Source organism: Astatotilapia calliptera, chromosome 7, assembly GCF_964374335.1.
Source record: "Astatotilapia calliptera chromosome 7, fAstCal68.1, whole genome shotgun sequence".
NCBI classification, from domain to species: Eukaryota; Metazoa; Chordata; class Actinopteri; order Cichliformes; family Cichlidae; genus Astatotilapia; species Astatotilapia calliptera.
The window spans coordinates 54,666,935-54,736,045 of record NC_137428.1 but is presented as its reverse complement, the minus strand read 5'-3'; the positions used below and the strand labels follow the sequence as shown (position 1 = coordinate 54,736,045).

Below are 69,111 nucleotides of genomic sequence, written 5' to 3'. Positions count from 1 at the left end.
CAGTTTCTTTCTTCTTTTTATTGTAATAATAAAATTTAGCAGGTTTTAGTAAACAGGCTTTGTGTCAAGTTTATTTCCTGTTTTGTAAGTATCTTTCTGACTCTGTGTTATTGTATCTTCTCTGGGATCTAAAGTACCGTTTTTCTCAATCACTTTGATGCAATCCTCACAGCAGAAAAGTCATTCTCACCACTCTTTATGCAGTTCTCAGCACAGAAGTCCCCCACCTACGTTAGCCGTTCTCATTGTTTTTAAAAACACGCTGTTTTCAATAAAAATACCTCAAACATTTTTCATATATGTAAGAACAATACACTTTAATGCTCTGTCAGAGGCACCAGTGAAACTGTCCTTCAGCTGAAATATAGCAAATATAGATACGTTCTCAGATGAGGGTTAGTTGCAACAAACAGAGTTCAGTACTACCAGTCTTATGTCACAGGTGCGTGTCATGGCATGTCATGCTAGTACAAGGTTGAATCCCCTATTTCCTTCAGAGTTGCCTTAGATTCAACAAGATGCTGGAAACATTCCCCAGACATCACACGGTTGCTGCAGATTTGTCAGCTCTGCTGAGATCTGTTGACTGTGGAAGCCATTGAAGCTCTTCTGCATACCTTGTTTGTAACGAGCGCTTGACTGAATTACTTTTGCCTTCCTATCATCAGCTTAAAGTAGGTTGGCCATTATCATCTGACCTCTGACATTAAGAGGCAGAGATAATTGTGCTGGATACTTCCCCCAAAGGTCAACAGTTTGTAAAATACTCAAACCAGTCTGTCTGGCATCAAAACGATGCCACGTTGAGTCACCTTTCTTTCTTCTGACGCTCTGTCTTTACCGTATTATATGAAGCGCCTTGAGGCGACTTTTGTTGTGATTTGGCACTATATAAATGAAATTGAATTGAATACCGTATCCGTGTGCCTAAACCCCAACCTAACCTTTTGAGTTGCTGACATATGTGCATAACTGAGCAGTTGAACAGGTGTACCTAATAAAGTGGCCACTGAATGTTTGTCGTTGGATTTTACTGGACTATGTCCTCAGATTGTATGTATATTTTCTTTGTCAGTTTTCTGATGCGTATACATTCATATACACATTTTTGCTTTTCTTAATTTCAACAGTTCTGTAAAGTTTCAATAAATCCTTCACATTTTAATTTTTAGTGTCTGAACACTTTTTACTCCAACAGGGAGAAAGTCAGTAATGTTGTGATAAAAGTGAAATGGTTGTGAGCTTTATTCATTGCTCACAGAGATGAAGTGACTGACTTGTGTTCTGACAAATGTCAGAAGCTCTGTATCCTGATAGAACTGTTATCTTATATTTGTCTCAATAGCCGTTGCTGTCTTAGCCAGATCTCAGTTGGAAAAAGACTTAATCTCAGAGAGACTTTTTAACTGGTAAAATAAAAGACATGTAAAAGTGAATTTGCCAAAACTGATTTCAGCTTCTACCTCATGACAGGAATGTTCTTTCTAACTCACAATGACTTCATTTCTTCTACATGAACTCGAGTCATTAAATATGAAATGTTGTGTGCAGCAAGACAAAGAAATTTGTAACCAGAATCACAAATCAATAGTTTAAAAGTTGTGACTTTAAGACAGTTATTCAATTATTCATTCATGGGTGAATGAACTATACAGATAAATCAGTTTAATCCAGACTTTAGTTTGCTGGAGAGGTTGCAGTTGTTTACAGAGTGTATTCTTTGTTGGAGTGCCCCTCTCTGGTGCGTTGGTAAAAGCTCCTGCACTAAGCTGATGTCATTTCTTATTGTCAGGGTTTCTGTGAGTCAGCTTTGATACTGGTTGGTGCTGTTGGGCTGATTGTGCTGCGGCTGCCATCTGGAGCAAAGAAAGCGAAATTCAAGCTCAAAACAAACAAGCCATAAAAAATAAATTATACAGAGAGGTGGCACTATTGCACCTGCTTCATCCTCTAAATGGCATCTAGTAGTCCAGTATGTTTGCCATACTGATGGTTATCTTATCTGAAAGATAAAATAACTGTTAGCCATCTTTCAATTTGTCTGCTAATGTAGCACATACATGTTATGTTTGCACTGTTACCATAAATCTCTAAAATTACTGTAAAAGACATAATTACATACAAAGCTCAAAGGGCATTGTCACAGTCTGGGGTTGCAGACCGTGGGGATATGGGAAAGTAGAACCCAAAATGCAGGACTAGTGCGATGCAAAGGTGTCTTTATTTACAGTTAAGTAAAAAATAAAAGGCAAACAAAAAATCCCCTTGTGCTCCCGACTCCCGTTTCGTGTCTTCTCCCTGCGCCCGTGCTCCGTGTCTCTGTTCCCTGTGTACAATCTGTTCGCTGCTTCCTCCTTTCCGATAATCCTCCTGGGAAACGCACACAAAGGCACCCGTGAGTACTGGTGTTCTGGGAATCCATTCTACCTGACAAACCATCCTACCCCTTGTTTCTACACATACAACACGAAATTCAGTGGCGAACCGACCTTTGTAAATATAAGCTACAAACATACTCTGACGGGTAAAATTAAGTGCCAAACCATCCTACCTTTGTAAATGTGACCTACAAGCATACTTTAACGGGTAAAATGAAGTGGCAAACCGTCCTGGCTTTATGAATGTGAGCTACAAGCATACTCACTCTGATGGGCAAAGTTACGTGGCAAACCGTCATACCTAGTTACATTTGTGCTGGAATTACTCTGTGACAGCAGAAATGTGCATAAACTACTTACGATAGGACATTTTGTCAGAACACCGTTACACAGCAGCAGAGTAGAATAGAATAGAATAGAATAGAATAGAATAGAATAGAATGCCTTTATTGTCACTATACAGTTGTACAATGAGATACAGAGCATCTCCTACTCAGTGTAAACATGCTGGGGGGGGGGTACAGTTCTGCAGCGCTATGTACATATGGACAGTATTAACATAGGGAAAAACATATATATATATATATATAAAATGTACAATATACAAGACGTAAGTAACATGTAATAAATAGTGTTATGTATATACAGTTGAGTTATTGCACATAGAATTGGTATTGCACAGTGGTGGTCCATAGAGGAAGTGGGAAGTGGGGGGCTGTGTTATCTGTGCATGTGTGAGTTCAGGGTGGTTATCGCTTTGGGGAAGAAACTGTTTTTGAGTCTGTGGGTTTTTGTGTTGATGCACCTGTAGCGCTTCCCTGAGGGAAGCAGGCTGAACATGTTGAAGCCAGGGTGGGAGCTGTCCTTGATAATGTTTGCTGCTCTGCTGAGGCAGCGGGAGGAATAAATGTCCATCAGGGAGGGGAGAGGGCAGCCGATGATCTTTTGTGCTGTCTTGACCACACTCTGAAGCCTCACTCTATCTGCTTTGGTGCAGCTGCCATACCATACCGTGATGCAGTAGGTTAGCAGGCTCTCAATGGACGAGCGGTAGAAGGTCAGCAGCAGGTTGGAGTTCAGCTTGTACTTCCTGAGGACTCTCAGGAAGTGCAGCCGCTGTTGGGCCTTCTTGATGACCGCTGAGATGTTTCCTGTCCAGGAGATGTCAGCAGAGATGAGGACACCAAGGAACCGGAAAGTGTGGACCCTCTCCACACACTCCCCGTTGATGTAGAGGGGGGCCAAGTCGGTGTTGTGTCTCCTGAAGTCAACAATGAGCTCTTTGGTTTTCTTAGTGTTCAGTGCCAGGTTGTTTTCTGAACACCATGCTGCCAGCTTGAGGACTTCCTCTCTGTACTCTGCCTCGTCTCCCTTCGAGATGAGTCCGACTACCGTGGTGTCATCAGCAAACTTGATGATGAGAGTGTTGTTGTGGGTCGAACTGCAGTCGTGGGTGTAGAGAGAATACAAGAGGGGGCTCAGCACACAGCCCTGTGGGGAGCCGGTGCTCAGTGTGCGAGTGGAGGAGAGATGAGGGCCGAGTCTTACAGTCTGGGGCCGGTTTGTGAGGAAATCCTTTATCCAGGCACATGTGAGAGGAGGGAGGCCAAGAGTGACCAGTTTGGTGATGAGGATGTCCGGGATGATTGTATTAAAGGCTGAGCTGTAGTCCACAAAGAGCATTCGGACGTAGCTTTGCCGCTGCTCTAGGTGACTCAGCACAGCGTGGAGAGCTGTGGCGATGGCGTCTTCTGTGGATCTGTTTGCACGGTATGCAAACTGGTGGGGGTCGAATTCTGGGGGGAGGTAATCCTTGATGTGCTGAAGGACTAGTCTCTCAAAGCATTTCATGACTACCGGTGTGAGGGCCACAGGTAGTACTTACTTCACACAGTAGCTGAGAAACTGACGGGAAGTCACGCAACAATCCACCATCGAGCGCTCAGCCACACTGCTATGTAGTGCCCCCGATGATCCAGATCAGCTGCAGGTGTGTCATCCTCCTCCTTGGGTGTGGCCAGCCTTCCAACAGGAACAACCCTCCAGGCCTGGTGTGCCAGGAAAACCAGGACACCCCCAACACACACACACACACACACACACACACCAGTACACAGGGAAACAAGGGACAGCAGCACCAAACACACACCGTCAAACATTAACAAGTCCATAGACTGCTCACGAACCCTGGGTCTGACAGGTATAAATTCATGAAAACACAATAATAATAATAGAAAATTTATAAATTTGAGCTTTTCACCTTTCGGTTTCAAAATAAAATATTAGCTGACAAAATAATTATGTCTAAATACTGATTGTTTTTAAGTATTTGGTATAGGCCGTGAAAATACCATATGCACTTGGCACTCAGCTAAAGTAATTATTTTGATCATCATGAAAACAAATAGGGTGGCCAAAATATTAGGAAAACCTCTCAACATTACGGACTGCAGCCATTTCAAAACAATTAAACATGGCAAATTTGTAATACTGTATTAATTTAGCAATGCCTACATGTGAGCAGTGAGTGACTACTGATAAACTACCGAGTGTCTGATGTCTGTGAGCAACACTTTTAAAACAGAATAACAGCCAAATCCACCAATAAACACTAAAAAAAATGTGTCTTCATAATGAAATGCCAAGGTAACTGTATGGGAAAGTATGTTTTTATAGGATAAAGTTCCAGCGGCAGGAAACATTATACAATGCATTCAAAGGACTTTTAAAAAGTAATGTTAATGCAACTGTAATCCTTTTTTTTCTTCACACATTACACAGAAAGATTTTAAATTGGGCATGCGTGCTGTTGTGGATATAAACTTTGTAAACTGATCCCCCACAACCACGTAGTTAATCCCATATTAAGATGGAGGGGAAGAGGACGAAGGTCAGAACGACTTTTTTAAGAGCACAGTCCAGATGAATTGCAGGAAATAAAAAAATAAATGTCCTTTACAGTTAACACAGACAACTGGGAGGACAGTAGTGTTTTCTAATCATGTGGGTTAATGCTGAGTTGTGTAGGTCAGGTGACTATTTATCTGTTGGATTGTTAGTTTAGGCAGACCAACTATAACCACTCTAGATTAGATTTAAACATTTGTGACATTGCTGATTAGTAGGGATGGGTAATGGACATAAACGGTAGTAACCAGACCGAAAAGCAGCGCACATTTCGGTGCTTTTTTTTCCTAAAACGTCATACACTTTGGATTCTAGCCAATCATTTCACCTTTGCAAGCGCAGGCGGGCCCAAGTAGGTACGTACGTTCTTTTAGAGCAGAGCTACAGATTAAAAATGCCCAAGGTAAAGCGGTCAAAGTCTGGCTGTACTTCACAGCAAAAGATGCAAACTCAGCAGCCTGCAACAAGTGCTTTAAGGTGATACTGTGCAAAGGAGGTAACTCCTCGAAACTGATGAAACACCTGGCGACGTATAGCATTTTGTTAAAAGTCGCTTGCTGCGAGACCTCACACCGAGCACATCTACTGCGGGTGTGGTGCCTGTTATCGGACCCGGAGTTAGCAGCATCCCCCAAAAACCCGAAGAGGAGAGTCCTGGCCCCTAGCCCTGCCAGTGTAGCAGGGCTAGGGGCGTAGTTACATGGCTGTCTTCTTGTTTGATGGCAGATACTTCCTTCACCCTGGCCAAAAAGGCTAAAATGACGAAAGAAAATCATCCCTACTGATTAGGAAATAATGGGTTTTTTTGTCATTTAGAGAACAGGGTTGGGCAGTTTAAGAGTCACACCATTATCTCAACATTAGACTTTCTACACTAACGCAAGCCGTGAGCTTCCAGACACCACTCCTGTTTTAATCAAGCAATATTTCTAAAGGTGTAAACTGAAGTGCCACTTGGCACCTCGCCCAAATGCTGTCTCGTTTACTGAGGACTTCTTTATTAGAACATGAATGCATGGCAAACTACAGCACAATGAGTGCAACACAGAGGTGCACCCTCTGTTGCATCAACCTTTCAAATAAAGCAAAACAGACTAAATGCTAGAAAGCACAAGCTCCGGTTAAATAATACTCTACGTAAGTAATGTGAAACTGTTTTAACAGTCATTGTCTTCACCGCTGAACATCTTTAGTTTTTAAAACGATATCACACCATATGTGCACTGCTTAAAACACAGTGTTCCTGTACTGCATAACACAAAACAGGTGTGCAGAAGGCGAGGTCGACCCTACAGGGACTAAAAGCACCTGATGCTCTCATTAGAAAGGGATCAAGGAGCTCGGAGAGACATAACCAAGGTTATTACAGTGGCAAATTTTGCGTAGTGTAGGTTGAATGTATGTCAGTCATGTAAATTTCCTTTATCCAGATTCCATTAAATGTATGTTTCTTTTATATTGTACTTATTTAACAAAATTACTTGTAATAAAATTACTTACAGTCAGCATTCGGGTCATAAATATTTGTTTGAGTGAAGGGTGACACAGTGGTGTGGTGTTTAGCACTCACAGCAAGATGTTCCTGGGTTAGAATCCAGGCTGGGGCCTTTCTGTGTTTAGTTTGCATGTTCTCCCCGTGTCTGCGTGGGTTCAAGTTCTCTGGCTTCCTACCACAGTTCAAAGGGAGTGCATGGGAGTTAGGTTAATTGGGGATTCTAAAAACTGACTGTAGGTATGAACGCCAGCGCGAATGGTTGTCGGTCTATGTGTTGGCACTGCACCAGACAAGCGACCTGTCCAGGGTGTACTCTGTCTCTCACAATATAACAGTCGGGATAGGCTCCAGCCTGCGAGGTGACTGTGTGGTGATAAAAACTCAACTAAAGCTAAACATTTTCAGACAACTAAAGCATTTTAGTCAAGTAGAATACAAATGAAAACTAAAGTTTGGAAAAAATATATTATATTATGTAATATACAGTATGTTTCAAACTAAGCAGCTCAATCTCTTCCGCTTGATAACGTTTTCTTTAAAGATTTAACAATTTGGGATCAACTTTAAAGAAAGGCAGGTGTGAAACATAAAAGTGAGGTCAGAGGTCAAATGTTACGTGATATTTAGAATCTCCATATATATCATTTCTTATATGCTTGTTGTCAATACAAACAATGGCAGTAAGAAAATTTAATTGAAGTTGCTCTATAGCATTATTATCACTTTGACCTTCAGACCAGTCGACTGACCTTGAAGGAGAGGTCAGAGGTAAAATGTGACATGATCATTTAGATCTTTATATGGTACTCTCTAGGTTACACTCATTGTTGATTCCAAAAACTGACTATAGGTGTGAATGTCAGCGTGTCTCTCTGTTTGTGCTGGCCCTGTACCAGACTGGTCACCTGTCCAGGGTGTACTCTGTCTCTTGCCCCATGACAGCTGAGATTGGCTCCAGCCCCATACCCCATCCTGAATTGGAGAATGGATGGATGGATGAAAAACCTTAGTTATAGCATTTGTTAAATGTGTAAAAATCTATTATTCTTGCTTGAAGAGGCTTTGATGGATGTGTTTACTGAGACTCTGGATGTCTGCTAAGACTATGTGTCAACTGCTTTCAAAAAGTTTGTTTTTATTGCAATATCTGTACTGACACGTCTAAATCCCACCTGTAGCATATGAACTCCATACAACACTCCTTAAAAGAGTGAAGCGAACGCTGAAAATTACAAGTGAACTTTCATCATTTAAACTTTGGACTGGTTTATAGACACATGGTCCAAAAGCAGATGGTACATGGGGGTGACATCTGAAGCAGTAAAACCAGTTTGCTGAATACAAAACAAGCACAGTCATGATGATAATGCTGAAAACTTTTCGTTGTAGGCTTTTTGCACCAAATTTAACCTTTATATAAACATAACCCTCCAGCTTATACGTTTTATCTGGTGAGCAGTTTACGTGATAAGAATCTGCGGGCGTGCACACAGGAAAATGACCAGCCATAAACAACAAACCTACAGCATGTTGATGGTTTAAAGGGCAAACTCGTATAGTACTACTAGAAGCCTACAGTAACAGAGATGTCACAGATGACTTTATTAATAATAAAAGCATTCTCGCATATCACGTAACAAATACATTGCTGGTCCATCACCGGCTCAACGGGTAGCACGTACAAGTCACAGTTTGTACCGTAAATAGTGCTTTCCCGGCCGACTACGTGCAGGCGGGGCGGGCATGTCCCCAACCCGCCCACACTGAGGTGCTTTCAGGCCAAAGTTAGTAAAGTAGAGTGTCAGATTTCGACAGCACAGGAAAACAATGTAACACTTAAAAAAAGTCTAAACTTTTGGGATATACGTTACCCCGTTTGCCAAAATACCCACAATAATCTATTCTGATGCATTTAGTTTAATTAGGCTACAGTGGCTGTAGAAGCTAACACTAGAGTTTTAAACTGACGGTTAAAAAAAGTCAATTGTGATTGGTGACTCGCCTGGAGTGGGCGGGACCGGAGGTGCCAACTGCAATTGGGCAGCGGGTAGGGCTTGAAAGCGGCACTGGTACCTTCTTCACTGAGAGGAAATTAGAAATTAGGTCAGACGGACTTGTTCCCAGCCTAAGAGCATTCCGCCTAAACGGACATTAACACGGGAGGTTGACAGCGCTCCTGCTGAGGTAGGCCTGTGCTTATTGACGTACTTGTGTACCTGAGCACCACGTTATCAGCTCTCTGTCTGTGTTGGAATGATTGTGCGGTGCCCGCTTGTTACGCAGCATGCAACAGCAGCAGCACTGCCTTGAGTTCAGACTGTGCTTGGACCCGGATAGATGAGACCTGTGTTCACGTTTGTTTTGGCGTAACAGCTCTGAGGTGGTGGTGCAGTGTACAGCTTCTTTGGACCTGTTACTTTAAAGCACCGTTAAATGTTATGGTATCGCACACTGTGTGGGGTTTTTTGTTTGTTTGTTTGTTTATGTTTGTTTGTGTGGCCTGGTGGGCGCCTGTGTTACAATACTTGTGGGTAGAACCACAGATAAAACCCACAAAATCAAAATCATGACCTCACACTAGATATTTGGGCTGATTAGCAAATAACAAATAATGATCAGACATGTGATGAGAGTTTGAAATCCTGCTTGTTTTATTTCCACCAGCCATTCCTGTATCCGGCTAAGCTCTTTACTTTCTAGCTAATGGGAAACAGCAAAGCAGAAAGTAGAGATTGTCATGTTTTTGCACTAACCCCAGACAGTGTAGCTGAGGCTGATCTAAAACGACCTGTGTTTATGGTTCAGACACAGGATGGCTGCACTGCGTCATCTCAAGCAGTGCCACCCGAGGGGCATTGCTATCTCTCAGTTTCACACAAGCAGCCCTGCCTCTGCCAAACAGCATTACAAAATGCTTGTGCTGGGAGGAGGAACTGGCGGTATCGCAATGAGCTCCCGGATGAAGAGGCTGGTGGGAGCAGAGAATGTAGCTTTGGTGGAGCCCAGCGAGGTAAGGACACACTAGAGGATCACAGTAACCCAGCACCCACTGCAGATTTAGGCTTTCATTCATTTCATCCGTGACTTCCTGTTTACATTTCTGTGCTTCAAACCTTGAAAGGAAACTTGCACGCAAGCTTGTGTCAACAAAGTTTTTTTTATTAAAAAAAAAAGTGTTTTTCAGATCCACTACTATCAGCCAATATGGACCCTGGTTGGTGCTGGTGCAAAGACTGTAGCGTCCTCAAGCCGTCCCACTGCGAGTCTTATGCCATCTGGAGTGAAATGGGTGAAATCTAAGGTTCAGGAAATTAACCCAGAGACAAATACTGTACGCACAGCTGACGGGACTGAAGTAAGTTTGCAACAGGAAACTGTAAAGTTATAAAATGGCTTAAAAACACGTGATTTGTCTCTGTGTGCGTGTGTGTGAGAGAGAGAGAGAAGCTGAATATTATTTTAAAGACCTGACATAAACTCGTTTTCTCCCTACAGATCTCGTATGAATATTTGATTGTGGCGCTTGGTTTAGAGCTCCATTATGAGAAGGTGAAATCACAGGGTTTTTTTTCCCATTTGTTTAATCAGCCTCTGCCAATTTACATCTTAAGAGATTTATACTCATACTTTTTTGCTGTTGTTTTTACTTGTAGATCAAAGGACTCCCAGAGGGGTTTGAGCACCCAAAAATTGGCTCTAACTACTCTGTCCAAACTGTGGAGAAAACGTGGAAAGCATTGCAGGATTTCAAAGAGGGCAATGCTGTGTTCACTTTCCCAAATACTCCTGTGAAATGTGCTGGAGCGCCACAAAAGATCATGTACCTGTCAGACGCCTACCTCAGGAAGGTACTTGAATCTTTGAGATCTATTCAAGAGACAGAAAATCAAATGTGATTTTTTTTTTTTTTTTTTTTTTTTTTTTTTTCCAAATTTGATGAGTGGTTTTTGTTTTGTTTTTTCTGCTTCAACTGAAGACGGGCAAAAGGGCAAAAGCCAATGTGATCTATAACACATCATTGCCTGTGATCTTTGGGGTAAAGAAATACGCTGACTCACTGTGGGAGATTGTGAAAAAGCGTGACCTACAGATTAACCTGAGGCACAACCTGATTGAAGTGCGCGCAGATAAGCAAGAAGCTGTGTTTGAAAATCTTGACAAACCAGGGGAAACCAAAGTTATCGAGGTAACTGTAACAGCAACTTTCACTTTTGTTTCATGTATAAATGTTCTTTTTAAGTACTGATAAAAAGGGTGTTTGTTTGGGGGGGTTACAACCTTTTAGGCTACACATTTTCTCTTTTTGCATCTTAATATATAAAATATTTGAAAAAGAAACCCCAGAATAACCAGAATTTTTTTTAATTAATTTTTTTTTAAGTATGAAATGCTTCATGTTACACCACCAATGGGACCCAGCTCGGTGATTAAAGGCAGTCCGCTGGCCGACGAGATCGGCTGGTTGGATCTGAACAAAGAAACTCTCCAACATACCAAGTATCCAAACGTGTTTGGGATCGGAGACTGCACCAACCTTCCCACATCCAAAACCGGAGCGGCTGTCGGTAAGTGTGTTGTGCACTTAGGTTGATCGTTGCGCCGAGTGAAGTCTGGAAAACTCTGCTCATTCATTCCACAGCTTCCTCTTGTGTGACCTGCTTGGACTTTTGGTTGGGTTTTTGCATTTTTTATTTTTTTTTTAAAGCTACTATCTGCTGTATTACACAATCATTTGTTGGAACAAGACTATAAAACACCACCACACCCAGTGAATTTGTTTCTGTGGGGACATTGCTTGTTTTAGTAGGTTGGTCAGTGTGTCAGGTATCGTTTTGTGAGTTTGATTGGATCCTTACATTTCACAAAGAAGGTTTTCTTTTTTGTTTTGTTTTTTTGGTTGTATTTGGCATGAACAGATAGTACAAGCTTTAATCCTGCACACTTGGCTAATTTTGGATTTCCTGTGTCGTTGCAGCCAGTGCAATCATTGTTAATAATAAACTACATTTCAAGCAATTCAGCGCAGACTTTAGATTTAACATATCGTGTCTCATCACTTAAGGAAAATACCCACACTTTGTGGTGCAGTAGTTTCATTTTTCAGTGTGGAGACAGATTTCCAGGTTAGCTATTCTTCCTGGATCATCCTGCCACGGTCACACGCGATAAAAGGATTACGTGAACAGATGTTCTCGGGTGTTTTAAGCCCACGTTTGGACTGGACTAATCAGGCAGAGTCGGACATGTCCTGAAGCCACTCCAGATTTGTCTTGTTTGTATCATTCAGGGCATTGTCGTGCAGAAACTTGACTCTTCATCTTAGTGTTCGGTTGCTGTGCTCTGGAACTGGTTTTGGCTGCTTTCCTTCCTTCAGCTCCAACCAGGCTGAGACGTGCTGGCATTAAGGCTGATATGAGTCGGTGATGAGCAGCGGCCGAGTGTTAAATACATGGTCTGTTCACTTCTGACTGGATAGTTCAGTTTGGAGTTCTTTAAAAGCTCTATGGCATACTTTACAAAGCTGTCTAATGGCTTTTTACTGAGAGTCACTTCTGTGTAGCTGGGGTACTATACTGTTGTCCTTCTGGAAGGTTTTCCTGTGAAGAGCATTTCTGTTAAAGTGATGTTTGAATCCATAACAGAGGAGTGTCCTGCTTTGTTGCTCAGCCAACTTTACCAATAGAGTTCTACAAAGAGTTCGTGTGTGTGTGTGTGTGTGTGTGTGTGTGTGTGTGTGTGTGTGTGTGTGTGTGTGTGTGTGTGTGTGTGTGTGTGTGTGTAAAAAAAACATGTTTTTGCTTAGTCATGGTGGGGTATGCAGCCTGAAGCGAGTGTATACCTTTGTAAATGTATCGCTCACTGCTTTTCTTTTTTCAGTCTAGAGGATGTGGCTGTTTTTAGCCCCTCTAACAGTTGTAGTGTTGACATTATCTGCCGGTCAGTCCATCTGTCTGTCCTTGGGTGAAGTTTGATCTGGAGGGAAGTGTGTCGGTAAAATGCTACACAAGGTGAACAAGTTTCATATTTATAGTTAAATCTTAGGTTCAGAGCCACTGCGTTTCTGGGAACGTGATCTAGTGAATATGAATCTACTCTATGCTGTCTTCTGGGTGTACAGGTCGAAGGCATACACAATGGACGCACTTGAACAACAGATCACTAACTATAAATGCTTCAGATTTTGCTGTAGTCTTCTTTAGGATAAGAGCTCAAAACTTTCATCGCTGTTTGCTTAATTTGGAACAGTAACTGCTGTAAGCATCTCTGGCTTCTGATTGGTTCAGATGTTTTAACAAGCTGCCTGAACTTGTTAAATTTAGTTGAGGCTAATGAAGTCAGAGAGCACAGTAACCTTACATGCTGCTTGCTATGTTTGAAGTCTTTTATTCTTCTGCCACATTTCTTATTTTGTAACAAAGACCTCCGAACGCCTCAGAGTTGAGACTTTGACTCGTGGCCTGCCCACTTTGCATCGCCACAGGTCATTATGCCTTGATGTCAACTAAATGTTCTTGACTCTCTGATGTAATCACTTCCTGTGTGTACTTCACTTCAGGCTTTAATTCCCATTTAAGAAATGGACCCACCCTCAAGTTGCTTAATAGCTGAATAGTCCCCGTATATCGTTCCCTATAAGCTTCTATGGCAGTAAGAAACATAGTTTTAAATGGTTCTTTGTAGTATTATCACTTTGACTTTCAGATCAAACTATTAAGGAGAGGTCAAAAGTGACATATTTTAAGTCTTTATACAGTAGGGTTCTATATATCAATAATGCACACCAAATTGTAAGAATCATAGATTCTAGATTTTAAGGCATTTTATCAATTTTCAACCAATAAATCACTGAGAACCTTCACAGACAATAAATCATTAAGTTGACCTTAGTGGATGGAAGCAAAATTTTAATGGTTTGTTAACATGACCCCACTCTACACCCCTACAAAGTTTTATCAGAATACATTCAAAACCTTTCTGAGCTAATGTGTTTACAGACAGACTGATAACACGCAAAGGTTCTACCGAGAAAAATAACCTCATTGATGAAGGTAAAAACCAAGAGTAAAACTCACAGCTATGTTTAACAGTCAGGGTAAAAGCATTTCCACACACAAAGTGTAACGCAAAATCAAGCGATTCTGACTAAATGGCTGTGTAGCTTTAAGAAAACCACGTATGACTGGGGGACCTTCAGTTTGCAAATCAGAATAGAGGTTGGACTCTAGAGCAATGGGCAAGGCCCAGGTGGTCTGAACTGGATTTGCCCTGATCCAGAGCAACAGGTATGACAGGGTAAGAAGATCGGTGGATGAAGTGATTCACTTATCTTGTTTGGTGCCTGCTGTAAAAGTCCGTGGGGGCAGTGTGGTGATCTGGGGTTGCTTCAGTTGGTCAGTTTCAGCAACATTGTGTGTCCAAAAGTAAAGACTGAATGACCAGGCTTTTCCATCAATGGCATATTTTCTTCTACATACTTAAAAATGGAAACAATTTATTTGGCTCAAATTGTAGAACAGTGGTTGAGGGAGCATGAGACATTGTTTGCCCTGGATTGGCCACAACAAAGTCTAGATGTTCAGGATGTGCTGGAGAACAGTTTAATCCCATCATCAATGGAAGCTCTTTACAAAAAAAGGAATGTAACTCTGGATGGAAATGAATGTTGTGGTGTTGCACAAGCTTATCAGAGCTAAAGATAGTCCAACAAAATGTGACTTTTGTTTTTGGTTGAGCTTTGTATTTGTCAGTATGTGCAGGTCACCTCAATGATGGTGTGCATTTTAGGACCTACAACAGCTTCCAGCAAACTTGACCAAGATAAACATGCTGGTGTAATTCAGTTTATCGAATAAGGACCTGTTGGATATAAGCAGAATTTAAACTCTTTTTGTTTGTTTGTTTTTAGCGGCACAGTCTGCCGTCTTGAGCCGAACTATCAGCAAAATATTGAAAAAAGAAAAACCAGATAAGAAGGTAAGTGTGACAGCTATGATTCATGTGTTTAATTTTCTATATGGTAAAGCTGCTTCTTAGGAAATACGTCTACTGAAAAACACACAAACTGATAATCTGTCCTTTTCTTGTTTATTTAGTATGATGGGTATACTTCATGTCCCTTGGTCACAAGCTACAACACAGTAATCCTGGCAGAGTTCGACTACAACGGACAACCGCTGGAAACGTTCCCCTTCAACCAAGCCAAGGAGAGGCGATTAATGTACCACATGAAAACAGATGTGATGCCTCACCTCTATTGGCATGGGCTTCTTAGGTATGTTTACAGTTAATTAACAGCAGTTAATTAGCAGCAGTTAAGCCGCTACAACAACAGCTTTGTCTTTATTTGTCTCACGACAGGGGGCTGTGGGGCGGACCGGGACCTTACAGGAAAATCATGCATCTTGGGATGAAATGAAACCTCATCTTCAGTTTGAATCTGAAAGGAAATTCATTGTGTAATCATCTACCCAAGGGTGCACACGCATATGGATAAAGGAGTAATGTGAATGTTTTGAACATCATGATTAATCGGTCTCACAGAAAAGCTCATTTAAGTAGCGTTTTTGATATTACTGTGGAATTAAACGACTGGAATGATGGAGTGGGTCTAAACTGCTCATAGATCAGCTGTTTTTTTTTTTTGTGGGTTTTTTTGTTTGTTTTTTGGGTTTTTTTGTTTTGGGGTTTGTTTGTTTTTTTTGTTTATTGGTACTTTTGACAGCCCAATGAATGGCCGGTCGAGATGCTTTCATAAGCCAGAGATGGGGCTTTTATAGGGACCGAGAACAAAAGTTTGTAGAACACTCTTACTCCACACCTCTGGTGTTTTGTTTTGTTGTTGTTTTGTTTTTCTCAGTTATAGTTGGTCGGCATTGGCAAATTTTATATAGTGACATTAAAAAACCAACTCTAAATTCAGATTATTTCAGGGTAGCCTTTAAGCACAGCATATAAATATTACTCTTTCCTAGATTGCTACATTTAAAACCGTGCACATGTGTACAGTTTAGTCATTGTGCGTGAGATGTGTTCAAGTCTTTAGTTTAAAACTCTAAATAAAGCCAATCAAGCTACCACACATTGTGTAGGATTTGCCATTTGGGGTGTTTGAACATTAACATGCAGGCTACAACAAGTGCTTTTTCTTGCATTTAGACGTCAGTGTCTGAAGTAGAGTTTTGTACATGATGATGATTTTATTTTATTTATTTTTTTTTTTTTTTAATTAGTTCTCAACTGAGGCGAAAACATCTTGGTGGCTGTACAGTCAACGCTAGCTTCATTGTATTAAAACAAAAAAAAAATCCTATAATCATTAAAATGACTGAAGCTTATGAAACCTCACGTCAGACTGTTATTGCAGGATAATATGAAACAACAAATGAATTGTTTTGTTATTGCATTAATTATTACTTTATAAAATTACAGTATTGGACTTTAATGAGCAGCTTTGATTTGAAATGGTTAAATCTGAAAAGCGGTTTTCAGACACGGGAGGGAGGCCAAAATTTAATTGCACACTTGTGTAAAATTGCCCGTATGTCCTCTGAAATAAGAATATGATAGGCTCTCAGAGGAAGACACTTTCGATAGCACTTTTGCATAATCTGAATCATCTGTTTTACCTGATCACTATCAATAGACTTTGATGTGTACTTGTATAAAAGTTGGATTTAATTTGCAAAATCCAGAGACCTGGGTCACTGGATTCAAACAGACTACTCTTTATTCTTCTCTCTGCATATTAAAGGTCATCAGCAGGACTACACTTCTTATTGCAAACTGGCAGAATATGTCTTCAGTTCGTGATCACCTTTCCAGCAGCAGTTTAATGTCAACGTTAAAAACATCAATAAATGTCGGAAACCTGCAGGGATATTTAAATGACTGTCTCGGATTTGGTTAAATGCTAAGTTTAATTCACTTTCATCCCCCCCCAACAAGAGATGATCTAAATTTGACTAAAAGCTGAGCCTGCTTTTAGTCCAATTATACAGTATAATGTGGAGAAGCTGCTTTTGTTTTGGGATTTTGTTTTTTGCTTGCAAGATTTTTGAAAGTCTTAAAACGTCTGAACCATCCTGGCCACTGTCCTACAAAAAATGCCAATTTGCAGTCCAAACGTTCAGATTCGGCTTAATTAATACAGGATTCTTGCAGTCGCACAACAGCACCAGCAGGGATAAAATGTGACGGAGAGCCCGGGTCCAGCTGCGCACATACTAAAGCCATTTTCCTGTTGACTGCGCTCGCCACGTTGGTTCACCTACGTGTGTGTCACATTCTTCTGCGCACCGCAACGTTATGTTTGTGATGAGGCGGGAAATGGCGTCCGCAGACATGGTCGATCTGTGACTAGCTACTGAGCGACGGACACAGCTGGCGGCAACAACCACGGCCCGATCTTTGTCCGTGGCCGCCACGGTCGTGGCCGAGAGCTGACAACGCTGCGGGACGTTTTGAAGAGCTTCCTAGATCATCGGTAAGCATCGAACAACGTCAACATGTAAACAAAAAGGCTTGTCCCCCCCGTGAAAGCCCGACTCCTGCTAGCTAGCAGCTAACGTTGGCTACCGAAGGGGGCGTAGTCTCAATTGCTAAAGATGGTTACGGGAGCGAACAAAATGACGCGTTAGCCACAGCGAAGTTTGCTTTAATTACCTTTATTTCACTGAAGGATTAAAGAGTAATTTCCATATTACCTATAGATATGCTGTCGGAAGACACACTAGAGGAGTTTTTTGAAGCGGAGGGAGTAATGTCACGAAATGGCTTTTGCTGCCTTTGGCGTTTTGTTAGCTTGCAAGCTAACTATAGTTTGGTTAACGTTAGCCACAGAACCCACTGACAGACAGCGCCTGTTTTATGCTAGCATTAACAACAGTTCTGTTAAGCCTACAGGTGTCAGTTCTGACTACGTAAAGTCGGCGGTGGGCCAAATAATGCGGGGCATCAGCGTCAGAGCGGTGTTGTCTGTGTAGTATTGATGCTAAATGTCAGCGGTTGGCTAACGTTAGCGGTAGCTGACGTCGTTGGCGTTAAGGCAGCCCGTCTGATGTTACATAACGTTAGACAGCGGTGCTGTTTGCTGTCAGATCTCATTCAGCAACAACTTAGCAAACATATATAAACACAAAGCCTATCCTCTAAGCAGCAGCTAACCTCGGATAACTCGAAAGCTTCATATTTTTGCTAACTTCTGCTGTTTACCACCCACTCCGCTGACCGGTCCGGCTTACACGAATTTTTTGTTTTCATAACTTTTCTTTCATTTATACCGGAGTCGAGTGGCCGTGACAGCTAAAAAAAAAAGGCAAAGGTATGCGTTTCATCTGAACTAATTTGATGAGCTTCCTTAAGTTACTCAATTGTCTGCACACATTTTGACTAGATTGGTGGTGAAGTGTCCATAAATCGTGGGTTTTCGTTGCACAGCTTTAGCACGCCAATAAAAACGCATTTGACTGTATCTGCGAAGGGAGACAGAATGAGGATGTGAAAACTGTAAACATAAATAAATACAACTTTAGGAACTTGCTTCTTTGCTATAGTAAACTAGAACCACACACAGTCATGTCAACGTATGTGACCTGTATTTACACGTATTTCATAAAACAAGAATTTGCGTTGGAAACTGAGGGGAATTTAGAAGCTGCATCAGTGTTTTTCGTGCATTTAAAAAAAAAAAAACCAAAAAAAAAACCTGAAACACATTAAAGAGGTTTTTGGGTAGAGCTTAAAAAAGATGGTTAGCTTTGTGGTGTATTTTTATTTTTTTAGTATTATTTTGTTTAGAAAATAAGCAAGAAAGAACATAGATGAAGTAACTCAGTCTTAGCCCTTGCTGTACTTGCATAGTAACGCCCAAAGGCCAATTTTTTTATTTTTTTTTTTATTTTTAAGCCAGGAAAAACCCTGACACAGTTTGTCTGCCGAAGAGAGAAGTTGCTACATCCTGCTCAGCACAAGTCCTTGTCAGGATAAGAAATGTTTGCTTTGTGTTTATGTAAAAAGTCTTGTCTTGTATGATATTGGCTGGGCAGCAGATCTGAAAACCTATCAGGATTTTTAGGCACATGGTTGGAGAGGAACTTGTGCAATTTCCTGCTGTTTCTGACCTTTTGGTAAACAAAAGCCCTTTTGATACTCAAGTAAATTAAAACACCTTTTTTACAAATTAAAAAAACAATTTAAAATAGTGATAATTTTTATGTTTTTATCACAGTCTAGGTTTTTTGAGGGGGTTTTCTTGGGGGGGTAGAGTTTCATGTACTTGAGTGTAACTTGCATTTTTGGTCATAAGTAATGGGGACATGCACGATTCCTGTCAGAGCGGCAAAGCACACTTTTTTTTTTTCTTTTTTTTTTTTACCATTTATGGATGGATTGTGTTTACTGTTATAACACAAAGGATTGAGTGTCTACCCTTTGTGTTTGAAGTGCAGTGTCAAAACCGCTCAGTCGACTTAACTCCATCTTTTCCTTCCTTGTCAGATTTTTCTATGTGACGTTGGTACATGATGAAGCTGAGAGTGCGTAAAGCTCCTCAGCAGCCGAGCGTAGGCCATCAAACCCACCCGTCCCAGGCCAAAAGGAAACACTGTGAAGTGGAGCCATCGCCGGTGAGAGGTCGAGGCAAAATGCAGAAGAATGAGACAGGCCTGTTCTCCACTATCAAGAAATTCATTCGTGGAAATGCAGTCAAGGTAAGCACAGCTTTTTTTTTTTTTTTTGTTTTATGTGCTTCATTCTGTGCTTCATAGTACGGCGCAAGAACACACACAGCTACTTAAAAAAACAAACCAAAAAGCTGATAAAGGGAAGCTGTGTCACGCATGTAACTGTTAGTAGTGTTTTTAGCCATCGAAACAGCAGGTTTACAATTATTTTAAGTCTGACTCAAATTACTGATGTCCACACAAAAGTTAGATATTTTTGTCTTAGACTGCCGAAACCTCCTATAGGCTTCAGTGGGTTCGTTAATTTTTTCCACGTTGTTTAGTTTTACAGTTTCCACATAGTGCTAGTTTGCTTGGTTTTTATTTGCTTTTTTTAGTTTTCATTGTAAATTTTTGTTAATATAACACAGGTGATGAATGTCAGGGGCAAGATCTAAAAAGTTCAGAATAGGGATTATAATACAAGCACAGCGTTCATGCTATGCAGGCATGTCAGCCTTAATAAACACATACACTAATGCATCCTAAGGTGTATATTAGTTCTACACAGCCAGGTTTTCTTTGTGTCTGCTGGCTTAACAATACCTTAAACCCCAATCAGAGATAAACTTAAGCTTTCTGCTTGCACGCTCACGTAAAAGGGGCGGCGTTTGCCCACATCGTTTGACTCTTCTGCACAAAAATGGTTCGATTTAGCACCACTCATTCCAATCAGAGACATTTTACTCTGTAAAAAAACATGACAATATCACAGTAAAATGCAACACTGCTGCTTACAGGAATACAAGAAAATGCAATGCTGCAGAAAATCCCCAGATCTACTGAGTTCATGATCATTATTAGCATACTGTGGAGTAAAGTAAACATGTTAATATCTTTGCTGTTTTTTTATTTCCGACCAAGCAGCCACACATTAGAGCTTGAAACCTTTAAAATGCATCTATTAAAGCATCAGAGGTTACTCTGTGTGTTTGACTCTGACTCTGTCTCACAACCTAATAAATTAGACTTGGAAATCAGTTTAGTTTGCCACCAGATTAAAGTGAAATCAATTTTATTGATTGAATAGATATCCTGTTTGATAAACGGCCTAATAATGTAACCATAATCAGTTTTCTGGTCTGTGTTCTAGTAACTGAAGTTCCAGCAGTGTAAAACAGGTAGAACAGAATGTAAAAAAAAAAACATGTAGACATTTTCTGCATCACCAGCTGCATGCAAATGCAGTGACAATGTCACACATTCATTTCAAAGGAGGGCTTCATTTAGTGGTGTTGGGACAGTTTGACTTAACAAGTTGCATTGAGTTGAGTGTTCTCCTTTTTCCTGTCAGTCAAAGCACTTTGCACACTCTGTTTTTACCCCTCAGCCATAAAAAGGTCCATGGGGTTTTGTTGTCTCCCTACTTGGCAGACAAAACTCTGTGTGTGGCATGTGCTCACGCAGGTTTGTGAAAGTGATAACTTGATAATGTGCCATTCATACCATAGGTGCATCTACTATGTTTGAATTTCAGTGATCTCAACCTCAAGGTCAGAGGTCACTGGGAGTTTGATTTATAAGTGCATCTACTAGGAAGCTGAGGGGTAGCACTGGCAGCTGCCAGTATTGTTATCATTGTTATGTCCTTAGAGGGGTACTACAAAGCAAGTTTAGTGGGTTAGTGAGGTATGTCAGTGCACTGACTTTTAACAGATCATCCTTCAGTTTTCTTCCATTTATTTGATTCATAGTGGTGAGGCAGACTTGAGGCTATCGTAGAGGTCATGGGGTAGAGATGGAGTGTACTCTCGACAGGTTGCCTGTCTATTGCAGGGTTGACCCACACAACCATTGACAGTCACACTCAAACCTGCAGCCAATTTGGAATCACCATTTAACCTAACATGAATGTTTTTGGATTGTGGGGGGAGGCTAGAGTACCCCGAGAGAGCCCACGCAGACACAGAAAAGGCCCCGGGCGGCCAGTGGATTCAAATCTAGAACCTTCTTGTTACGAGGTGGCAGTGCTAACCACTGAGCACCGTTCCGCCCCAGAACAGAAGTCACATTTTTAATCAAATGTCATCACATGCTTGTAAAACATCCACATTGAGAAATTAAAGATGCGCTTTCTGTGGTAATGTCATGGCAACTGCTTTCAGTGCTGCTAGATATATTTTGCATTGCAACATGTTAGCGATTTGCACACTGAAGAAGTTAAAGCTGTGGAAAAATGTCAATTATGTACATTTGTAACTGTGTGTGTCGTTTCTTTTTAGGTGGAGCAGGATATTCCTGCCAAGCGGAGTCGTATTGATTGTAATCCCGACGGTGATCTCATTACTTCAACACCACAGACTAGAGGCCTCTCTAATAAATCCGTATCCAGAGTTTGCCGGAAAAGTCCAAATAAAGGTATGACAGACCAGTCTATAGAAGCTGACCATAACAATTCGCATATCTTTCATGTATATTCTGCAGTTTTATAGCTCTGTCTTAAGAACCCTAAAAATTTTACAATAGTGTCAACAAACTAAAACCATGTCCTTTTTCCCCCTCCTTTTTTTCTTCTTCTTTTCTTCAAAAGACACCATGACCTGCCATAGTAAACCAATTAAACCAAACGGTAAACTGGAGGCCCCCGTCGACTCAACGAGCAGCCCACCACGCACCACCCTCCTTGGAACCATCTTCTCCCCAGTCTTCAACTTTTTCTCACCAGCAACTAAAACTGGTAAGAAAGTCCACAAGTATTCTGTAGCCGATCCACAGGTAATTTAGGCTGAATTAATAAATAATAAATAAATGATAACAAACAATCATGCTGAAATATCATAAACTGAATGGTTTTAGGGGTTTTTTCTGAAGAACCAGCGATATATGACTGAAAGCCACATCTTATTTGTATTCCCTCTGTTAAGCCACTCCTGGCTCTGATTCTCCCGGCCAAGCCATGGAGGCAGAGGAAATCATGAAACAGCTGGACATCGAGCAGGCTGAAGAGATGCCGAGCAGCACTCTCACATCCACCCTCACATCCACCGAGGGCATCGCTCCGTGTCACACTGCTCCGATTTTACCACAGAGGCTCCACATTACCTCCGATACAACCATAGAAGAAGGAGAGATCGTCACTGAAACTGACATGCCCCCGTTAACAGGTACGACCACGCACGTTAGGCCTAATCCTCCTTGAATTTAAAACTTAATTCACATAAACAAGGACAACTTCACAGTAGAGGCTTGTTATTTCTCAGAATCATTGCATTTGAATTTCTCTTAAATCTTATGTGTCTCTGTCAGCTCCTGGGTGTATGCCAGATGGCAGCTATCCACACTCATTACCTGCAGTTCCAGCAGAACCCTCATACGATGAGGACTGGGAAGTTTTCGACCCGTAAGTTAATCAATTTTTTTTTTCTTTTTTTAAAACAAACTCTAAATTTAATATAAATCCTTTCAGTGTTAATTAAGTAAACATTAATAGACTTGGTGCTAATAGAATAAGTGCTGCATTGTTGTTGAATTTGAGCTTGCACTTTGCGCAGCAAACCCTGTCTTTGTTGAGTTTTGTGGTGTGATTCCACTTGAAATCACATTCAAGGTGACTTTGTATGCTGGTGTTGAGCTTGTTGTGAAACTTTCAGCCACCAGGTGGCAGCAAAACCACACTTTTAAGTCTGTGCATCGCTCTGCGTTTACTTCACTGGAGGATACTGTTTGCTCATCCCCGATTCCCCCAGTGAAGATTAAATATTCTCTTTGTTTTCCTTTATTTTTTTTATCCAACATCTATAAAAGAAACAGTAAATAAGTTATATTACTATCAAAGGTTCAACTGGGACATTTAAATACTTGTGATTTTTGACTGTTGATATATTTCCTTTTGGTTTCTTTAAATTCGAGGTACTTCTTCATCAAGCACGTGCCTCCGCTGACAGAAGAGCAGTTAACACGCAAACCGGCGCTGCCTTTAAAAACACGCAGCACACCAGAGTTTTCTCTTGTCCTTGATCTGGTAAGCAGCAAAATGTCCCTTATGCTTTCATCTCAAAATAAAATAAAAAAAAGACTCAAATTAAAGACAACAATAAAATAAAAATAATTTGTTTTTTTCTTCTCTTGCTTCCAGGATGAAACTCTGGTTCATTGTAGTTTGAATGAGCTCGAAGATGCAGCTCTGACATTCCCCGTGCTTTTTCAAGATGTAATATACCAGGTACAGGTTCAGCATCATTCCCCAGTTTAAGAGACTCACTTTTTATGGCTGTTCCTAAACCTTCTGTCTCTTGATCTATTTTTTCTTTTTTTCTTTTTTTTTTTTTAAACCTGCAGGTGTATGTTCGGTTGAGGCCCTTTTTCAGAGAGTTTCTCGAGCGCATGTCTCAGTTGTACGAGGTAAGAGGCATCTTTTGTTAGAGTGCATACGTTTGTTTAGTCTGGCCTCCTCTCAGATTCAGTATTAGTCATTTATTGCTGTCCATTAAAATTTCAGATTATTCTCTTCACTGCTTCAAAGAAGGTCTATGCTGACAAGTTGCTCAACATCCTGGATCCGAAAAAACAGTTAGTAAGGTCAGTGGGAACGTGCATCCAAAGATGAACTCTGCCTGCTTTGTAAGATGTCTGGTAGCTGTAGAGTAAGAGAGGAAATGAACAGGATACAAACCTGTATTCATTCCATCAGAGTTCACCAGCTTTATTCTGTAGTCATCCTTAGGAGAAGATCCAAGATGAACATTTAAAATATCGCTCTTGACACAGGAAAAAAAAAAAGGAACTTCCTTGATTTTTATACCAGGTGTACTATCCAGTATTCAAGTTCTTCGTGTTTCCTTTTCCAGTAAAACTAACAGCAGGCTTTCTTTACTGGAAAAGCCATAAAGCTCCTCCCCCTTCCTGATTGTGTTGATTTTGTAAACAAATCCTTTGAAGATTTGTGTTTGGACTTCTCAGCAAGCTCCGTTGTTGTTTAGAAGAGGTTCAGTTTATCAGGCAACCAGCTTGGTTGTGTGTCGCTCCTAAGCAGAGCCTATGCACAGCTCTGGAGAGTCATGAGGGGGAAAAAATCAGTATTCCCCAACTAGTAAGGCTTCTGGCTGTTTCGTGTATCTGAACGGCAGCAAAACTTTGAGCTCCGATCTTTACATCCTCTAATTGCACCTACACCGCAGCTAAAGCCACTCTTTTATTAGCACTTGCTCCGACCCAGCCAGTCAGGATGCTGATTAAACAAGGACCTAAACCTAAAAAAGCCAGAAAGGATGTATCAGATGACGATGTTAGCAACGAACTCCAAACCGAGAAGATGGAAGAAGCTAGCGCCCAACAGACCAAGACTAGTGTTCTGACTGCAATTGAGTTGCAAGTGATTATTGGGGTTGCTGGTAGTCGCTGGAAAAACAGTTGCTTAAGGTCCAGTCACACAGGTTTGCAGAGTGGTTAGTAACTCCCTGGCAACAACCTGTTGCTAGCATAAATGTGCATTCCCCAACTGATTGGCAAAACCCTCTTTGTGATTGCTTTGGCAGCTGCAGTTGTAGTTTGCATGGAAGTTATGGACCTCTCTACAAATGCTGTTCAGCAGCTCTGCTGGCTGTAGTGAAGCTGTGAAAAGTGTAACACAAACCAGAAATTGAGATCATGTTGCCTTCAAAATAAAAGTTTGAAGGCAATGTTGCCTGTAGCACTGAGCCACAAATCATATTTTAAAGACTTTCTCCAATTCTAGTTAGTGTTGCACTTTTCACCATTTTGCTATTGCTGGACTTGCTTGGACTAAATCTCTTTTTTGCAAATATTATGTATCAAAATAGTGTCTTGTCAATCACGAGTTGTTAGCCAGTAAGCATGCAGTTTCCCAGTCATACCCACCTTGCATTGGTATTTTGGCAAACTGATGGTGGGTGTCATTCATTTATTTATTTATGATTAATATTTGAAGGTCATCACTTGCACATAAACATGCAGCTTATATCATTTTTCTCACTCATTCAAGCACAACCAGCATTACTGATCTGGTCCTCTCAGCGTGTCCAGTGTTTCATGAATATATTATTCTGAAAGCACCATTCACTCCCTTTTCATTGTTTCAAACAAACCAATCTGAAATGCCTGTCGGGACGCTTGCATTTGTTTTTGGGGTTTTTTGGGGGGGTTTTTTTTCATGAAACATTTATTAATTTCTTTTCCTTCTGTCACCTTACCGCCAACCTCGGGACAAATGCACAGTGTAAATCATTTGACCCTTTGAATTTTTCTGTAAGCATCATTAACTTCACCAGAGCTCTTCTTCCTTTGGTGTTATTTTCTCGGAATAAATCTGTCATGCTGCATTTTTCTTTTTTGCTTTCTTTCTTTTAGACATAGACTATTTCGTGAGCACTGTGTGTGCGTTCAAGGAAATTACATTAAAGACCTAAACATTCTCGGGCGGGATCTTTCCAAAACTGTAATAATCGACAACTCACCCCAAGCCTTTGCTTATCAGGTAAAGTTCTTACACCAGAAATTATTTTATTATTAGTTGTTTATTTGTTTTTTGTTTTTTTTAAATGAATGAATTCATTTTAAACTGCACTTTTATCCATGATTTTGTGTCACATTGATCTAAACACGCGTTTTTGTTTCTTTCAGCTTTCCAATGGAATCCCCATTGAGAGCTGGTTTGTGGATAGAAATGACAACGAGCTTCTAAAGCTTATTCCTTTCCTCGAGAAACTTGTGGAGCTGGTATGTACTTGGACTTGTAAATATTTGCATCTGTGCATTCACACCAGTGGAAAATAACCACAGCTGGCAGTCTGCTGTCACTGTTCCACCCACTCTTCACCACACGCAGAGTTAGCTGTGTAATAAACTTACCAGTTTTATATTTAGTGTTGCTAATAGAGAACATATAAACAAATATGTGTAAATTATTTAAACAAACCAGTTAAGTTTCTTACTTTGCTACTGATTCATTTAACTGAGTTTCAGTCTGTATATCTGCATTGGTTCATGGTTTGAAAACCACTGCACTGTACCAACAAAATGCTGCGTATGGCTGCTGAAATCGCAAATTTTGATTGGCTAGAAAGCTGTAGTCTAACTCTTGGTTAGATAACAGCTGTCAGTCAGCTGTCAATGGCTTAATTTGGTGCCAGGTTTAGTTTTGTGACCAATGCATTTAACCACAAAAAAGGGAAGTGTCAACTCAGTCAACAACGCTCACATTTTAATATTAGATTTTTTTTTTCAAAGCTTTGTAAGTGTATAAACCCAGTCAGCAAAGAGAAGGTGGTCTGAGAGGAAGTGCAACCAAAAAAGAGCAGAAAGTAAAATGGTGCAGAGAAGTTTTAGGTAATGTGAGTAAAGCAGAGGAAGACGGACGTGAGAGGCAAACATTGCTATTAACACAGCACTGTGTAACATTAACTCTGCTGGATTGACATGCTCAGTAATATCATGATTAGAGCTGGGCAATAAAACGATAACATTATCATGCAAAAGGTTTACTCAATAGTGATATCAAACATGGTCGGTATAAAATCGATAGAGCTCACTCCATCCATGTTTTGACGGACAACACAAAAGGCCATTGACAATAAGTAGTGCCAAGACAGTCATGTGGGTAGAATAACATCAAAGCCACACAGGTTGGGTTGACGTACACGGGGTAGGAGAGACAGCCGGCAGCAGCACATGAGCTTATATTTGGGCTGCTACACGCATTGCGCTAAAAGCTCGGGCAAGGTAAAAGACGACATGGCAACAGAAAATGAAAACTCAGAACAGAGTAGTGTACGCTCCAACACTGCAAACTGTGTTGAAAGCAGGTTTCCACAAAGGCCAGGTGACAAGGCATGATGCCAGTAAGCAGAGTCGAAAATGTCAGATTTAAGAAGCTGATTAGAGAAACTGAGCCTGTTACCAACTTCGTGGCTATAAACGTTTCTCTCAGACGACTTTATCCTGCTACATGTGGAGAGAAGAGGGAGAGATGAACAGCTTTTTACTACCACAGCGGATTAGTGGTGGAACGAGTCACACATCTGATCCATGACTGAGGTCTAAGGAGCTTGGAAAGAAAAAAGTGTCTGGACTTCTTTAAGTTGCTTGAAGACGTTTCACCTAGCCCCACCTTATCCTGTAATTTACTGAGGTCAGATGGCCCAGGCTGTGAGTGGGCATTAAAGCGTCTGGCGTCTCATTAGGGGGTCCATTGTCCCTCTTCAGGGGGACTCTCCCACAGGGCTTAAATCTGGGACTCTCCACCATTTGACCCTAGAACTGAAGAAGCTTCTTGGATGAGAGGTGAAACGTCTTCAAGCAACTTAAAGAACTCCAGACGCTTTTTTCTTTCCAAGCTCCTTAGACTACAATGACCTGGATGACTGAGAAGCTTCACAGACATCCATGACTGAGACTCCCATTGATACAAAAGTAGAACACAATTGAGTGTTAGTTTTGCTTATGTTCTCCTTTTATGTATATTTGAAAGTTTTTAAAAATTTGTACTGATATGTTTAGTATTTTCTGTTTGTGGAGTTAAAATGCTTTACCTCTATACTGTATTTATTAAATTTTTTGTTGTAATAGCTGCTTTATTTTTTTGGACCTGACCAAAGAATTTAGTGTTGCAGTTCGTTTTTGTTCTTCTGTAACACTTGAAGGTTTTTCCTTGTCAGAAAACCCATGTCACATATTTAAAATACAATTGCACAATGTAGCAGCGCATTTATCATGTTCAACGGCTCAACCGTAAATTTTAACATCTCATTTTGGTGTAAAAGGGAACCTTTGAACTTTACGGAAGTAGGGATTTTAATTTTAACGTGATATCAGTATCAACTGAAAATATTAGCAGCCCAGCTCTAAACACATTGCATTTAGTGAAAGTTTGTCTTTACTTGTTTCTCGTGCAGAGAAGAAGACATCCTGAATGTGTGATCAAAATGAAATTTTAATAATTTACAGTTTTTAAATCAGTCTCACCTTGTCTGTCTCGTCCCAGAATGAAGACGTCAGACCGCACATCCGAGAGCGGTTTCGTTTGCACGACCTCCTCCCTCCAGACTGAGGTGCTAATGTTCATTTACAAGATCGCAGTGGAAGAAGGAAAAAAAACAAACGGACTCATAGAAGGATGTCTTCAGTGGATTCAGCTCTGAATGGCAGTGTTACATACACAACATTGCCATTATTATAATTTTTTTAAGTCGTACAAAAAAAAAAGAAAAAATGAAAATTATGCTCGAGTCCACAAAAAAAGTCCTGGATGTTTCTCCACACACACGCGCACACACACACACACGCACACACAGTGAAGGCAGACTCAGAGCAGAGGTTTCTTAGCTCACTTGTTTTCAGTGCGACCTTGCAGACGGCCTCCTGGAAGGTATTTTGTCATTTGACAAAACTGAATGTCACAGTGTTGGATTACAAGGACATTGTTGGTTTCCTCCTGACCTCCAGTGGCCAGTCAAACCTGTAAAATATTCACTCTATTTGCCTGTAAATATATGTACATAATTGTTTTGTTTTTTTGTTTGTTTGTTTTTCTCTGAGGTTTTTAAGTCCTTTTAGTTTCACTTCAGATTTTAGTATGTACTCTGACTCGGTTGCTTCTTTCTTTTTTAACTGATAAAATGTTGTTTTGTTTGAACTTGTTGATAAGCAGCTGCTTTTCTGTTGTATGCCTGCATAATTCCTGTGATGCTTTACTCCATTACATGCAGTCGTCTCTTATAAGGTGCAGTTTAAAAAAAAAAAAAGAAGAAGAAGAAAAGAAATGAGTGTCTTTGGGAGGAAAAATTTTTCTGAAATAATATTTTAAAGCTATGAAATGTAAGATAGACTAGGGTCTCAAATGAATACCAACCCATAATGGCAGAATCTTAATTTTGGAGATTTTTATTTAAGAGTCCGCTTCTGGTTGCGACATTTTGATCGTCCTCTTTGACAGGAGGGGTGGGTGGGAGGGTGGGGTTCAGGCATCTTGCACTTTGACATCCAGCCCTTTGTAAGTTGATGTAAACTCTTGTCACTTTTCTACACAGATGTGTATCGCCTAAATTTGTTATGTGGGGGAAAAATGAAATTGTAGCACCAGCAAATTGCCAACATGTTTGCTTTGAATCTTCTTTTCCAAGACGTCTTGTATGTGGGATCTTTGATGTAGGAGTCACGAGTTTTATTGACTTATTGAATGATCACTCCTGGTGTATTCAGTGTTACTCAATGGTTTCCTTGAAAATAAATACATTTTTATACGACACAAGGCTTCCTAGCAGTAACAGATTTTTTTTTTAAAGATTTATTTTTAAAGTGAAGACAGCTTGCAGGATTATGCAAATTGATACAGAGGTGGACGAGTGAATGTGGAGATGCTCCTCTGGGATCAGTGCAACAGGAAAGAGGAGCAGGAGTTCTTTGGTTTGCTTTTTCTGATCAAAGCATCATTTTGATACTTAAAACGTTTTTCTTTTTTTAATTTAAACTTTATTTTGTTTCCTAGACCTCATCAGATGACATAACCTTCAATGTTTTTGAAGGTTATGGGGACTAGACGGGGCATATTTATCCTATATGGGCTTCTCTCCTTTGGCTATGTCAACGACTAAGCAGTAGGACATGAGGACTAATGTGTAAAAAGATTTAATTGAATAATTAAAATTAAGTGAGAGAATAGCAGCTAACGTTAGCTAGCTGGCGTATTATTTAAAGAGGAAGAATAAAATTATTAGTATTATTAAAAATAATAAACCTGTGGCTCTCTTTCACTTTTGTCCTGTCTTCCTCCCCTCGTCCCCAACTGGTCTCTCAGATGGCCACCCCTCCCCGATCCTGGTTCTGCCAGAGGTTTCTTATTGTTAGAAGGGATTTTTTTTTTCCTTCCCACTGTCTCCAAATGCTTGCTCATAGGGGGGTCATCTGATTGCTGGGGTTTTATCTGCATTACTGTAGGGTCTTTACCTTCCTTTTGTAATGCACCTTGTGTGCATTATGTCTAGCCTCTTCATATTTTTTTTAATTGTAGTTTTATCTTCCTTTATTAAATTGTTTCTCTGCACTCAGTAAACCTGGACGTGTTTCCAATTCGCTATGTTTCTCGTTTGTGGACCATCATACTAACAGTTCGTATGGATCCAAATGAACATAGAGCATATTAAGAGCCAAAGCTAAAGAAATCCTTTTCTGTCCTCCAGGATTTTACACAGAACATTTCCTCAAAGTAAAGTCATTAAATATCTCTTGTGGCTGGGGTTATTGTGGGCCTTTTTTTCATTCAAAAATTGAATAAAAAGTAATGCAAAACGGGTTTAATATCCAAAGCGGCTAATTTTAATATGTTAACTGCAGCATAAACTACAATAACACAAAACAATTTACCTTTTTGTGACTTGCCGAGGACTAAGTATGTTTCTGCAGCAGTTTGTCCTACTTTTAAGCAGATGTTTCCCTCTTCAAAAGGAAAGAAATGACATACAGCAGCTGCAATGTCAACTGACAGACACCCAGTGAGTGCGGCCATATTTTACTGGCATGCACACAACCTGCGAGATTTTTCATTCAGCTAAGAACCTTGTGAGGCGTCCGGATGAGATAACCTGCTGATTTGTTAAACCTTTTGTTCTTTTGGGAAATGGGACATTATCTGATTACAGGTGCACACCGAATTGCCCCTTTCAGAGGTCATGTGACTCCGAATTCACCTTCATCCGAGTTTATCTAACAATGTTCGGACGGAAGACTTGTTTCAAAACAAAATCGCACTGTTGATAGCGTGGAGATAAGACGTGGGGATAATTAACCGTATATTTTAGACTAAATCCATCCATCTATTGGCTGGTGGTGGTGGGAGGAGGTTGTGGCTCATAAACTACGAAGCATGTGGTGTGACAATGCCGGGGTGCCCGGGGATATAAAAGGTGCAGACAGGCGCTCTCCCCTCAGGATAACGTCAGGTCTATCAACGATGCGGATGCTGCTATTTCTCAGTGCGCTGTTGGGGGTGTTCGGGTTGGAGAAAGCGTCCCCCGTGGACACCCAGCAGCTTCGGGCCCTTCAGTGCCCGCCCTGCGAGCGGATACACTGCTCTTCCCGGCGGGCGCTGAAGCTCCAGTGTAAAGGGGGCGTGACGACGGGTGTCTGCGGATGCTGCCCCGTGTGCGCCAAGACGGAGGGGGAGACCTGCGGGGGCACGTGGGACTACCTGGGGAAGTGCGACGAGGGGCTGGTGTGCGTTTTTCAGGACTCGGCAGCTGCCAAACCAGACGCAGAACGCAAAGGGATCTGCAAAGCAGGTGAGATTGTAACCATTACTCTAAAATGATGACAAGCAGCCACTGCGCATCAGATCCACGGGTGATGCTTTAATCACTCGTGAAATGCAATAGTGGGGAAATGAAAAGTTTTACAGCAGCACAAAAAAGTTATCGAGTTGTTCTGATTTATTCACATGTACAGAAACCATCATGCTAATTAAAAGAAGGCTCTGTAAGCAAGAATGCAATATTTAACTCTTCCTTCTGGAAATAAAGTTGGCGGGAACTACAAAGGCGCTAAAATCTTCTCTAAACGCGTAAAATGCACTTGGTGAGATTCTTTGACTGTAAGTCTGTGTAGTGGGAATGGTGCTGGTGCGGTAAAATCTGGTTTATGAGCTGTGAAGACTGATAGTGTGGTCAAGGCTTCCTTTGAATCAAAGGTTCCTCAGCCATAATTACTCATCTTATCTGTCCCCGATGAAAAGAAGTGTCACCGTTATCAATACGATATCAGACCTTTTACAGTTTTCCTGTCTTTTTTTAAAGTCTGACTCCACAATGCGGGACTCTCATTCGTAATTTCTTTAAATCTGTGCAGTGATTGAACAGCTGGATGCAGAGAGCTGCCAACCAGAGTGCACCAAGGAGTACTGCCAGGCCAACCCCTCTGCAATCTGCTCTGCCAGGTGAGCCCCCTCTCCATCCTCTTAATGCCACGTTGTTTTTGTTGTTTTTAGCAATAATCAGAATTTCCTCGTCTGTAGGTCTACATCTCTGCAGAATAAAGAGTGCCAGGGCTCCTGCCAGCACACGTCCTGCTCCAGCTGTCTGCTGCTGAAGCGTCCATCGTGCTCTCAGACCTGCGCCCCGTCCGATTCCACCTGTCTGCAACACTTTGGGAAGTGTGTGCACAATCACCTGACTGCACCTCACAGTCCCATATGCCACAACAACCTCCAGGTAAGGAAAAACAATAATAATAAAAACCAAACTTTTCCCTGTTTTTTCTTTTTTTTTCTTCATTGCGCTCTGAATCCAACACGGTCTTTTTTCCCTTTGCAGAGTAACTGCGAGGGGCATTTTGTGTGCTTGATCCCGGACTGTCCGAGCTCATCCAGCTAAGAAGAAACCAAGAGGAACACTTGTAGCAAAATGTGAAGAAAGGCAGCTATGTTTAAACCCTGTGAATATCTCAAAACTACTTAATCAACAATTACTTTTCGCCCCCTGCAATTTAAATCAAGATTAAAACCTTCTACTTTTTTAAATTCTATACCATCATGTATTGACTTTGCTCTATTTATTTATGGGGATTACCAGGCTGGATCTGCACTACTCTAGCTGTTAATTAATGCTGTCCAGTGATGTGCATTGCTTTATATGACGTTAGACAGTTGGCATAATCACTGTTTGTTTTTACGTGTTTTCTTGTATCTTATATGAACTTGTGTGTCACCATAAGTGTTTAATTCATGTACCACAACATGAAAACCTACCTGCTAAGTAAACATATGTCAGATTCTCTCTGTCACCTGTGTGTCAATTATTTAATTAGATCTCAAATTACTGGATATCATTACCAGTGATTGAATATTCTAATCCATATTCTTACAGTTTCAGCTATAAAATACAAATGCAGTAAACACATTATTTATAAAACACAAACTAACACAATACTTTACAAACAACCTGCAGTTTTTGGCCAGACCAGTAAATCCACTGCATAAAAAGAGCCCACAAACATGTGATAGATCTGTATCAGTCAGTCTACTGCCATAAAATATACTGACCAGCCACTTTATTAGGTACACTATACTAATACTGCTTTGGACCCACTTTTAGTTAATACCAATTTAATTCTTTATAGCACAGATTTGACAAGATGCTGCAATTATTCCTGAACTCATTGTCATGCTCTTAAGCAGTTTGAGATGATGTGAGGTTTCTGAAATGGAGCTTTATTATGTTGGAAAGAGCCATCAGGAGATTGGTGCACTGTGATTATAAAGGGATGGACATGAGCAGCAGGAGTACCTGGTACGCTATGGCATTTAAAAATGCTCAAAGTGTGCTGAGAAAACATCAAATCACCACCAGCTTCAACTGTTGATCCAACTCAGGATGGATTCATGATTCATTTGTGCAGTTTATGCCAAATTTTGACCCCACCATATGAGCGCTGAGATACTCAGAGCAAATTCACTTCCTCCTTCTAACGCTTGATTTGAACTTTAGCAGGTCATCTTGACCAAGCAGGGTAAAGACAACCTGCTCCATGTGGTTGGTGTCATGTGATTGGCTGATTAGATATTGGTGTTAACGAGCAGCTGAACAAGTATACCTAATGAAGTAGGCAATGAATGTACATTGCAATCAACAGATAAAAGCAAAAATAACAACAAAAAGAGATTTTACTTCTTTATCAAACAAGTTTCTGAGGTGTTTGAATGCTTTCCACACCTTTTCACTTGTGTGTAGCAATGCTTGCAGCAAGGCATCATGTATAGCAAAACATTTTATATAAGACATCATTATTTTCCTGCTTTGCAAAACCATCCAGTGGACTGTGTTGAACGTTTAAATCACGCTTAAAAACTCGCCTGTTCCATCTAGCTTTTGAAGCAAATTAGTTTGGACTTCCACCTGGTCTGCATTTGTGCTATGTAACTGTAACTGTCACTGTAACTATAATTGTTTTAACTGTTTTTGTTGCCTTTTGTTGTAATCTGCTTGGCTACCTTGTAGGAAGCACTTTGATGGACACTGACCTTTTTAAATGTGCTATAGAAATATAATATTGATTGATTGATTGTACTCTCTGACAGGTCTGCTCTGGCCTCGATCTGTAAGTGAGGGTTTTGGAGTTTTGGAGCAAATGTTGGCAAAGATAACAAACATCATACCTGACTGCAGACCTGCCTCAAGTTCAGTCCTGCACAATACACGTCTTTTACAGGGAAATATTAAATTGTTAATGCATGAATTTTTTTTATGAAGAAAACAAAGTGTGAGGCACAAACATTTAGTGGAATAATACAGATTCCCTTTCTTCTGATTGCTTCTCATTTTGGGAGTTTTTTCCTGATAAACAAGTTGAGCTCCCTCTACGGCTGCCGCCCCCCTCACAGTTGATGGTTATTGAATAACAGACAGTTTATGAGGCAGCAATAATGAAGCCTGTACATAAAGGGAATAAAGTGTGGACCAACAATGGGCAGTTTGTTCTGTGGCCTTCAAATGTGAGCCATTTCTGATGAACAGAAGCAGTTTATCTGAAGGATTTCGCAAGACGGGAATGGTTTTTAAACCAAAACAATGGCCTGCAATGTCTTTCATCTTCTTTCAAACTTGTTAGTAAGCTGCATCCGTGACGTAACGAGACATCGGAATAATATCTGATGTTTAATTAAAGTACAGAGATTTGTGCAGCATAACAAGTACACCTGAGGAAACGAAAACTAAGACTGAAAGCACTGTGCCATCGGTTATTTATGAGTAAATGAAATTATTTATTGACACAAAGTGTTCTCCTGGTTGTCTTCATTTCTTAATGAGAACCCCGATTTAAGCTAAAGTCTTGCTTTACATCGTTGCTCCACAAAACCAAACAAAAAAATTCTCTTTTGCGCGTTTCTCGGGCTGTTAATACACACACATCAGCACATCGGGTATCTATTAGGAAAACAGGATCGGTCACCAAAGCAGGCCGCCTGTGTTATCAAACCCATATATCACTCTCACTTTTTTCTTACTGATAAAGTACCACAGTTAAAAGAGGACTGTCTGTGTGCCAGCAGTAATAAATTTGCCCCTGTTAGAGGTAACCCATGTTTGAATGCAACACGAAAAGCTGAGAACAATAGAAACGACGCACTGTTCGAAAGAGGTGCCTCGCACTGTAAACACTGTTTACATTAGAGATGTTAGTATTTCAAATTCATTTTAACCTGATGCTTTAACACTTTTTTTATGCTGTATGGAAAAAAAAGCATGTGCACTGTGAAAGATTTTGAGCCACCCCTCACTTTTTTATATTTTGTTATCAATATGGGACATAAGTGAAATCATTTATCAAAATGTGCAAAAATACATAGATGTACAGCACCAAGACACAGGGAATAAAAGTCATTATTTCCTGGGCCACCTTTATAGTTAGCTCAGTCCATGACTGATAGTGCTTTATTGTACGTTTTTCTATCCAGGTGCGCTGTTACTGCAGTGGCACTGCGTTTGTGATCGATGTCATGCTGAAGAAATGAGACACACTCCAGATGGTGGATCAAATCTGGTTTCAATTTAGAAATTTTAACAAGACCTCCAACAACACTGGCTGAAATGCAGCCGTGACAGAGCCGCTGCCGTGTCTTACAGATAGCTGAAACTCACGGTTGTACCTTTCTACTGACCTCCATACATACTGACAATGATTTGAACCAAGCCGCTGATTTTCAGTCCACCTCTTGTGTAATTTAACGTCCCCGTTTTCCTTCCTTCAGAATGGCCTCATGACAGCCAACCTTCCACTGAGAGTATTTCTGATCAGGCTTCAATGAACAGTAGATGGATCAGCTGAAGGGCCAGTTGCATCTCTCAGATCCTGTGTCTGGTCTTTGCTGGAATTGTTTCATATTTCTTAAGGACATGACTCTCAGATACTGTTCATCTGCATTAGAGGGTTTGTTTGTTTGTTTTTTAGGTCTGCCACTTCTTCTTTTGTCATCCACATCTCCAGTTTCCTCAAATTTTTAAGAACATATATCGAAAGATTCCAAGTTTTTAGCTACTGTAGACATGAAACTGTCATTCCACGAGTTAGGTACCTTTTTTTTTATGTTTTGATGATTCAGAGATCAGTGGTTTTAGATGACAACCCTGAATATCTACTGATCCATACTACAACGCCGCAGTCCCCAAAACCGAATGTATACATTAAAATAAAAACCACTATATTTGATCTACACTTAAAAACAAAAGATTTAAAAACATCCCAATTTATTAATTTCCAAAATACAGACAATGACAATCTTAAGAATTTAAAAGTGGAATTTCAGTTTATCATTAAGGCCAGAAAAACTGATTAGTGATAATAATGGCTCAGTTAACGAGGAGTTCGCTGCACATCAAACCAGAGAGAGAAAATCAAAACACACTGATTATTTAAACAGGATGATCTCCATCGTTGTGTCCTCGGAGGACTGAAACAACACAGTAACAGAGATTAACTATAAAACTGATTATTTACTGAATCATTCAAACTCAAGGAGCAACACTGCAATTGTCTTAAAATCAACAAAGATCTTCATACAGATTTCATTAAAATCAATATATAACAAGATTCCCATCTGAAACGATATGTTATCTTGCACTTACAGTAATGATGACTATATTACATTACATATTGCAAACAAAGCAAAGAACTATAAGAGAAAACAGTAGAAAGGTGCATAAAACTCTTCTTCTCATGCCTTCAGCCAACATCTTGGCAGGAAGGCACTGTGGATTAGAAACATCCATGCCATGTGTCCTGTTGTCGTTTCACCTGAATAGTCTGTTCCAAAAGGATACAAAGGTGTTGGAGTTTAAGGCACCGATGAATACAAGCAGCAGAAGGTAGAGACTCATCATGATGGCAAAATGGTGTCTGAGGAGCCACGAGCGGCTGCGGGAATGTCTGAGGAAGAAAAACAGAAAAGCACGGTGACCATCAGCACAGAAGAGCGAGCTATCAAACCTCGGGATGAAAACAAGTAAACATTTTCATTTTCTTTCATGCTATTGATTATTTATCTGTCAGTTCTCTTAACCACTCATTAAATGAGGGTCACAGCGGAGCTGGAGCCAATCTGACATTGGGCAAGAGGTAAAGTACACCTTGGATCTGGACCCTGTTTTATTTTATTTTATTTTATTTCAAGTGGCTACTCGCGTCCATCCAGCTCTGGGTTTAAGAAGAGATGCCTACACCACTCCTGGTCCAGCCACCTCCTCTAGCTCTGTGGCATTCCCAAGACAGCCAATAGAAAAAATACTGCCAGAATGTCCTGGGTCCATCCTGGGATCGCCTCCTGGGTAGACATGCCTGAAACACCTCACATAGGAGGCACCCAGGAAGCATCCACCACATCAACTGGAGGAGTAGCAGCTCTACACTGAAGTTCACTCTAAGGCCAAGCCCAGATACTCTTCAAAGGAAAGTTGTCTCTACTCAACACTATACTCTCTTTTATTTAATCTGAATTAGTAAATGAATGAGTAAAATAGATAAAAACAAGTTTAAAAAATTGTATTCTGCTTCTCTTCTTTGCTCTTAGTGGGCTGTAATCAGATTACTGAGACTGCGTGCTGGAGGACATTCAAATAAATGTGACCTTTCCACAACTTTCACATTGAATTTCTGATTTGTCAGCCAATCCTGTTCTGTATGAAAGCATTTTTAGGTCTAATGTTGCCTATTCACCAGTACACAAAAGCAAACTGCATCATTTGTCCCAGAAAAGTCTTACCTGGACAGGTGCCTCTGCTGAGAGTAAACAAGCAGGTACTTGACTCGTAAAAGCTGATTATTGGTGACTACAAAGTATTTATGTGGTACATCCCCTCCTTCACTGTTCTTTGCCCTCGAGCGCTGGCGGTCTACAACTTCAGAATCTGAAATGAAAAATGAGCGGAAGGCTTTAATAGGTTCTGATTTAAAGAGCAATAAGCAGGTAGAACATTCCTGGAAAGATTTATGCAGTTACTGAGTGTTTTGAGAGGCATAAAGGTCCGAAATAAATTCAAGACAAAGTGTAGGCCACTTTGTTTTTACCCACAACGTGTCATATTACATCATATAAGAGCATTATCGCTGCCACGAGTACTCTCTGCAGTACTTTGTGACTCCCTGAATTGGTATTTTTGGCAACAGTGAATTTTTCTGTTTCCCTAACTCTAGCCTGTCTGGACATTAAGTCCTCACTCTTCCTGATAAGTGGAGGTCAGCTGTGAATCAGGAGAGCAGATTGCATGCATACTCCAGTGGGCTGGTCCAAGTGTCCCTGTCCAAGATACTGGACAAAGTGCATCCACGTGAGTGTTTGTAAGAGGTAAAAAGTGCTTAAAAGACAAGAGAATAAAGCAGTGCATTAATGTGTGTGTGAATGAATGAAAGTGACTTGTAAGTGTTTTGAGGGCTAAGTTAGAGTAAATGGAAAAAGTGTACTCCGGGTCAGGGACAGGTTCCTGCCCCAAGTTGGAGGAGTTTGGTCTTGTTCATGAGTGACGGGAGAAGGAAGCGGTAGATCGACAGACGGATTGGTGCAGTGTACTGGTCTGTTGTGGTGAAGAGAGAGCTGAGTGTAAAAGCGAAGCTCTCAATTTACCAGTTGATCTACGTCCCTACCCTCACCTATGGTCACGAGCTGTGGGTAGTGACCGAAAGAACGAGATCGCGAATACAAGAGGTGGATATGGGCTTCCTCTGAAGGGTGGCTGGCCTCTCCCTTAGACATAGGTTGATAAGTTCGGCCATTCGGGAGGGGCTTAGAGTAGAGCCGCTGCTCCTCCACATTGAAAGGAGCCAGTTGAGGTGGTTCGGGCATCTGACAAGGATGCCTCCTGGGCGCCTCCTAGGTGAGGTGTCCTGGGCATGTCCCACTGGGAAGAGGCCCCAGGGCAGACCCAGGACACACTGGAGAGATTATATCCCTCGGCTGGCCTGGGAACGCCTTGGTGTTCCTCTGGACAAGCTGGAGGAGGTGGCTGGGGAGAGGGAGGTCTGGGCTTCTCTGCTTGGGCTGCCGCCTCCACGACCCGACCCCAGATAAGCGGAAGAAAATGGATGGATGGATGGATGGATGGAAGTGTATATAGGTATTTAAGCAATAAAAGTACCTTGTTTTAACCAAGTTAGCACAGGAGCCTTGGTGGATCTTATGCAAGCAAAGAGACTTAAAAACATCACTGTGCATCGTCTACATGATCATTAGTGCAGGCTTGGTACCCACAGCTGTTTTGGTCCCATCAGCACCACCCAGATCCCCATCACCTTTCTCTTTCTCCATCTTATGCTGGCTGATCGTTAGGTATTATTATCTGCTATGTGAAGTATCACGACTCAAGTATCAAACAACAAATACTAATTCTGTTACAGCCTTGTTACATGACGTGTCATTCGAAGTTATCCCTATCTAACATCACTCACCCATCAAGTCCCTCGCCCATTTCTGCTCTGGTTCTGCTCACTCCACCGAATTATGTCTCCCATTATTTGCTCTGTTCCTTTTCTCTTCCCAGTCTCTCTGATTCACTCTTATTTAAAAACTGTGACCCGTCATATATGTACAAATGCACACATTTTTGACCTCTTTACTCCATATGTCTTATTGCTAATTGTTGACAGCTCAGGTGTTTTCATAAACTGTCACTTTTTTGTTGCCTCCTCATAGCTTTGGAATCCATGTTGAAGACATACTGCTTTTACCCGACTGTTAAACATACCTTTTTTCTTCACCTGGCATTTAACATCTGGATGATCAATGACTTCACACAAGGCGACACAGCTCAGCAGTGGACCTAGAATGCTTTCTCTCCAGCCGCTGCTGTGGGGACTGTAGAGGACAGCCATACTGAGGTCACTAGTGAGGTAGGTCCCCTCTCCAAACACCGAGTTCTGCAATGAAAAATGTCCATGTAAGCCCAATGTATCACTCTGATTTACACTCCAGCCCTTCAGCATCCTCTTAAACTTGCCTTGCTCCTCATGATCTGTAAAAAAACAATTTTTTAAATAAGGTTTCGGTACACTGACCTTGTTGAGGTGACAGTGTAGGCCGTTGTGAATAATCGAATGAAAGTTCTCCAAGCGGCTCCCGTGGAAAGCATAGAAAACATCTCGTCCTTCCCTCGTCCTCTCAAACCTCGCGTTCATCTGATCAGAGTACTCCAGCTCAAAGAGGAAGTCTGGCACGGGTGCAGACATCCCTTCATTTTCCGTCAGGCTGCAGAGTTTGGCGTACTAGTGAAGATCGGAGAAACACGCTTGAGCAAAGAAGAAAGCTGTGCAAGTTTGTGGTTTATCTCTCTATGCCTGTAACATACCTCTTCCTTCTGTAGTGTCTTTACAGCAAAGCTCTTTGAAGACAGAATCCAGTGTGCGAGGGCCAAATGATGATCTGCTTCTCCAGGTCGTAGTCTCACCAGCTCTCTCACACCAGGCAACGAGTTCACATCTGCCAGCTGGAGAAGGAAAAACTCCTTTCTTTTATCATATTACCACAAACAGATTCAAATGTCTCTTTTACACACGTCTCTCAAAGTGAGAAGACACCAAAGACATGAAATGATCACAAATTCATCTATGAGTAATAATTGGCATGAAGCTACCATTAACAGCACATCACTGCCACCGAGTGGATATATATCATGTTACATTTGATCAGTTCTCTCAATTATCTTAGCAGACCATATCGCAACTGAAAATAAACAATTCTTGTTTCTTCCCACTCATTCAACACAGGATCATAGGTCAGCCTATATGGGTGGTAGTGGATTTGAGAGTTGATACCGATTACTTGCTGGGAATTTTCCTGAAGTAGCTACATTTTATGTTCTACTGTTGAGTCTGCCATCCCTCTGTCTTCCCCTTTTGTGTAGATGTGTGCATGTATGTTATTTTTTCTAGTTGCCATGTAAAGCTCTGTATCACTTTTCATGTTAATGAGTGTCCTTGTGCTAGGATACCTCTGTCCATAGGCTTGGTGATCATTCTGATCAGTCACCTGAGTGAATGAATATATGGCTGAACTACAGAGGCGCTGCTGCTGTTGGTTTGGTGATCTTGACCCTACCCCTGAGGCTGGTTAAAGCTTGTATGATTAAACTGAGGAGCACTTAGGCAAGCATAGGCTACCAGTGACTATAATCTAGGATCTTCAAGAGGTTTTGACAATCACTTTAGCACTCACCAACTCCTCAAACTCCTTATTGTCACCACTTAAGTAACGAGGAGGGAATGGTCTAAGCAAAGAGTCTCTCTTGTAGTTCTGAGTGGCAGCAACGAAGAGGCTGCATCGCAGGTCTGCTGCTACGGGGTCTCTTTGCAGGCAAGAGCACACCAGCTCTCTGACTGCTTCAGGTGGCAGCGGTGGCTGCATTCCCAGCACTGTGTACAAAGAGATAAGATAGCACACGGCCAAGGTCTAGGTTTCCGCTTTATGCAAGTCTGCAGTCAATAATGACTAAGTTTTTAATCCTCACACATTGAAATATTTCAACTATCAAGGCTCTTGTAGTTTATTTCACTCAAATCCTCACATCAAAGAGGATGCTATAATTTAACATTTAGCTTTTTGGTGAGTATTGTGGCAGTGTGGCATCTCGCTGCCTTTTTTCTTTTACTTTGAAAGATGTTCTGCTTGGGATGCAAACGCTGACATTACACCTCACCCTTGGTTTGCTAAACTAGGACACTAGCTAAATTCAGCTCATCTACTGGAACAATTACATACTTTAGCTTTTGCTAAGTTAGATTGTTTTGGTTTAATACAATCTTTATAAAGTCAATATTAGGACAAAAATGACAGTTCAATTATAGTTACTAATGCTGATTTGTAATGTTAGTCTTACCTTTCTGTATTTGGTTACTAATATTATGCAAAGAAAGCGACGTCTGAGTAGCTAACATTAGCTGAGCCACTACAAGAGAGCATAACTGCCGCTCTTCACTAAATAAAGCCTTGTCGGACTACTGCAGGTCCCCGTATGTATTGGGAATACATCACTGTGGCACTCGTATGAGTTAAATTTGACAGACCTTGTTTAGAAATATAATTTTTGCCCTTACCTTCAGTCTTGCTTAACTCATAGCACTGAAGGGAAAGCTAGCGTTAGCTTCAGGCACTGCTGCGTTCAAGCACAGTTCTGCCTTTTGGAAACCGTATACGAAACACATCAGACAGATGTGCAGCTGAGAAAGCGTGTGAGCCGTGCTCAGTCTGAGACAAAGACGGAGCACAAAATTAATTTCCGCATAAACGCCAATGTGTATTCGGTCTGCTGTTTTAAAACGTTTATTCTACCTGGAGTCTAACATTGCACAGGGCACGCGAAGGCAGGATTCATGAGACCAACTGTACCGATGTTTCAGAGAGCCATCTAATGTTTGACAGTAGCAACTAAACAGTGCTTCAGCTGCTGGGGTGGCACGATAGACAGTCTTAGGCCATTCATATCTTTGTATTTTATTAGGCACACCGATTTAGTGAGATATATGCAAACATACAGTACATTGAAGTACAGAAAAAAAAAAGATTTTGGACCATTCTAATACGTTTGAAAGTCAATATTTGATATAAACATATCAGTTTTTCACCACACCCTGAACGCTCTTTGATAAGCTTTCTTATCATTTCTTTAAGCAGACTTCAGAAATAGTTCTCCAGGTTTCTTGAAGGGCATTCAGAGGTCTTTTTTGAATGTTCGCTGCCTTTTGTTCCACTCTTTCTCAAGATCTTCCCACACTGCTTCAGTAATGATGAGGTCCAGGCGCTGGGAAGGCCAGTCTATGACTAATAGTGATCCACTGTTTGATTTGAATCGCATGTTTTCCAGATGGTAATATGTGGTGGATCAAAATCTGATGGTATTTTTTGTGTTCATTATTCCATCAATTTGCGAAGATCCCAAACACCACTGTGTTTTCCAGGTGGCTGTCTGCTATACCTCTCTCTCCTGACCTGTTGCCACTGTTCTACAGTCCAGTTCTTGTGTAGTTGGGCATACCTCAGCCTTTTCTTTCTGTTTCCCTTCCTTCAAATCTGTTTTCAAAGACATGTTATATCCATCAATTACTCTTAAATAGAATTAAATAATCTACCAGACCAATTCCTTCAAGAAAACCAAACATTTCCTGTGGAATAGACTACTGTCTTTTGGTCTTTCCGTAGATTTTTATACAACAAACACTAAACTCAGAAATATTTGTGGGTGTTTTCTTGTTTGTTTGTTTTTTGTACTACTTGAACACTAAAATGGTCCTCACATGAGATGACAGTGCCAGCAGTGGCCCACAGCGCATTTAAGTTTGAAACCCCTGTTCAAGTTAGCAGAAAATTAATTTGAATAAAAGAAATCCCTTGGTTGCTTATGGTTTCCCAGTTTCTAATAATACTAATCAAGTCACATGAGGGAATTGTTTCGCAGCCTGGTATAAAAGTGATCAATAAGTCATTTATAAATAATTTACTACTCCTTAGTATCTTTTCAGCTTGATAAGTATTTTAATTGCACACAGCAATTTCAGCCATGCTGATTATGTGGTTTCTTTGGAATAAACTTAACTTACTGTGAAGCAAATTTGTAGTCAAGCATAGGAGAAAAGCACAAGAGAATTGATCCAGTCCATATTAACTTGTTGTACCTCAGGTAAAGGTACTATAATACTATTGTTTTTGGATGAAAATATTTTGCAGCTGGTGCCCGAAGTCCAAATGCTGCACTTCCTCCCTTGAGAGGATTTGCCAGCTGTTTAATGAGTGTCTCCTTTGCTTGCAGCGACATCTTTTTAGACTTCGTATTGAGCATGTCAGTGCACTGCTACTAAATGCACGGAATAACGAGGGAACAGACCTCATCTAATCATCAAATAACTTGTTGTATAATTGTACATGTTTCGACCCTCTGAAAATAGGGGGTACATATAAAAAGTTCCTGAATCAATTGAATTGAAATCCATTATCTTGGTGTACAGATGCAAAATTACAAAAAAAGTAATTCTACTTATCAAGTGTGTTTTTATTTATTTTGTTTTGTTTTATTTTGTTTTATTTTATTGCACTTGTATATATATTAAAAACTACTACTACTACTACTACCACTACTGGGAAAAGAGTTGTACATTGAAATGTATTTATACTACTAGTAAAGCGGTATCTTTATTATGGAAGTAGCTGATAACAGGCAGCCAATCAGGTCAGGTTGTGTAATGCCTCCTCTGATTTTTAACACTGTCAACCTATTGGTTAAGAGCTAAAATATTTCTCCTTTGTGATTGGTCAGGTCAGGTCAGCAACAAATCCATTGTTTTTCCAGGGCCCTGGTCCTACCCGGCCGGGCACAACCCAGCGTCGAGGAGGGGGCCGGTATGTACGTAATGAAAAGACCATACGTCACGTGCCCGCCTCTTACTCCCAACCCCATCATTTAAGGAAATACGCGACATTTTCGTGTGATTAGCGCCAGATCTAGCTGTTTCGGCCACTGTATTTTAATACAGATGAAATCGTAGGATGCAATTTAAACGGACGGAGGTATTCTAGCGACATTCACGGACTGAACCGGAGGTAGGACATCGCATTTTCATTCATTGGTCTCCAGCTAGAGAGGGAGGGAAAATATTGGATTTTTTTATTTTATTTTATTTTATTTTAGCGGATTCTAGCTTCGGTAAAACCTCGAAATTTGTAGGCCGGGCTGTTTACTGCGAGGAGTTTGTGCTCGACTTGCTCGACGTCCGGATGATGAACAAGAGCCCCGATGCAGCAGCCTGTCGCGCAGGCTGAAGGACGCTTCTCCATCGCCTGTAATCTCAATGCACTACCCCACTGCAGCATCACTGCCGCCAGCCGAACGAAATACACGTCTAAGACAGCCGGCGATTCACAATGAATAAAAGCAACTTCAGCCAGACAGCATTTTCGTGGCATAGATTGGTTTATCTGTGCCAGAAAGATGCCCTTCAATACACCATGCGTCCACCATGACGTGCGCTACAAATATGATTTTCTAACACAGTTAAATATGGAAGGTAGTTGATTATGGCCTGCTTAGCAAGGAGAACGCGATAAACAGAGAGTAACGTCTATATAATCCAGCCTTTAAGCTCAATAGGCCTTTCAAACGCCTATTTTGAATCCCAAAGGATATGCATTCGAGATCACGACAAGGCCACACTGTGTCCTGGAGCGCGCATTACACCGCTAAAATATGTGACCAAGAAAACTGGTTCATCTCAGTCTATCTGATGCTCCTCTGGAGGCTGGGTACCAGCATGGGTACCTCCTCTCTCCAAATCGTGTCAGGATGTCAAAGACTCCTATTGCAGTGATTGTGGCCTGTTGCTTACAAGCAGGGCCGGGATAGTAAGTGATGTTGCACTTAATCATGCACTTCTCTCCTTTTCTGCAGTTTGCTTTTCAAGGGAGCTGAGATTGAAGAACTCTGTGTGCCTGGTTTACAAGTGGCGGAAAGCAGTGAATCATGGCAGGTGAGCTTCCCCCTTTTATAAAGGTTGAATAAAAGCTCATGCACCTCTTTTGACTTGATTTCTTCTTGATGTGAAGCACTGAATCATGTCTCTGTGTCCTAGAAAACAACTTCCCTCCCCTTCCTCGCTTCATCCCCCTTAAGCCATGTTTTTACCAAGACTTCAACGAGATCCCAGACCAACACCGCACTATGTGCAAGAGGCTCTACTACCTCTGGATCTGTGAGTGTACCTGCAGGAAATGCTTTTTATTTTCTTTGCATTTGGAAGCAGTCGGTATTTGCATGCATCTAGCTGTAACCCGCTAACCTGTCTACTTCTCTTCCTCCTCATGCCGGGCTGCTTTGTTTTACCCAAAATATTATGAGAACTAAAGAGTGCAAACACTCCGTGCAGCTGGGAAACTAGATTGGCCGGTCTCACATTATGTCACAGAGCCAGATAACCACCGTTTTCATTTTACCGTGGTTTTTATTTTGAGGGGTAAAGTTCGAAAATGATTTAGCTCACAGATTTACTTTGTGGTTTGTGATTTGACTGACAAACTGTTTACAAATCTGAAGCCCAATTGAGGTCCCACGGGCAGAAAATGAGGACTTCAGCTATATTTTTTTAATTTCCCAAGAAAATAATTTATTTACACAAATCAGTGGGGTACAAAATGAAAAATGGTACATCGTGAAACAAAGTTACAATCCAATACCAATATTTGATAGTATTGATACTTGGATTGTTCCATTCACCTCTAATGTATGCTATAACTCTTAGAATATAATACAGAAGTATGTGTGTGCAATCTTAGGCTTGACAGGTGTCACCTGTCACAGAAAGAGGAGTTATTGTACAGTTTTATAGTGAACGATAGGAATAATTTCCAAAAACATTTATGCTCTTTGTTTATTCCCCACTATTATCTGAGATCCACTAACTCTTAACTCATTAATGAAGAACATAATTTGTACATAATTACAGTCACATGAGTATTATGGTATGTTTTTCATTATCACATAGGTGCTGCTATTTAAAGCAAAAATGTAAGTCTGGTGAAAAGAGTTTAGAGTATATGTTATGTTGGGTGGAAATGGTGTGCTGAATAAAATGCACCTCTATATCATATTTTATTATTGTAGTTTAAGTCTTGAATGTAGAACTGGAAATATGGCAGTGTGTAGTTGTTGGTCTTCATAGTGATTAAATCCTGCTGAGTTATGAGTAATGATGGAGCCTGCGGGGTGTTTGCTGTAGCGTTTTTTTTGTTTGTTTGTTTGTTTCCTCACTCTTTTATGTTTTTGTCATTCTTCCTCTCTGTGACGCTGATAGTGCATAGTGCCACGCTAGCTGTTAATCTGATTGGTTGCCTGGCATGGATGTGTGGAGGCGGTGGAGCTACCAACTTTGGCATGGCTATCCTGTGGCTCATCCTCTTCACCCCTTGTTCCTACGTGTGCTGGTTCAGGCCCATCTACAAGGCCTTGAAGTAAGCGTGTTTCCCTCTGAGTTACACTTCTTCCTGCTGTTCCGCTGAATCAGATCGTTTCTGACGATTAGTCTCTCCACGCAGGACAGACAGCTCATTCAACTTCATGGCTTTCTTCTTCGTCTTCATGGCCCAGGTGGTGATCAGTATTATCCAGACTGTTGGCATTCCAGGCTGGGGAGTGTGGTAAGAGTTTGTACTGGTTTATTAAAAGTAATGTGTACAGATGAAATGGAAATTAACTGGCATGTATAGAGTTTATTTCTTGTCTTATATTGTTGTTAAAGATGATTCTAGAAGCACCTGAATCAAGGGGTATACTTTGTAATCTAATCTAAAGCATACACTTTCATTCAAAAAATAATTTTTTTCTAAACCAATGAGGCTTTAAAGAGGTTCATTATCCTTCTGAGGTCTAAGCCATCAAACTTTAACTCCTAATTCTTAAATCATTTTTTTGGTGATAAAATATGATTAACTTTGATGCATGGTTGTTTTCTTTGTTCCCTGATTGCCAAGATATGGGAAAATAATTTAATAAATGAAATAACTATATTCCCATCACCTAGGTTTAGAGTTAGTGTTTGGGTTTTCCACCACCACATAAGTATACTGTAATATACTCAACCTCTCTTTAACGTTAATGTACTGAAGAGAAATGGGAAATATTAAAAAGCAGGTATACAAGCAGTTTTTTACCCCTTGTAAATCCTTTTTGTTCGAACCACCATTAGCAGACGGCCTGCTATACCTCCTGAGCTACAGCAACCCCAGGAGACACCCTTTAGGAAAACACAGAGTTTGTCCAGCACAAGGCTCTCTACAACTTCCATTTTGATCAGGCTGTTTTGAACTCCACAAACACAACAACCAGCTGATCCGAACAGAATCATGCCTGAATTATTCTTCGGCAGGAAATCTATGCTGTAGCTTTCGTTGTAACTGAAAACTCTTTTTAACTCTACACTGTAACCTGACATTCAGCTTTTAAGAAATGTATCTATATGCTGGCTCAATGGCATGGAGGGTTGCGATGTAGGGTTAAGAGGGGTTTCTGGTTGTAAAGTTAGGATGTAGATTTTCTGCAGAAGTCTACATCAGGCTTTAGGCACAGCATAGATTAGTAATTCACAGCTTCTAACAATAGTCTCTAAATATTTTGGTATCAATCTTAAAAATCCAATATCAGAATTATCTAGAATTATCAAGCTTAATGTATTATTTAAATATGGCGTATTGTGAGCATATGATGATTCTTCTGTGCTTCTTCTTCAGCGGTTGGCTGGCCACCATCACCTTCTTCAGCACCAACATTGGCTCAGCTGTGGTCATGCTGATTCCCACCATCATGTTCACTGCAGTGGCTGTTTTATCCTTCATCGCCCTCTCAAAGGTGAGTGACAGATTTCTACCTGGTCACAGAAATTATTAGATCAATCAGTGCTGGTATTATCAAGTGAAAGATAGCAATCCAGTCCAAGTAGCATTGAATAATTAGCTTGTATTATAATGCCAGCGCCGTTTCCCACTTAAAGGGAAGCAGTGATGACATGACATTTGATCCATTTGCACTAGCAACAGAAATTTTTGGAGGTGATATTTATTTATTTCAGGCTGTTTTTAAATCCCTTTTTGGTGAATGCAAGGAATCCATGAGGGGCCCAAGTACTTATTAGAACTTGGTGATCAGAGGTTATTGTGGCTGTTTTTTTTGTTTTTGTTTTGTTTGTTTTGTTTGGGGGGGGGGGGGTTCTATAACTCTGTATTTGACAACATATTACAGTAAGGTTTAATAGGATAACATTATGACGTTTTCTATACAAAATGTCGAAGGTTGACTTCACTATGACATCAGAGTGTTCTGCAAAAACATTTGAAGCCACAACTCTTGAAAAGAAGAGGGGATTGTGCCCATATTTCATGATTGGTGGCATCTAAGTTGATGATGCTAATCCCGAGTTCTAACGTTAAAGCTTTGGTCAAGGTGTGACTGTTTTGTGCTGCAGGATTAAAGATGTGTGTGAAGCATCCACCTTTTAGAATCTGTTGTTTCTTTAAGGCTATTATTCTAGTGTTTTAACTATACCTGCTAAGTCATTGTGGCAATTTCTTACCATGGGAATGCTGTCCATCTATCACCACACCCTCATATATCAATCAGCGGTATTCTTTGCTCTCATTGGTAGTTGCTTCACTTTGTGGATCCCAAGTTAACGGGTCCCAAAATAGCAACACCAGGAGTTATTTTGTCTTGATGTCACTTATTGTCATTGAGGGTCCGATGCCCCTTTGGCTGTGCCTGCCCACATGGACATTACATAAATCAATCGGTAGTCATGACTAGATGGCATAAACACACAGCTCTGGATCTGCACTCAGCTCTTTTGTCCAATAAACTGTGACAAAAAACTAGATGATTGTGAAAACTATCTTTTTGATTTTAGTAAAGCACAGCAAAGCAAAGATATTACAAGAGGGGCCTCAGGAACGACAGAAATTCAGTTTGAAATTACTTGCAAGTATGTACCATTACATATTTATATAAATTTATTATTCATATAAAAAGTGAAGTAAAAACGGTAATAACAGTTGGTTATGTTGTGATAGTGCTCATTACTCTGACCTGAATTTACCGCTCCTGTATTAAAGTTTGTGTCCCAGGCAGGCGGGTCACAGATTGGCCTTAACACTTTGCTTAAGACTGGGTAGGATTAGCAATGAATAGCCAACAGCCTGTGTTTATGTTTTTAATACATTTTTCAGAGAAATACATCAGTTTGCCTTGTGTTTCGATCAGAAGATCTAAGATCGGGTGGGCTTCATGGGATTTTCTGGTTTTTAAGTGGGCCGCAGCATAGTGATGATTTTTCATCCACTTCATTATTGTTTTTTCATATTGGTATAAATTCAACAAAAACAAGATATTAGTGTATTTAAAATGCAACATTAAAGTAGTAAATAATCATAAATATCCCACTGCAGAATTGTCACATACTTAACAAGGTGCGTCAACTTCATTAAGAACGTCATTAAGATATAGGATGATATCATTTAGTATTATAAGCTGGGAATTTCTTGCGTTACAGCAGGTATAACATTATTTAAACATGACAAGCATTGGGAGTGTAAGTCTCAAATATATCTTTTTCGGTCTAGAATTGCTTAGGAACAGCTCTTTGGAAAGTAAATGTTGCCAATAATGTGGTCATGACACAAAAAAATGAGGTGCCACTACAGACAAATAATAAAATTCACCTTTTCTTTATGGTAATTTGGTCAATTTTACAAATTTAAAAAAGTAAAAGTCATACTTGATAGAGAGTAAAATTCATGTTGAATCCCATTTCTCCTTTCTGTCTTTTTTTAGGTGCATAACTTCTACCGCGGCAGTGGTGGCAGCCTGGGTAAAGCCCAGGAGGAGTGGGCTACGGGTGCCTGGAAGAACCCCCATGTCCAGCAGGCAGCCCAGCAGGCCGCCATGGGGGCTGCTCAAGGCGCCATGCAGCAGAATCAGTACTCAGCAGCTCCCACCTACAACTACGACGAACCCATGTAGGACAGAGGAGTAGGCCAGGCGGCTGAGTGGGAGAACTAAAAAGGGATCAATTAAGAACACAATTCAGAATTAGGTGTCCGTCATTATAACACTGTAATGCTGAACTCAAACAGAACAATGTAAAAGTCATGTTTTTGGTGCAAATGTACTGGGATTTCATTATTTTACTCGGTTCACATTTAAATCAACAGTTATTTTAAAAAGCAAAAAATGTTGCTGTTGTTTTATGCTGCTCAGTTGTAGCTGGTCGGTGTTGTTTTCCAACAGAGACACATAGCCTAAAATAGGTAGACCCAGTCCCCTGAGCATCTTCAGTTTATTTGAGTAGGTGGTCTCCAATGTCACTCTGTAAATTTTCTAATGATCTTTAATGTGATATTTAAGGGACTGAAACAGCTATATTGTTAAGGGTCTTTACTTTTATTAGCCTTGAAGATCACCAATGCTGAAACAGTTATTTCTCAGCTGATGTAATGGACTAGCTGTTTGGCTAAATTCTTATATACAAATGTCAAGAATTTTTTATTTCCCATTAAAGGAATAGTTTGACCATCTTGGGAAACACCTTAATTCACTCTCTTGCTTCAGGGTTATATATAGGGTATTATAAAATTAATCTTTGCTAGCAGCCAGTTAGCTTGAATTAGCAAAAAGACCAGAAACTAAAGCTGAAACAGATAGTTTGGCTTTATCCAAGGATATTAAAATCTTCTTAGCAATTATAGCTAGCAGTATAGCTCTAATAATCTGACTAGCTCGTTATATGTCACTTAAGAGCTCTTAGAGGCAGATTTTATTTCATTTTGACAAAGTCATGCAAGCTGTTTCTCACAGATGTGAAAGATCCACAGATCGCAAGGGGAAAATATGTACTCTCCAACGGGCTAGCAAGTGGTTCCTGGATATTGCCAATAGTCACCAGGTGAAATCACTCAAAAAAAAAAGGGTGCAACACCAAAAACCTCCCTTGTGGTTGCTTTGGTTGCTAGCAGGTCAAATTTAGTTTGCATTGAAGATGCTGACTTGTATGCAAATGCTCGCTAACTATTGACCTAGCAGCAGTAAAACTTGAAAAAGTGCAACTTAACCAGGAACGTTCTGCCTTTTGAAACATGTTGGCTGCACCGCTGAGGCACAACTTTTATTTTAAAGGCTAACGTTTTCCGTTTCACCACAGCTCAGATAGCAGTTAGACAGTTTTTGTAGACAAGTTAGCATCTTCCTTGCAAACTACTAGCAACCGCAGCAATCTGTTAGCGACCAAAGCTATTTCATATTTACATACAGATGTGACAGGGGTTGCTTTTTAACTTACAGCAAGAAATTAATTGGATCAAACTACCTATTTCTTAAAGGTTATGGTACATTTTAAGTAACCTTTTGAGTTGTTGTTTTTTTTTTTTAATTATGCTTAAATACCAGTAAAGAAACTCATCATCTTTCTCTGCTTTTTTTCTTTCCTTTTTTTTGATTGAAAAAGAAAGTTAAACCGACTAAAATGAATATTCTAAAAAACAGAAATATGGAGTTTTTGTTTTGGTGATCTTTTTGACAGTATAAGTCGATTTATTTACATTCTCAGGAAAAGTCTAATAGCTGTTTTTAAATTCTACCTGTAAAGCCTGTAGAGCTTCAACATGTCGGGCTTTTGTCTCCTTATATCGCCCCTATTGACCATGTTTGGTTTTGTCGTTACATACTAGTTTTATGTTGAGCAGGCTGAGTTTAGTTCAAGTATTTCTTTTTTTTTTTCATGTTAAAGTGAAGCACACGCAGTATTTAAAGATTGGAGTTTATTGGTCAGACATTCCAAATCGATGTTAGTATAAAGGTCAAAGTGAAAGAAAACCAAAACACTTGCAGGTTATGGTAAGTAATAGTAATAATTGTTGTAAGGTGGTCATAACATTGTATGGAGTGATGGATGTTTACTCTCCCTTTGACAAACTCTCCCGCTTACCCCTACGTGTAAATGCTTCAGTGACTCCTTGTTTCTGAAATTCGGGATTTCAGGCCTTAGTGTGTTATTTCGTGGATGTTGGTGTTATTCCATGAGTTGGTGTAATAAGAAATCTACATAAAAGAAAAAAAAAGAATATTAAATTCAATCCAGCTATTTCTTTATGGAGTAAAATATCACAAAAAGACATTCGTGCGTAGCCCCGGTGAGGCCTGATGTGTTCAGTCAGAGACGGTGTCGTTCTGGTTTCTTCGAGTCTTTGAAAGCTTCAGCATACAGTAGATGGTTCGTACAGTCGAACACTATTAGATTTAAAACAGTGAAGTTATCTGAATCCTCGTTACTTTAAAATCTGTGAGTCGTCTTGTCTGATTGTGATGACGTGGTTTCCAGTAGGCTGTTTGTTGTGCTACCTTTTAGTTGTTTTGTTTATCTCTCTTTTTTCCTGTGTATTTGAATGACGTGTGGATGCTTGTGAAGCACATGATTTGTTGTGTCTTTCTGTTTTTTGTTTTTTTACTATACTTTTTGTTTTTGGAAAAAAAAGTAAGTAATATTTGCGCTGGTTTTCCTCTTGGCATCGGTGCAAACTTCATTCAGAGTGGAGCAATACTAACAGTAGAGTTATTACAATCAGCTGGGGTCCTGTTGTGCAGCCTTTAAATACAGGAAGAAAAATGTTACCAACCCCAACCTAAAGTGTCATAAAATGAATAGCTAGCCTGTTTTTGAGTTGGACACCACTTGTATGATTTTACAGTTTCATAGCATTTTCACCAGCACATGCACACACAGAAGTAAGGAGGTGTAACCCTGTAAAAAGTACCATACATCCGCTCATCTGTTAGTAAATGCACAGCTGGCCATTTCTATAACGTAAATGTGAATTTTTTTGCACAAAGTTGAACAAATAAGCTACTTTCCCTGTGTATGTAGTAAGTTGGTGAACTTTGGATCAGTCCAAACTTTCCGCCATATGTACATACGGCACAATTCATGTGTTTATGGAAATTGCAGCTGTGTAGTTATTGTGTAGCAGGAGCCACTTATACACTTAATGCCACTGTATCAAAGCTTCTGAAAGCCATTTTCCATCTTATTCCCACATGTACTGTATGTTGTGTAAAATGTATTAACATGTACTATATCATAAGTATATATGAATATATAATTACTTGAGGTGCAGTAAATATTTGCCATGGATCAAACAAATTGAGTAGGCCCTAAATAGTCGAATAAGTCGTTTGAGGGGGCTGCGTCTCCACGAGTGAACGAGGAAAACATTTTGTGTATTACTTTTGTATTATTTGGTCTTACCCTAATAGATATTAAATAGTTCTTGTTGCATCCTGTTTTGTTATGTGATGAGTTTGCATACGGGTACTATACAGTTGTAGATATGGAAAATGTAACTTTTTTTTAAATGAACTATTGACTTTTAGGTGTAAATAGCTGTGTCGAGTAGCTGACCTTCAATTTCTTCTGTCCAAATACAAACCTTAAATATTCTAATATTCATCTCACCTCCGACATAATTGAATTTTGATTCTTTTCTAGGTTAAAACTCGCTAAAAAAAAAAAAAAATCCAATTTAGCCTAAACATGGTGATGAACAGTGATGTGGTTTCTTTTTACATCATAAATTACAATTCATAAACACTTTTATGGATGCTTCATTTTTAAGGAAGGTTGATGATTTGAATACTCCAAATGAATCAGGGGCATTTGTATATATCATTAATTTCATACCTCAGCACACTGTATCCGATTATTACAACTGGAAATGATGTGGTAGTGGAGTAGTAACTAAGTAACCTATAATAAATTACAGAGTTATAAAATATAACAAAATGGTTCTAATAGATACAAATAGCTCTAATTATAAATATTCCAGATGCTGATCACTATGCTAGACAATCTCCCAGTTTATATTTGTTATATTTGTTCAACCTGCCATCAGCAGCCAATCAGCAACTAAGTTTAAATCAGAGAGGGAATAGAGCAGGTTAATGAGGGTGGCAATAAAAGAAAAACACAAGAGGAAGCCCATTGCTTTCTCCATATCCCCCCTGACTCGTATTTCTGTAGCTTTGCTCTTTGCTAGTGCCATCGTCCCTGCTGGTAGCATGAGATGGTACTTGCAGCCTATTCAGGTTGCATATCCATGCATGCTGTCACAAGAAAATTTACTGGGTCTTCCTGCACAGTCCAGCACAGAAATGGAGAAGGGCATCAACCAGGCAGCAGGACCAGCCCCTTTGTGCGAGGAGGAACAGGAGGAGCTCTCCAAAGTGACCTGCAGCAGGCTACTCGTGTAAATGTTTTGTCAGAAACAATGAGATCTGCCAGTGAAGCGCCATGTGAGCCCTGAGCACATGTGACAGATGTGAAAGGGTCTGGACACAGCGTGTTCAAAATTACGCTACCAGCAACATCATCCAGCATGATCCTTCAAGGCATATTCTTGAAGGATACCATAAACCTCCATGTTCCAGCCAGCAGTACCAGGCTAAAACCCTCGGATCTGATGGTGGCCTCACCCATCATGTTCCCCAGGCACATCCATGACTTTATCCAAGTCTGGGGGAAGATTCCCAGCACACCATCCACCATCACTTCACGAGTGTTCCCAGATGTTGGGAGTGCACATGCAAGTGGGGGCTGTAAACAGTAATGAGTACTAAATGAGCTGCATCAGCCTGTAATTTGAATTTTTAACTCTGCTTTTTGTGGTTTTGAATCCAGCCCTCAACAAGCTGCTGAAAGGGTTTACACTGACCGTTATATCATTTCATTCTCAACAATTTATACTGCATCCATGCTTACCAGTAAAGATTTTCATCTTGAATATTTCATTCATCAAGAGCCAATGTATATTTTAAGTGTTTCCTTAATTTCCTGGAGGTGTAAAAAGAATTTATGGATTCCTAAACACAGCTCTAAGAGATTAAGTATTTACCCAATTATTCCAATAAACTACAGACTTAAAGGATATCAATCGTTTGTAGTAATGTTTGTAAACTCACTTGAGTACAAATATTTGCTAAATAAGCAACAGAAACAATTTCCCAAAGGTTTTGTATTTATGTAGTTATTTACACCTTTGCCAAATTTTGAGTCAAATATTCAATTTGTACAATTTTAGTTATATTTAAGTATTTGAATACATTTTCCACGCTTGGCAATAAGAATAATGTAAAACCAGGGAACTCTGAAACTAAACTTTAACATCACCACTAATTATTGCACTTGAGATAAAACCAGATAAGAGTTACCTTACTCTGAATGTGCCGGTAGATTTTACCTCATTTTAACTATTTTTCTTTTAAGTACATAAATTATTACACTACATTGTAAATATGCAACTACATAATAAAATTGTGTAAATTACTTAATACACATTACAACTGCCACCTAATCATCAACTTTAAATTATGGAGAAATATATTTGATATTCAAGAGAAACAAAAACTAAAAAATTTGCTACTGAATAAAATGTAAATTAAAACAATTGAAAAACTTTACAACTCCAATGCTACACACGAATACCAGTGATAATCTTAAAATTCTTTATTCATAAACTTGATGCAAGTTTACAAATTACTGTACATGGTCAAAATTTCTTCAAATGGAAAAAAAACCAAAAACAAGAAACCCAAAATGAGCCAAGAGTGTCAGACTTGTTGGTGCCAGAAAATGAATTGAGATAAATGATACACAGTCCAGTTAGAGAAGCGCCCAATTACCATTGCATGACCGTCAAACTTGAATCGTCTCAGTATCTGCTGTGACCCAAGCTTTTGCATTTTGAAGGGAGGCAGTCACACATGTGGATAAAGGGTCTGTAACAGAGGGTTTAATGTGCACCTCCTCTCTACACCTGACCACACGGGTCCCCATCATTGGTGAAAGTGTCTTGATAAAAGATATTAATAACCTCCACCCTCAGATACATCCTGTTGTCACAGGTCTGATGTAAGCAGTGTGCTGAGAACAAAAGAAATTCTGATCAGAAATTATTCACGATATGACACCTCTCTGGGGATAAGGGGGGTGGGGGTGAAAAAAAAAAAAAAAAAAAATCAGTGAGAGCAATTACACAGACTGGTCAACATGCTCCTTGCAATCCAGCACTCGCTATGTAAATTGCTTTATTACAAAGTCATGCGACCTGTGTTTTAAAGTTCAGTTCATCAGTGGGCAAGTATGTCAAAACATTACTGAAACTGTGCACTAATTAAACCCAGAAAGTCACCCGCAGCTCAACATGGACATGTACCGATCCCCCTCCTAAGTATTGTTTGTTACCTGAGTTGCCATTCAAATGTACTTTTGCAGACAGTGTTAGCAAATAAACTGCAAAAGAGCCAACAGATTGATAGATACAACGTGTGTCCTGTAATTTGGGGAACAGCAGCACTCTGTGTGTACTACAGGATATTTCAAGGTCAAAGTTCGAATGTACAGTTTTATAATCACACTACTAAATCATCCTTTTCCACAAGCAACACTGAGACACACCTGTGCTATATTGTAATGGCAGAGGAAGCCCTACAGATAATGGACATTTAGCTCCAAGTCATGTCGAGTGACAGGGCGGCAAACTTTAAATGGGCAGGGAGGGGAACGAAAAACAAAACAAAAACAAACAAACAAAACACTACAACAAATTTATGCGAGGATGATATGACAAGTTTGCTTTAAAATTAAATTAAAAAAAAAAAAAAAAAATGAACAGAGGAACATCCAAAAAAAACCTTAATTTATTTCCTCAATAAAGTCCACTCCAGCAGATATGCTGGATGAAATGACTGCAATCAAATCAAACCCAGCTTTTTAGATCAGCGGCTGAATAGGGGGCTTCTGTACAACGTGCTGTTAACTTTACACACAGATGGCTTCATTGTCAGCATCCAACTAGCCATCAACCTCTACAGCTATTTAAAAAAAAAAAAGAAAAAAAAAGAAAAAAAAAAAAAAAAAAAAAGCACTTGCAGCCTTTGACATAAATAAGGCAAGAGGACCCAAGAGGGGTTAGAACTTCCAATCTTATGTATCCTCTCACTATAAGATATACAATATGAAAATTCAGATTTATTTCATACCTATCGGCCTTATTTTCTAATTAACTGCAAGTTGACTTGTTCACAACACTGCAGCATTTTGTTTCTGCTTGACCCGATGTTCTTCACACATTATAAAAAGCAAGTGCCAAAAAAAACAAAAAAAACAAACAAAACAAAAAACAGTGAGTAGGTAATCTCAAATTTAAGATAAGCTTACAAAATATGGAATCGTATCATTTGTTGTCTAGGATACCCAAATAATTTAAAAAAAAAAAAGCCAAATAATATTTCTAGAACAATGTTTGCATCTATGTACCAGTTAATTTCCAAAAAAGAGAAAAAAAGAAAGAAAGAAAGAAAAAAAAAAAAAGCAGTTGTGAGGAGGTTCTGCTTCTGTATCAATCTTCCTTTAAAATTCCCACTAAATGAGGGGTAATGGACTGTGAAGCCCGCTTTGTCAAAGCAGCTGAAGAAAAAGCATTTCCCCAAATTTCAAGGGAGAAAAATTTTTTTTTGTTTGTTTTTTTTTTGTTTGTTTTCAAAAGACAAATGAGCATATTTAGAAAACAGAACTAGTGATAACCTCACATAATCCTCCTCACTAAAACACTGAGGGGGAGAAGCAAAGTGAGACCGGAATAAAGTCTTTCCTGGAGCGAGGTGACGGGAATACTTGTCAAATGAGCCACGAGATGGTTTCTGTGAGAACGATGATATATTCCCAGTAAGTCAGAGAGGGAAAATATTCCAAAGAAAGCAAGACGACTCAAAGACATGTTCCCGGTGCATAGTGGTAGAAGCTCCTTATCCATCCTCTTTAGGTGGTGTGTACCAACCTGAAGGAACAGAAAGACAAACGCAGTTATTTAAAGAAGCCTTGTTAAAGTGGAATTCATTGACAGTGCATATTGTACACGAACACACAAAAGCCTGATATAAATGCAGTTTCAAACAACTAGAACTGTAACACAGATGTGGTGAAAGAAGAGTGCACAGTTCATCCTGCATGTGGGTCATTGATGTGACCCATTTCTGTGCACCAGCGCATCATTTCTGTTAAATGAATTCGTTTATTTTATAAAACTTAGTTTGAATACATTTGTAGTGCCTTCAAATATGAATTTTTAAAAGTTATCTAAAACCTGTAAATGTCACATGGTCCAACTGTTCGTTTAAATGAACAGAAGACCATCTCTTTAAATGGTAAAATATTTAAAATAAAATATATCTAGGCTGGTACACTTTTCATGGCAGGTGGTATGACCAGTGTATGTCATAAAAAAGTGATATGTTTATACTATTGCTACCAAAAACAAAGGTCAACATTGGTGTCCAAGTAAAACCCTATTTAAACTGGTAATAGTTGTGAAAGTAAGGAGTGCAATCTCAGATCTTTCTTATCTAATAGCTTTTATTATTTAATAGTTTTACTTAAAATATTTGAGAGACTCAGCTTTTGTCATGAACTGAATAAATTGTTTTATACAGAAATTTATGCACAAAATATGATTCAGAGACACAAATTTATAAAACATTCATACATAAATGCGTTCATGCATGAATACCAAATACTACGTCACATCGATGACCCACAAATGACTGCAGTACCCAAAAAAAGGCCATTTTAAACCAAGAGAAACAGGGTGTGTGTATATACATGCAAATGAAACGTGCACTTATAACCTTTAAGGAAGTACAGTACAAAAATGCAGTGGTATTTTACATATGTGGAAGTATGCTTAAAGCTAATGGAAATGCCATTAGTAAAAACATAATACTCAAATTGTAATTTGTGTGAAAAAACAGTGGGACTAGTATGGATTTTGTTTGTAAAAAGGTTAATTTTTTTTTTTTTTTTTTTTTAAACACTTGCCTATAAATTTTAATTTCCCAGTAAGAAAAGCTTGCTCATGTTTACATTTATATGAAAGTAGACTGTATACATGCATCAGTGAATGGGGACCATTAGCTAAGGATCATGATGTTCCCATTGTGTGTTTATTGAGTGTCAGTAATTCATAACTCTTTCCTTACCATTCTTTTCATGAATCTGAACCAGGGATTTGTATGACTGTTGTGCTCTGGCAAGATTGTACTGGTTCTGAAAGACAAAAGGCAACATGTCAATACGCAGAAGCAGGATGATCCATTTATTTGACTTGTTTTCATTACTGAAACAAAGTTCATTTGAAAACAAAAGCAAACATCACACCAGTTCATGATATGTGTTACCTTATTGGCTCCAAACTGCACTCTGGCTTTTCCTTTAACCAGAGTTGCATTTATCTGCATAATGACAGATTCTATGGAATAGGCACTGCTCCAGCCCTAACAAACGCAAATAGAAATGAATCAGTTCCTGTTGTTAGTCATAATTATTATTTTATTTATCCCATTTGCATACCTGTTTTGTGAGAAGTTCCATGCACAATGCTCCTCCCCCTAAAACATAACTGAAAAAAAAAAAAAAAAGATTCACAAATGTGTCATTGAGTGAGAGTATTAATCTTTTCAAAAAAAAAAAAAAAAAAAAGTATTTTTCTTGCTCTCCAGAATTTTCTTTCTTAAATTTGCTAAAATTATCAGAAGCCTTGAAAGTATGTATAGCACAGTGATGTATGGCAATGGCGTGTGCTTTATAATTCCTTTTAAATTAAATTTTAACTGCTTCACCTCTACTGCCATAAGCATAGATACAGTGAATCTTCACAAGTCATACCATACGTATTTACAACAGGACTTCTCTAGCAGAGGATCTCCTGTTATTTCTACCCTGTACCGAGCACAATAGCACAATGCAACATAAGCCACTGTATCTTTTAAAAAATAAATAAATGAAAAAAAAATCCTAAGCCACTTAATTTCATGTAACATTTGCTTTATTGAACCACTTGACACACACTTTTTTATTTTTACTTAACTCTTTAGAGTATTATATATAGATTATATCATCAAACTCCTTATTAAGCACCTGTAATTTAACTTTTGTTTTAAATTTTTTTATTTCCGACTTCCTTTGTTTTATCCTGTTTAAGTTCGGTCTTCCCATTTTCATCTTCGTAATATTAACTGCCTTCACTCACTCCACGCCATACTTGTCAATGCTCTTGTCACATCTCGTTTAGATTTTTGTAATTCTCTTCTCTGTGGTCCACCTCAAATCTCTCCATAAATTGCAGTTAGTTCAAAACAAAGCCGCTCGTATTATATTCTGAATTAGATCTACTGAACATAGAACACCTGTTCTTAAACCGCTCCGTTGGTTTCCAGTTCACCTCCGTGTCCATTTCAAGATCCTGCTTCTTACTTTCAAAGCGCTTCTTAACCTTGCTCCCCCATATTTATTTGATCCTTTCCATACGTACTCACCCCCTAGTACACCTTGCTCTTCTTCAGTTTCCCTTCTGTCTGTTCCACCTGCTCGCCTGACTTTCATGGGACTCAGACCCTTTAGTTGTTTTGCCCAGAGACTTCACAGTTCGGAGATGTGGTAGAAGTGCATTCCAAACTCTCTCCACTTTTAAATCGCGTCTTAAAACCCATCTATTCAAAATTTCATACCCTTCATCATGATTCCGTCATAGTCCATTTGTACCTTGTTTAGCTTTTATACTTTATTTTTCATTTACCTTATGTTTTATGGGTTTTTTGTACTAATGTAAAGTGACCTTGAGCGTCTTTAAAGGCACGATAAATAAAATGTATTATTATTATTAGTTTTTTTTAAGTTATTTCTTTAAACACCACCTATAAAATGGCTTAAACAATCTTAAGGCTGCAATACAGCAGGAATTTACATATTTGTTTAGTCTAAACAGTGGGGTGTTATTTTTTAATAACAGAAGAAACCATTTGAAGTTGTCAAGCAAATCATAAAGCATATTCTGGGCAGTAACATTCATAAGATGCATATGATGTATGTAATTTGGGCTGGGAACACTACTGCACACTCACCCTCCAGAGAGCACAGGCGAGACAACCCGTACAAAAGGTGGGTCAAAGGGAAAATTATCCTGTTGTAGAGAAGAAGAAAAACTGCCTTAAGACAGCCCTATACTACAAAAAAAATAAAATAAATCTGTTGACAATTACTTCCATAGGACTCACTTTATAAGAGAAATTGAGCAAAATGTAATCCACTCCTTCCTTTTCTTTTAAGACCTGCAAGTCACTATGTAATGGACTATCTGGGTCTACCCTGTAACAAACAGCAACAGAAAAGGTCAAATAAAAGCATAATTTTCAAAGTTGGAAATATAAATAGAATAAAAATACACTCAGAATAAGAACTTACGTCCTTAACTTCACATGCCATTCATAAAGGCTGTCATTGACTAGTTCGACTGAATAAATACCTGTGAAATGAGTCACAAACGCACAAAGAGCTTCACTTAAAGCTTCTGGAAAAAAAACATTAAATACAATGCAAGCCACAAGCATTGAGTAATGGTTCCTTGTATTCACCTGTCTTGTAACTCTGTGACCTGTAGATCTCCCTGAGTTCCTTCATTAGGCGGTCTGAGGCTTGCACTGAGCCAGAGACTGCACCCTGCAACATAAAACAACTGACGGTTAAACAACTGGACAAACAGGAAGCATACCAGAGGTTTTCAGATTTTGCACAATTTTCTTGGACTGCTGCATTTTTGCACTGAGTGTTGGAGGTTGCTGTTAAACTGGTAGGTTGCATGAGAATGTACAACTTCTTCCCTTTATAATTGACAGACTCAATGAGTCTGTCAATTATACCGCGCCGAAAAAAATAAACAAATCATAATTAAAATTATTTTCTAGTAGAAATTCATACAAAAGACTAATTATCTCATCGTGATTGTGCATTCATAATCTCCAAAAGCCAAAAATATTAACTGAGATTAAGGTTTGATTAAAAATGTGACAGATGGAAATCTTACATTCAAGTGATCTTGTCTCTGATTTTTACGGATTTTCTCCAAGATAGCCAGATTTTCTTTTTCTATCCCTTCATCTTCTGACTTTTTTCCATCCACCGGCTCCTCTTCTTTCATTTCGTAATGGTCCAGGTCTTGGTCCAGATCAATATCCTGCTGGCAGAACACATACATTTGTTCAGAAAAGAGAAAAAAAACCCCCAAAGATATTAAACAAATTGACGATCAATCAATGGATCATATTTGAATACCTCTCCCATTTCGTCTTCTTCTTCCTCTTCAGATGTCACGTCACCTGATAACCCGTGCTGTGAAAGGTTGGAAATTGAAAAACAGTGAGTAGCTAAGGTCAACGAAAGACTCTTGAGCTTTACTCTTATTTACTGAGCTTACTTTTCTGTCTTGGGTGATCGGGCCAGCTGGTAGAGGCTGGTCCAGCATTTCTACATCTGGATGTTGTGGCAGGTTGTAAAGACGACAGAGATCACAAATAAGGCGCTTCAACTGCTGTAGAAGCTATAAGAAACATCGAGAAGATCAACTGTCAATAATAATATTAAATTACATTTTCCTAATGTAGCAAAGCATCCTATGTGGAGCAAGAGCCATATTAACCATCTTACCAATGTGCTGCCTTTCCTCACATCCTCTAGGCGCTCCAACACTTCAGCCAGACTGGGATCATCAGAGTCGACAAACCATATTGGTGGCGTTGAGGGATAGGATTCCTGCAACAGCAGCAATAAGAATCATGCTCAAGTGCTGATGGCTTTACAGTCAACAGAATGCACTTGAATTGTACAGAGAAAACCACTGCTTTTAAGAAACAAAAATGTCACCCTGGGTTAGAAATCTGATTAACATAAAGGGTAATAAAGTTCGTTTCAGAGTTACAAGTGACTTCAAACCAAAAGCCTTAGCCCACACAGCCACCCACTGCACAAAATTAGCCTCCTACAAGCTGAAGAGCGAAAGCAACTCGAGCACGAGAGAGAAGTGGTTAAGTGCTCCTTTGACATTTCAATTAGGTCTTAATACAGCTTTTGAAGTCATGAGTAAAAATCCAGTTTTCAACTGCTGTGCCTAGCAGCAAACGTATTCAAACAAGCATTTAGACACATATGGTAGTACTATGTAAAGTTTGTAAAGCCCAAGAGAAGAAAATACTGCACACAGAAGAAGAGAGAACCGTGTATATATTAATAAGAGATGTTTTATTTTTGATTAGGTTTTTCAGAAAGTTAAGAAAGATGTTGAGAGAAAACATGCTGTATAAAATATGCAGTAATGACTGTGCAGTATTCATGTTAAAATGACTGCACTGAAGTCTGAGAAAACTTCCCTACTTTTCAACTGATTCAAGATCCCAATTTAAAAAAAAAAGAAAAAAGAAAAAAAAAGAAGTTTGTCTCGATTGGTAGTTTTAGTTAAAGTTCAAGACCAATTTTTCTTCTCGTTTTAAAGGTTAATAAATCTGCTGGTTTTCCAGAGTCTGAGTAATCATGCTGATTAACTGAGTCAGAAACATCCCTCAATCATAATGCCTGCTTTCAAACAATAAAGATGGTGATGACCAAAAAGCCAAACTCGTGTTTAAAATAGGATCTGACTGAGTGCCTGATACATGCATGCGCCACAGATGAAAAATATTATAGTATTTACAACCTCCAATCAAACCTGGCATAAGATCTCTCATCCACTGTGGGGAGGAGTTAAACACACGGTGCCACAATGTAAACTACACTGTGTAAACTGGGCATCTAATTGTAACCATGACTTGGATGCTGACGTGAATGCTCTTTACAAGTCAGAAACTGGTGAACTGGTAATTACGATGCCTTTATTATCAGCACAGTGCAGTGTTAGTGTAACTCAATAATATGTGCCTTTCAACTTCTTACTAATCTCCATACTAGAGTTCAGCTGATAAACTGATCTTTTACACAAAATGTCATCAATTTCCGAGTTCCTGCTTCTATTTTACGCCTTCGATAACTAAGTGTCATGAGATTTGGGCTGTTGTTACACATTTTAACATTTATTCTTCTGTCTAACTGAACTCCGACTCTCATTCAAGAAAAATGCTGTAAAGTTTATTTTATACTTGCACACAGTGGCCCCCTTTTTGAAAGCTGGAGTGTGTGGTACATAATGGGCGAGCTAGAGGGTCAGTCTCTGCAGGTATTTAAACAATTTATCAAGGACAGAGTACAATGGCAAGGAATTTTTGGAAAAAGACTGCTGAAACAAGTGGAAAATAAAATACTTTTTGCAGAGAAGTCTAGAAAAAACACCTTTGTGTTTGTAAGACACTTCCTACTTCCTATAAATCATTGCCTACAACTCCAACAGTCAAGTGTACCCGTATGTGTGACTGTCTAGGATAAAGCCATCTATAATTTCATCCATCTAATTTCAAGCTTATCTAAGGTCAGGTCACAGAAGCTGTAACCCTTAACATTATATTTCAAACATCTTTTTACTCCAGTTACTCCTTGAGGACACCCACTCCATCCCAGTACCCAGGGATAAATAACCTGAGTGTTCTGGTTTTGACCCAGGGTCTCCTCCTAGTTGCCAGTGCCCAGAAAACCTCCAAAGGTAGGTGTTAAGGAGGTATTCTGGCCAGATAACAGAACCATCTCAGTTAGCTCCTTTAAAAGTGAAGCAAGAGGGACTCTACTCTGTGCTCCCACTGGATATCTGACTGTCTTACCCAGTCTATAACACTGAGCTCAGCCACCATATGATGGAAACCGATCAACCCCTTTTATTTGTGACCTTGTTCTCCCAGTCGCAACCCAAAACTCATGACAACAGGAGAGGGCTGGAACTACAGACAGTACAAAAGATGATCCAGGCATCTGATTTGGGTCTGAAAAGTGAAGTCTATTTGTCTAAATCTGTTACGTTCACATGACGGCTCTACGTGTACATGGTAAATAATGTGCACTTGTCTTTAAATAATACCAGCGAGAATAACAGCATCAGTGGGTGCTCTCCTATGTTTCACGAGACAGAACATTTGGTTTATGCTTTGACCCGTCTTCCTCCCTTCATACCAACCATTTGTGGAAGATGGCCACCCCTCCCTGAACCTGGTTCAGCTGGAGGTTTCTTCCTGTTAAAACAAACTTTTTCGTTCCCACTGTCGCCAAACACTTTCTCATAGGAAGTCATACGTTGGGTTTCTTGGTGTATGTATTATTGTAGGGTCTACCTTAAAATATACAGTCCCTTGAGGTGACTGTTGTCGTGATTTGAATTAAATGTCTCTTTGCTTTTCTAATCCTTGGAAGACTTGGTTTAAATATCTTTTAAGTATCAGCCGTGCCAGTTTTTCCAACTATTTTAATCAGATATTTTGTGGCTGTCTGCCAACTTAGATGCTAGCATAACACTGTGAATGTGCTGCTTACGTAGCCTTAAGCTTTATTTGTGCTCACCACATTGGTAGCCGTGTGCACCTACTGTGATGTCATTGCAGTACATCAGACTAGAAATCTTCTCCTGATTGATGGAGGTCACCACTCAGACAAAACCTCTGCATCAATGCTTGCATAGAAGGAGGATGCAAAGGAAACAGTTTTATGTTATTTTCCTTCAAAGTCTCATCTTTCTGAAGCAAACTTAAGTGGTGAAAACTGGGCCCTAGACTGCAGTCTAAAGGGGCAATTATAATTTGTATTGTCACCGTTGCAAACAGTGGTGCCTCAAGCCATGCTTGGTCATTTAGGCTGCTTGTACATCTACATTGGTGGCAAAGCTGGTAGACATGAATGTATGGCTGTGACAACTTGCACCACCTTTTCAATGATATAGCAGTATAGGAGCTCAGTGATTCACAAATTATAGAGAGGGAGATGCCTCCAGTTTTGATTTCTTCTACTCCTAAACCAGCACTAATGTGGAGGTTTCTGTCTGAGCAGAGAAGAATGCAGTTCAGGAGAAGAATGAAGCACTGGTATAAATGCTGACCAGTTTGTAGTGACATTACTGTTTGTGCACAACATGATCAATGCAGTAAACCTAATGGGCTTTGGCATAATCCTAGCTATGTAAAAATAAATAAATTAAAAAAAAAAAAATCACTCTGTAGCTCTGATGTCTTCGTGGCAATCTGCTTCAAATCATACCCAATGATATCCAACATGACCATGTTCACAGCATGGGGCCACATTTAACTCACAGCTACCCCTCTGAACAGGAAGAATGCAATATACCTGAGTGTAATCTAGTTTTCCTTTAGCATGAGCTGACTCAAAAGGACACAGACAGTGAGGTTTAATCTCAATATGGCAGGGTATTCGGAACGTTTCAACAAGCACTCGCGCGTCCTCAAAATGCGCATAAGTGTAACTCTGTGTGTGCATGCTTTTGCTGAGAGGAGGAGGATGTGGTCAGGTTGTCAGGAAGATTCATCATCTGCTTACCTGAACCAAGCAAAACAAGTGCCAAGCGAAAAGAAAGAACCTCAGTTGTTAATAGATTACACCTACCTTCATCCACATTTTGTGATGGCTGGGAATGTCTGCTTTGCGCAAGTTTGAATTTGATTTTAATCGCTAATGTATTGGAGCGGGCTGTGAAACGCGTATAAATACTAGGCCCCTGTTTCGTTTCTTTTTGGTGGTGGGGGGGGCTGCGTTACTAAAAAATATACAGTTCCGCTGACGTTAACAGCTGGTCAAAAAAGCAATATTGTCACGTACATTTCACATGTACATTGCGTCGCTTTCGTCAGGTTTTAGTGTCGAGATAAAGAAGACACTAACGTAACCGCTTTAATGTATGCCAGTAAGTTCGTCAGAGGGATCAGTCTACTTACTGAAAAAGGCAGAAAGGACGACCGAACAGCATTCCATTAAACCGCTTCTATTTCACGTCAATTAAAGCCATGTACGGGACCTCGACGCTATGTCTGTTTAAAAAACACACGTACACAGTAATATACTGCTTGAAAGCAGCTGGGGTGTAGTGAAAGCCCTCGTATGACCGAACTAAATTAAGTTTAAATTGAACTAGATATAGGCCATAAGTGATAAAGTTAGCCGTTGTACTACTTTCAACAGTAACGCAGTTAATTTGGCAAACAAAAACAAGCTAGCATTAATGTTAGTTTCAGTTAACAAGCTAGCAAAAGCAACCGCAGCGTCGTTACTAATCGACGTTTTATTGTATAATTTTTCAAAGTGAACATAACACTGTTCGTGTGTCGTCCACTTTAATCCACGGGGTTACTCGGATTTTAATGGCCTGACACAGTTTATAAATGAAAGCGAAGACTTTATTCGTAGTTAATTTGTAAACACGGTGCCTTCCGCGGACCGATTTGGTTTCAGTCGATAGTCAGACGCTGGGTTAGCTTGTGCGCAGAGCTGGCCTGGACTCACCGTGATGTTGCAGTGAATGATCAGCAGCTTCTCCCCTGTTACGTTGAATTGGCAACTGAGTTCATCGGGTTTCCAGTCTATTATTCTGAATCGTTCGTGGTTTGGGTCAAAGATTGACTCCAAAAACTTCAGTTCGGCCTTCAGCCCCGAAACCGACATCTTCTACTCATCTCAAACCACCAGGCCGCTGGCAGAGGGGAAGTCGGGGCGGAATGCGACCGCGCAGTCGAATCGGCTGTACGGATCTCGCATATTAGCGTGAGAACAACAACAAAGGGCTGGAGAGTTAGCTTTATATAAACCTGTGTAGCGCACATAGACTCTTAGCAGCGTTTTGACAGCTGTGACACCACATACGTACATAAATATATTTACATTATTTTATATTTATTTTCGCACCACTACAGATGGAGTCATAGTTGTGACTTTTGCTTAAACGAACCATTTAACAGCATGAAAATGTTCAGTGTTATACAAGATAATTAGTGCCCCCCATCCCCTTGTTTTTTTTTTTTTGTTTTTTTTTGTTGTTGTTGTTTTTGTTTTTAAAAAAAGAGTATTTCCTATATGCTGTTAAACAAAGCAAAGAATCTTAAACACGGACAACCTAGTTTTATTTTGGATGGTTACTACTTCACACATAGAAATAAAATTATTTAGGAAAAAACGAAACTACCATGGTCAAAATTATTAGCTTCCCTATTGCCAACAGTCAGTTGTGTATCCTTTTTGCTGGATAACAGCCTAGAGTCAGTTGTTGTAGTTTTCACCAAGTCCCACAAGCAAATCTTGAGCAATCAATTCTTTTTTGGCA

General features: G+C 39.8%; 6 protein-coding genes across 11 annotated transcripts; 4 read left to right on the top strand and 2 right to left on the bottom strand.

The window, feature by feature from the left end:
* The first annotated feature begins 8,788 nt into the window (after positions 1-8,788).
* On the top strand, positions 8,789-15,402 carry sqor (sulfide quinone oxidoreductase). The gene is made up of 10 exons (XM_026175543.2): positions 8,789-8,964; positions 9,586-9,790; positions 9,965-10,135; positions 10,276-10,329; positions 10,434-10,628; positions 10,757-10,966; positions 11,162-11,345; positions 14,687-14,754; positions 14,874-15,052; positions 15,139-15,402. The coding sequence occupies exons 2-10, from the start codon at positions 9,593-9,595 to the stop codon at positions 15,194-15,196; spliced, it is 1,317 nt and encodes a 438-aa protein (XP_026031328.1). The 5' UTR covers positions 8,789-8,964; positions 9,586-9,592; the 3' UTR covers positions 15,197-15,402.
* A 1,535-nt stretch (positions 15,403-16,937) lies between these two features.
* ctdspl2a (CTD (carboxy-terminal domain, RNA polymerase II, polypeptide A) small phosphatase like 2a) lies at positions 16,938-29,700 on the top strand. Of its 2 annotated transcripts, none has more exons than XM_026175539.2 (13): positions 16,938-17,263; positions 19,276-19,487; positions 21,722-21,857; positions 22,030-22,176; positions 22,364-22,603; positions 22,746-22,839; positions 23,349-23,460; positions 23,575-23,661; positions 23,778-23,840; positions 23,938-24,017; positions 25,806-25,932; positions 26,079-26,174; positions 28,438-29,700. In XM_026175539.2, the coding sequence occupies exons 2-13, from the start codon at positions 19,299-19,301 to the stop codon at positions 28,501-28,503; spliced, it is 1,437 nt and encodes a 478-aa protein (XP_026031324.1). In that variant the 5' UTR covers positions 16,938-17,263; positions 19,276-19,298; the 3' UTR covers positions 28,504-29,700. The 2 variants fall into 2 exon arrangements, with proteins under 2 accessions (XP_026031324.1, XP_026031325.1); XM_026175540.2 differs by lacking the exon at positions 16,938-17,263 and adding an exon at positions 17,962-18,100.
* Positions 29,701-31,040: 1,340 nt separating this feature from the next.
* LOC113024936 (uncharacterized) lies at positions 31,041-33,224 on the top strand. The gene is made up of 4 exons (XM_080303872.1): positions 31,041-31,729; positions 32,292-32,379; positions 32,458-32,653; positions 32,756-33,224. Exons 1-4 carry the CDS (start codon positions 31,315-31,317, stop codon positions 32,813-32,815), a joined length of 759 nt encoding a protein of 252 aa, XP_080159998.1. The 5' UTR covers positions 31,041-31,314; the 3' UTR covers positions 32,816-33,224.
* A 3,444-nt stretch (positions 33,225-36,668) lies between these two features.
* parp16 (poly (ADP-ribose) polymerase family, member 16) lies at positions 36,669-42,789 on the bottom strand. 2 transcript variants are annotated; one of them, XM_026175545.2, is made up of 7 exons: positions 42,516-42,789; positions 41,638-41,834; positions 40,772-40,909; positions 40,482-40,688; positions 40,172-40,343; positions 38,197-38,341; positions 36,669-37,364 (listed from the first exon to the last, which is right to left on the bottom strand). In XM_026175545.2, exons 2-7 carry the CDS (start codon positions 41,824-41,826, stop codon positions 37,229-37,231), a joined length of 987 nt encoding a protein of 328 aa, XP_026031330.1. In that variant the 5' UTR covers positions 41,827-41,834; positions 42,516-42,789; the 3' UTR covers positions 36,669-37,228. The 2 variants fall into 2 exon arrangements, with proteins under 2 accessions (XP_026031330.1, XP_080159997.1); XM_080303871.1 differs by having other exon boundaries at positions 42,299-42,586.
* scamp5a (secretory carrier membrane protein 5a) lies at positions 41,886-51,520 on the top strand. Of its 3 annotated transcripts, none has more exons than XM_026175547.2 (7): positions 41,886-42,024; positions 45,857-45,935; positions 46,038-46,157; positions 47,256-47,412; positions 47,497-47,598; positions 48,688-48,805; positions 50,780-51,520. In XM_026175547.2, exons 2-7 carry the CDS (start codon positions 45,929-45,931, stop codon positions 50,966-50,968), a joined length of 693 nt encoding a protein of 230 aa, XP_026031332.1. In that variant the 5' UTR covers positions 41,886-42,024; positions 45,857-45,928; the 3' UTR covers positions 50,969-51,520. The 3 variants fall into 3 exon arrangements, with proteins under 3 accessions (XP_026031332.1, XP_026031333.1, XP_026031331.1); XM_026175548.2 differs by lacking the exon at positions 41,886-42,024 and adding an exon at positions 44,731-44,811; XM_026175546.2 differs by lacking the exon at positions 41,886-42,024 and adding an exon at positions 44,760-45,012.
* A 6,761-nt stretch (positions 51,521-58,281) lies between these two features.
* LOC113026594 (ubiquitin-conjugating enzyme E2 Q2-like) lies at positions 58,282-68,568 on the bottom strand. Of its 2 annotated transcripts, none has more exons than XM_026175549.2 (13): positions 68,298-68,568; positions 63,528-63,632; positions 63,298-63,420; positions 63,156-63,212; positions 62,908-63,060; positions 62,459-62,543; positions 62,289-62,349; positions 62,102-62,192; positions 61,949-62,007; positions 60,399-60,447; positions 60,227-60,322; positions 60,029-60,095; positions 58,282-58,830 (listed from the first exon to the last, which is right to left on the bottom strand). In XM_026175549.2, the coding sequence occupies exons 1-13, from the start codon at positions 68,454-68,456 to the stop codon at positions 58,799-58,801; spliced, it is 1,137 nt and encodes a 378-aa protein (XP_026031334.1). In that variant the 5' UTR covers positions 68,457-68,568; the 3' UTR covers positions 58,282-58,798. The 2 variants fall into 2 exon arrangements, with proteins under 2 accessions (XP_026031334.1, XP_026031335.1); XM_026175550.2 differs by having other exon boundaries at positions 62,908-63,057.
* Between the last annotated feature and the right edge of the window lie 543 nt (positions 68,569-69,111).

Bases quoted from the DNA above. Each gene is read 5' to 3' on its own strand.
- parp16 (XM_080303871.1), bottom strand. From the start codon at position 42,356: ATGTTAGCTACTCAGACGTCGCTTTCTTTGCATAATATTAGTAACCAA. The intron at 40,689-40,771 runs GTATGTTACAGG...GATCTTCACTAG, and splicing joins AGACACTACAGAAGGAAGAG to TACGCCAAACTCTGCAGCCT. The intron at 40,344-40,481 runs GTCAGTGTACCG...TTTTCATTGCAG, and splicing joins TACACTGTCACCTCAACAAG to AACTCGGTGTTTGGAGAGGG.
- sqor (XM_026175543.2), top strand. From the start codon at position 9,593: ATGGCTGCACTGCGTCATCTCAAGCAGTGCCACCCGAGGGGCATTGCT. The intron at 10,136-10,275 runs GTAAGTTTGCAA...TTCTCCCTACAG, and splicing joins GCACAGCTGACGGGACTGAA to ATCTCGTATGAATATTTGAT. The intron at 14,755-14,873 runs GTAAGTGTGACA...TTGTTTATTTAG, and splicing joins AAGAAAAACCAGATAAGAAG to TATGATGGGTATACTTCATG.
- LOC113024936 (XM_080303872.1), top strand. From the start codon at position 31,315: ATGTGGTGTGACAATGCCGGGGTGCCCGGGGATATAAAAGGTGCAGAC. The intron at 32,380-32,457 runs GTGAGCCCCCTC...CCTCGTCTGTAG, and splicing joins TCTGCAATCTGCTCTGCCAG to GTCTACATCTCTGCAGAATA. The intron at 32,654-32,755 runs GTAAGGAAAAAC...TTCCCTTTGCAG, and splicing joins TATGCCACAACAACCTCCAG to AGTAACTGCGAGGGGCATTT.
- scamp5a (XM_026175547.2), top strand. The intron at 47,413-47,496 runs GTAAGCGTGTTT...CTCTCCACGCAG, and splicing joins CCCATCTACAAGGCCTTGAA to GACAGACAGCTCATTCAACT. The intron at 48,806-50,779 runs GTGAGTGACAGA...GTCTTTTTTTAG, and splicing joins CCTTCATCGCCCTCTCAAAG to GTGCATAACTTCTACCGCGG.
- ctdspl2a (XM_026175539.2), top strand. From the start codon at position 19,299: ATGATGAAGCTGAGAGTGCGTAAAGCTCCTCAGCAGCCGAGCGTAGGC. The intron at 22,177-22,363 runs GTAAGAAAGTCC...CCCTCTGTTAAG, and splicing joins CTCACCAGCAACTAAAACTG to CCACTCCTGGCTCTGATTCT. The intron at 23,461-23,574 runs GTAAGCAGCAAA...TCTTGCTTCCAG, and splicing joins TTTCTCTTGTCCTTGATCTG to GATGAAACTCTGGTTCATTG.
- LOC113026594 (XM_026175549.2), bottom strand. From the start codon at position 68,456: ATGTCGGTTTCGGGGCTGAAGGCCGAACTGAAGTTTTTGGAGTCAATC. The intron at 62,350-62,458 runs GTGAATACAAGG...CTCATTTCACAG, and splicing joins GTCACAGAGTTACAAGACAG to GTATTTATTCAGTCGAACTA. The intron at 60,323-60,398 runs GTATGCAAATGG...TGCGTTTGTTAG, and splicing joins TGGAACTTCTCACAAAACAG to GGCTGGAGCAGTGCCTATTC.